The 72,089-nt window shown below is 41.5% G+C and overlaps 2 protein-coding genes and 1 pseudogene across 5 annotated transcripts; 2 read left to right on the forward strand and 1 right to left on the reverse strand.

The window, feature by feature from the left end:
• Positions 1–6,038: 6,038 nt before the first annotated feature.
• Positions 6,039–6,205, reverse strand: LOC132865123 (U2 spliceosomal RNA; annotated as a pseudogene).
• Positions 6,206–13,853: 7,648 nt separating this feature from the next.
• Positions 13,854–40,911, forward strand: rtn2a (reticulon 2a). Its single transcript, XM_060944202.1, has 8 exons — positions 13,854–14,523; positions 16,815–17,003; positions 33,168–33,375; positions 33,473–33,611; positions 34,420–34,489; positions 37,699–37,745; positions 40,107–40,165; positions 40,282–40,911. The coding sequence occupies exons 1-8, from the start codon at positions 13,977–13,979 to the stop codon at positions 40,355–40,357; spliced, it is 1,335 nt and encodes a 444-aa protein (XP_060800185.1). The 5' UTR covers positions 13,854–13,976; the 3' UTR covers positions 40,358–40,911.
• Positions 40,912–49,067: 8,156 nt separating this feature from the next.
• rhoub (ras homolog family member Ub) lies at positions 49,068–58,163 on the forward strand. Of its 4 annotated transcripts, none has more exons than XM_060944203.1 (4): positions 49,068–49,452; positions 51,977–52,035; positions 52,775–52,834; positions 55,086–58,163. In XM_060944203.1, the coding sequence occupies exons 1-4, from the start codon at positions 49,254–49,256 to the stop codon at positions 55,539–55,541; spliced, it is 774 nt and encodes a 257-aa protein (XP_060800186.1). In that variant the 5' UTR covers positions 49,068–49,253; the 3' UTR covers positions 55,542–58,163. The 4 variants fall into 4 exon arrangements, with proteins under 4 accessions (XP_060800186.1, XP_060800187.1, XP_060800188.1 ...); XM_060944204.1 differs by having other exon boundaries at positions 51,980–52,035; XM_060944205.1 differs by lacking the exon at positions 52,775–52,834.
• The last annotated feature ends 13,926 nt before the right edge of the window (positions 58,164–72,089 follow it).

Genomic DNA, 72,089 nt, shown 5'->3' on the forward strand with positions numbered 1-72,089 from the left:
TGTTTCACAAAAAAAAACTTTTTGGGGGGGTCTATCTGTCATCTACCCAAATATCAATTTTAATTGACAAAATCAACAAAATACAAGATGCAGACATGTTATTATTTGCCAAAAAGCAATTTTAAAAAATAGGCCATGACCACTTTTGGGGATTGCCTCATAGGGCCGGTTCAGGTGATGGGGGGGCAGAGGGGCTGGGGGTCCGGTCAAAGGGGGGTGGCAGGCCGGATCTGGCCCGCGGGCCGTAGTTTGGTGACCCCTGGTCTAAAGACTTGTAGGCACGAAGTTTTTCGTGGGTGTACACTGAAGTCTTGTCAATAAGGTACGAGTATATATCTGGCCATTGTATACCAGGGAACTTACTAACATCGTCCGTCCACTCTTTAATTAAATGCGGATCCGGTAGGCGATGTCCACTTGTTAGAGTTAACTTATTTATGTAGCATTCTCGATCTTGTAACGACAATTGTTTGGCATAATCTGACAGCTCATAATGCCGGTCTATGGGCAGCGCCATTGTTTCTGAGTCCAGGCTGCGCGCGCATCCTGGGCCCTGTACTACGAAGCGGGTTTTCTGGTTTACCAGGGTAACTTCGAGAGTAACTTGATCACGTGCAGCGTAACTTCCCGATTAACCCATACTACGAAAGTTGGCTATGTTCAAACCGAGGTATGCTGCCATGGCAACTTACGCTGCATCTCAAACCTGCTCGTCTCAGGTTATGTTCTTGGTTAACCCGAGGTTTCCGATTAACCACACCCTTTTTAAACACCACCTCTCCACCGACATTTCCTCTAGAGACAATGCCAGCGTACCTGGATGACCCGTGCGATATCGGAGCGCAGATTAGAGATGGCATTTATGGCTCTTTGATGGGAGCCGCATCTTTGTGATCCGTTCTTTGAAAAGAGCCGTTCAAAAGGCTGGCTCATTTGGCTCTTTTTAAATATTTATTCAGTTTTAAGAAGACAGCGTCTAAAGAAGCCAGATCCCTCTGCTTAGACAGTGACATCAATATTTCTGGACATACCTTTTATATAAAGCAACCTAGACTTACATTATTGTAACCCCTAAACGCTCATAAATAACCATTAAAAAACAATGAGGGCTTCAATGAATGTCCATGCAGAACGGCTTTTCTGTAAAAAAAAAAAAAAAAGAACCCACTCAAGAACATAGTTATCAAGAACGCAAGAATATTTTATAGAAAAACACTTGTTTTACAAAAATATTTAAGTCTGAGATACAAAATAGATAAAACTACAATAAATATAACACAAGAACTAGTTATCACACAAGAACATTTTAATAGAAAAAAACAAACTTTCTATATTAAAAATATTGAAATTGTAACAAAAATAGATACAACTATAAACAGTCAGATAAACAGATAAAGTTATAACAAGAACACAAGATTATTTTAATAGGAAAAAACAAACTATTAATGCAAAAAATATATTATTAGAAAAATAGATACAACTAGACAAACAGATAAATAAATAAAATACACAAAAATAGAACAAACAAAATGACGATAGAATAAATTAAATGAACGTCCGTGCAAAGTAGTTTTCCCACAATATTATCATTAATATCACACAACAACATTATAAACTATATACAAAACAATTTGAACTATTAGGCAAACAGATAAAACTTGAATAAATAAAAGGCAAATGAATGCTTGCCTGCACGCACACACACACACACACACACACCATTATGAATGATGTTTTTATATTTCATTTTCACCTGTTGCCAGGTGCGTTTGGCACTGCTGTTGCCTCTGAAATGTTCACAGGACATACACCAACTTAGTCAAAGGGACTGAATAGTCAGTCATCCTAATTCATGTGACTCTGTGCACATATCAGCTTAAGTAGGCGACTCCATGAATTTACCATACCAAATTTTATTCAGGATTTTTCGGACATTAAACAAGCTATATATGACTGGGGCCACGTCGAAGGACCATTTTCTGTGACTTGTGATTGATCATGAAGCTTTCTCTCATCCTATACTTCTGTTCTGGAACATGTAGAAGGGAGAATGTACTTGCGCATTTACCCGATCGGCAATTCGTTGCCAACATGCTTGCCGCTCCTTACTGGCAGCCGCTGTGTTAGATTTTGCTCTTAATGTTGTTTTGAACTCCTCGTAGCTTTGCATTATGACAGCGCATTCTTCCTCTGTGAAGTACGGCGACCGTGCCATTGTGAACAGTGGGGATTTGCGCTGATAACCTCCCCTTTAACGTGAACGCGCATTAACCCTGATTAGGTTAACACAGGTTCAACAAATCAACTTCATAACTGGCGTCGTAGTACCGTTTAACCCCAAACAAGATAACCAGGTTTTGTCAACCCCGGTTTAGCGGGGGAACCCTGGGTTACTTCTGGGTAGGTTGACCTCCGTTCGTAGTACAGGGCCCTGGCAACGGTCGGTTTGTTTACAAACTGAATGGGTCTGTTGAAAATACAACCCTCTGGAGAAATTAACTTATCTTTTCAATGGCTGGAATAGAAACGCCCCTGAACAGAACAAAACAGAACAGAACAAACCACACAAACAAAACGGGCGGTTCATACCAATCTGGCAACCCGTACAGACTGCTTGAGGGCGCGCGAGCCAGTGGTGCGGTGTGATGGGTGGAGAGGAGGAGGACCAGGAGGGAGGAGAGGAGAGGAGAGGAGAGGCAGGATGTCAGGGATCCGGCAAGAGGAGAGGAAATCCAGCGGATGAGTGAGCATCTGGAAGGCGCCGGAGGGGGGAGAGAGGAGAGGAAAGGCCCAGCAACGGCTTGATGGAGCATGGGTCAGATTTTAGGATTCTCCCACTGCAGTGAGTGTGCTTTTTTTTTTTCCCATCATCAGCAGCTGTTAGCATCATCCCCTCCCTGTACTGTACATGCATTATTCTGGTCTGGTTATGTCCAAACATGCATGCTAGCTTGCTAAATAATATGTTGAACAGCAGTGTATACTAGCTAGAGTACTAATTATTATGTCAAGGTAGTGCTGAAAACAGCCATGTTATTTAGCATTATATATATATATATATATATATATATATATATATATATATATATATATATATATAAAACTTTAGTTTCCAGCTGTCTGTGTAGAAATGATAAAGCATCATCCTCAGCCTCAGCCTCATCCTCATCCCCATGATCTCTTTCCTACCCTTGTAAAGATGCCTAGTTTGGCCAATTTGTTTGTGTTGATGTTTGCCTCTGTACAGAGTGTACATATATCAGGAGTACATCACTTGCCTATGAATAGTATCTGTGTGCTGTCCTACTGTACTATTTTAATGTTTGTTTTAATTTACACTGAACTGTACCGTACTTACGGGTGGGTCCTTGGGTGCTGTGTGTGTGTGTGTGTGTTTTGTCTCACTTACTTCACAGTAAGGCCTCTCTTATGCAGAACAATGTATCCTGCATATTAACTAGAGCCTTTCATATTTAAAGCAACAGGGTAGAATCAGATAGCAGCTTGTTGAAAATGTATTGTTATGGTACATAGCCATATAGTACAGCAAAGGCCTGCTGTATGTCATGCTGTGGATGTGAATGTAGTGTACGTAAAAAAGACATTAAATTGAATTACAAGTAAAAGTACTAAAGCTTTAAAAGTGCACTACATTCCCCTTTTTAGTTAAAAGGAATAAAACATGTGCCCTTGAATATTATCCCGACCCCGCTGCACTCCAGCCCGCCCCCCTAATCCCAGCAACTAGAAAATATACAGTTTAGTGTGCTATTTTTTTCTGAAAGTGTACTGTTTCTTTCTTTCTGAGACATAATTTTACCATTTTCCCACCCTGTGATGAAGTTCATAGTCTCTGTGATATATCGTTAAGGTTTTGAATGTCATTTGATTGTTATTACTGTACAACTTTGTCAAAACCCCTACAGTCATAGCAAAACATCTGGCTGTAGGTCAGTTTTTCTAGTTTAATGTGTCTCGTGACGTTGCATGAGTAATACAACTTGGCAAACAATACAGAAAAGTTAAGGTAACTTTCATGTATTGCTGACTAAGTCTGTTTAATCCGGAATTATGAACATGGCATTAATCTTCATTGTTCTCAATACGGACTATGTTAAATAGGCCTGTACATTAACATTGTGTCATGTTTGCATCCGAAAGTTGTTCGTTTTACAGAAAATTATTAAAGTACATCAATATTTTATATCATTCTACTCTTACCTCTCTGTTGGTGTTTCCAGGAAAGCATTAAATATTAACAGAAAAATTTCTGGCTGTTCAGAATAACAGCCCATATTATCTTTTATCGGCGGCATGGTGGTGTAGTGGTTAGCACTGTCGCCTCACAGCAAGAAGGTCCTGGGTTTGCAGCCGGCGAGGGCCTTTCTGTGTGGAGTTTGCATGTTCTCCCCGTGTCCACGTGGGTTTCCTCCGGGTGCTCTGGTTTCCCCCACAGTCCAAAGACATGCAGGTTAGGTTAACTGGTGACTCTAAATTGACCGTAGGTGTGAATGTGTGTGTGAATGGTTGTCTGTGTCTATGTGTCAGCCCTGTGATGACCTGGCGACTTGTCCAGGGTGTACCCCGCCTTTCTCCCGTAGTCAGCTGGGATAGGCTCCAGCTTGCCTGCGACCCTGTAAAAGGATAAAGAGGCTAGAGATAATGAGATGAGATGAGATTTTTCTGTTTTGAAACCAATTTTTAATGTTAGCCTCCTATTCAAAAATTAGCAAATATGTAATGCTGCTCAGGTGTTTTGCTTCAACATGGGAATAAAGCCAGCCTTTATTTTTGATCCTCTTACTTTACACACTACATCTGGATGCTCTTAAGCTAATATGTTGAATTTTAATTATTTGTTTTAATTAGCTTCAAACCAGTACAATTAAAGGAGATCATATTTTAAATGTAAACAGATAGGAGTTGTCTACATACAGTATGTCTGTTGGCTGCCAGAGGAATGTCAGTAGTGTGGCTGTGTTTGTATGCTGGTGGAGGGTCCTTGCACGTTTTGGTCATTCTATTTTCAGTTCATAAATAGAAATGAGAAAATGAAAAATGAATGGTATTTTGATTTTCATTTCATAATCCATAAATGAACAGCAACAACAGCAAAACAAGTCAAATTCCGTCCTCTTGTTCGGCCATTGCATGTACAAATTTTAAAAAGGACTTACTTTTCATTTTCTCCTTGGTAAAATAGAAAATAAAATAGTAAGAAAACAAAAACAAGAAATGCCATTCGTTTTTCATTTTCTAATTTCTGTTTCCGAAAGGAAAAGAGATTGTCCAAAATGTGCATGGACCGTGGAGGATAAGGGAATAACTTGTGCCTTTCTGTTTCAGAGGAGTTTGGCTCTGTCTCCTCAACCCCTGACTCCACTCCTCCCTGTACAGATGGTAAGGATTACTTTACCCTTTCCACAGTTAAATCTTGAGGTTATAGCGGAGCACAAAGCGTGGAGTGGAGCCCCATACTTAATAGAAGTACATCGACCTGATTTTTGATGACTTTGACCGAACGACATATTTGTACCACCACAGGGAACCCGATCATAAGTGCAAGGCAAGGTATCTCATAAACACTTGACCACCAGACAACAAACTTTGTATCTTTATTTACATAAGATGGATGGGTTTTTATCCTGCGCTTATTATTATTATTATTTTTTAAATAATGTGGGATTAACTCTAAATTGACCGTAGGTGTGAATGTGAATGGTTGTCTGTGTCTATGTGTCAGCCCTGTGATGACCTGGCGACTTGTCCAGGGTGTACCCCGCCTTTTGCCCGTAGTCAGCTGGGATAGGCTCCAGCTTGCCTGCGACCCTGTAGAACAGGATAAAGCGGCTAGAGAGATAATGAGATGAGATAATGTGGGATTATTTACGAAGAAATTTTACAGAAAATATACACGACAGTTTCATATAAAAGGGCAGTAGATTGATGTAAGTGCAGGAAGAGTTTTATTGAAAACACGCTAACAAACAGAACCAAAACAGAGACAAAGTGAGAGTCGAAAAACAGGCAGTGGTCCAGTGAGGCACAGACAGTATATCAGAGGCAATACAATACTCACAGTCCAAAAACACCAACACAGTCAAAACCAGAAAAGCAATACAAAATACAAGGCTTTCGCAAAGTCTGTGTTACTGAGAGTCCTTATATACTACACTTGATCTTAGCCAAAAGGCCAAGAAGCGATATATATGCGCTGTGATGGCGCTCTAATCAAGAACAGATGCATGGTAATTAGTCCTAATGGCATGTGCGCAGTTTGCAGTCTGCGGCTGTATGCTCCGAGCTCTAATGCACATGGATGTGAAAGATGTAACCAGACATCTATTTGACATATCAAGTTTGATATTTGATTATAGCTATATAGTAATGATGTAAAGTGAAGGTGCTGGTTCACTGCTGAACACCAGGCACCCAGCAGAGTCACACCATAATAAAGGTTGGTTCTGGCACATGGCATGCGCTGTCAAGGAAAGGAATAAATATGTATTTGTAACTGCAATTTGTATCTCATTATTGGTATCACTATCACAAGACAATGCAGCAATTTTTTTTTTTTTAAATTTAGTTTTTATTGAACAATGAAGAAAAACGAACAAAAACAAACAAAAGAATCATTACAGAGACCAGACATTTACAAATATACACAAATAGACATAGATAAAAACAAGTAGTGCTTATTCATTCTCTCTTTGGGATATCCATTCAGTCCATAATTTCACAAATTTCTTCATTAGTAATCGGTGTGAAAAAGTGATTTTCTCCATCAAGTATATATCGTTGATTATATCAGTCCATTCTGCTGTTGTGGGTGTGTCTGATTGCAACCAGTGTCTTGTAATAGATTTTCTGCCAGCAGATATCAGAATACCAAACAAATATCTGTTAAGATGTATTTCTTGGTCTGTGTGAAAAGCAGTATCTCCTAACACAAAGATGTTGAATTCAAAAGGTATGGTTAGATCAAATATGTTTTCCATCTGTTCGTGTATCTTTGACCAGAACTGTCTGATTACTGGGCAATCCCAAAATATATGCCAATGATTGGCCTCCTGATTTCCGCATAGTCTCCAGCAAGTAGCATTCCCTGATGAGATGTGTGTTTTCTGTTTTGGGGTGATAAAAAATCTAACCAAACATTTCCATCCAAACTCTCTCCAGGTATAAGAATTGGTACATTTCCATTGGAATTCACAACAATTAAACCATTCTTCCTCTGACATCACCCGGCCACTTTCTACTTCCCATTTATTCTTAATATATTCTGTAGAGTCAGTTTGTTTAGACATAAAAGCTTGGTATAGTTTTGATATGAGACCTTTGTTCAAGGGGAAGTAGGCTCCTACTAGAACAGCCTTGATTACTGGATCATCAGTATCTATATGTTTTTTAATGTCTTGATCAAAATAATGGCGTAACTGTAGGTATCTGTAGAAGTCTTGTCTTCCTAGGCCGTGTTTTTCTTGCAGTGTTTGAAAATCTTTCAGAGTCCCTTTTTCCATTATAGAGTAGAATGTTGTTATACCATAGGTTATCCACATCCTGAATCTATCATCTAGTTTGTTTGGTTTAAAATTTGGGTCAAAAGCACACCATCTGAGTATCCTAAGTTTTTCATGCAAGTGATAGTCCTCTTTTACACAGTTCCATATTTTAAGTTGAAATTTTATCCATGGGTTTTTGATCGTATTTATGAACTTTTTCAAGTCTGAATTACCTAGTACTGAATCTATGGGGGGGTTCTTTATCAATGAGGAGTCTATGTCCTTCCATCTAGCAAAATAGTGTTGGTTACACAGAGTCAGAAGAACTTTAATCTGAGAGGAGAGGAAGTATTGTTTCAAGTTCGGCACAGCCAAACCTCCTTTTTTCTTTGTCAGCTGTAAGGTTTTATACCTAACTCTTGGTTTTTTACCCTGCCAAATGAATCTAGAGATCATTTTATCCCATTCAGAAAATTGTTTGGCAGAAATCTCTACAGGCAGGGATTGAAACAGAAACAGAAGCCTTGGGAGAATGTTCATTTTCACAGATTCAACCCTTTGAATAAGACTCAGGAATGGATTAGTGTTCCATCTCTGTATGTCAGATTTTATCCTAGACACCAGAGGATCATAATTGATTTTAGCAAGTAATGACATATCTTTAGATATCAGCACTCCCAGATATTTCAATGTTGTCTGATCCCATCTCAGTGAGAATGTGTCTTTAATTTGTCTTGGAGGGATATAATTAAATGTAAGAATTTGTGTTTTAAGAATATTAAGCTTGTATCCTGAATATTTTCCAAAGGTATCTAGAAGTTTAAATAGTTCAGGAAGTGAGTTAGTGGGTTCTTCTAAACAAAGAAGTACATCGTCTGCATACAACACAACCTTATGTTGATCTCCATTTATTGATATTCCTTTAATGCATTCAGACTGTCTTAACCACTGGGCAAGGGGTTCTATGTAAATTGCAAAAAGTAGTGGGGACAGTCCACATCCTTGCCTTGTACCTCGTTCTAAATTGATCCTATCAGTCAAGTATCCATTTATTTTCACCCTTGCACATGGATTAGTGTATAAATTGCTAATTACCTCTATAAACTTTTTATGAAAACCAAATCTCTCAAGGACTTTATACAAAAAAATCCAGCCTACAGAGTCAAAGGCTTGTTGCGCGTCCAGGCTAACTAGTACAGCTTCTGATTTATTTTCTTGAATGTGGTTCAATATATGTAATGTTCGTCTGATATTATCATGAGTTTGTCTTTGTAGAATGAAACCCGTTTGATCTGTGTGTATAATTTGTGGAAGAATCTTTTCAAGTCTTTTTGCCAGAATTGAAGTGTATAATTTGTAGTCTGTGTTGAGAACTGAAATTGGCCTGAATGATCCACATTCTAACCTACTTTTTCCTTCTTTTGGGATAACTGAAATTGTGGCTTCTTTCCAGGATGGTGGGATGTTTCCCTCTTTAAGAGCAGCATTAAAGGTTCGAAGAAGACTTGGTACCAGTTCAGACCTAAATGCCTTGTACCACTCAGAGGGGAACCCATCTGGGCCCGCCGATTTGTTTACCTTCATTCTGGAAATCGCCTCATTCAGTTCTTCTTCAGTTATTTCTGCCATTAATCTGCTGTTGTCACTAGAGGACAGTGTAGGCAAGTTAAGCGACTGCAAAAAATGTTTGGTTTGGTTCTCGTTTGCTAAGTTCGGCTGTGTGTACAATTGCTTATAATAAGTTTGAAATGACTTTTGTATCTCGTTTTGTTTGTATACTATGGCTTTAGATTCAGGATCCCTGATTTTATAAATTGTTCTATCAGCCTGTTGCTTCTGTAGTTTTCTTGCCAGGAGCTTTGCAAATCTAGGACCATTTTCATAATATTTCTGCTTTGTATACACCAAGTTTTTTCGTATTTCTTCTGAATACACTTCATCTATTTTCCTCCTGATTTCCTTCAGTTTTAAGAGATAATCTGATTGTGGGTCTCTTTTGTGTTCTGTTTCAAGTTTTACCAACTCGCTATTCAGTCCTGTTAATATTGCCTGCCTCTCTTTCTTTTTAAATGAGCAAAATGAGATAATCCTCCCTCTCAAAACAGCTTTCAATGTATCCCATAGAATATCTAAACCAACATCTCCATTATCATTTTCTGCCAAAGTTCTTACTATTTCTTGTTTCATATTCAGTTTAAATTGTTCATTGTTTAATATACCAGTGTTTAATCTCCATAGTGTGTTCCTACAGTTGTTAGAGATTTGCAGTGATAAAATGAGATGGGCATGGTCAGACAGGTCAATATTTCCTATTTCACATTTTTGCATTCTGTGGCGGTCTCTTTTAAAAATAAAAAAATAGTCAATCCTGGCGTACAATCCGTGCGGGTGGGAATAATGGGTATAGTTGTGACTAGTTGGATTAAAATCCCTCCAAAGATCTATTACTCCCAGGTCAGACAAGAGAGCTTTCAGCTTTTTATGTATTGGAGTTGGACTAGATGGTTTAGAACGGTCAAGTTTGGGATTAAGGTGTATATTCCAGTCCCCTCCGCAAATAACAATACCAGACCCTGCTGTCATTAAGTCAAATATGCTTCTGTAAAAGGAAAAATCGCTACCTGGGGGAATATATACATTCAATAGTGTTATTTCCACTCCCTCTATCTTCCCTGAAACTAAGATATATCTGCCTTCCTTGTCTTTTAATTCTTTAACTTTTTCAAAATGAACCTTGTGAGAAATCAGGATAGCTACTCCTCGCCTGTGACCTGATTTGTAGGATGAATAGTAAACTTTAGAAAATCCCATTCTTTTCAGTTTTTCATGCTCTGCAGAATTAAGGTGTGTCTCTTGTAGGTACACTACTTGTGCATTTTCTTTTTTCATTTTACTTAAAATCTTACTCCTCTTAATTGGGTTAAGAACCCCATTGACATTAAAAGAAATTATTTTTAAATTTGAAGTGAAATTAGCCATGGTCTCATGTAGGAATTTAGATACAAAAATAACCTTCTGGTTGCTAAAGAACTTAAAGAAAAATAAAGAGAAAAAGAGGTGTATAGGGTACACTCCTCACAAAATACTCTCCTGAACGTGGAGAGATAAAAGTGGAACAAACCTATTGTGAAAGCATCTGAAAGTAATGATTTAGCTTCCAAATGTGAGGCTCCTTCAGAATGAGCCTTTAAGGGGGTTGTGGTGGTATCAACACACCCTGAAAGGGAAAAGCCTCTTTTGCTATCAGCAAGGAGGGCCCCTTGAGATGGCTGTGCAGCCCATATGGTCATTAACATAAACTACTGTGACCCGGTCTGATTAAACAATTCAATATCAATTAAAACAAGAAACTTAAAATCAGAGTAGGTATTATCTACAGAATTACAACCATAGCAAATACCATAGAAAATAAACTCACTTAGCCCTTGACTTATCTTAAAATATTGTCCATTTTGACGACTGTTTCTGGCGAATTAAATGTTGAAATCAATTGTCAGTCTTCCTCTTGAAGTCTTGAGAGTGAGGCTCCTTTTCGGCCATGAACACTTGTCCATGAGGATAGTAGCTGGAGCTCTCTGCTGTCTGGGTCGGGTTGAGCACGTATGATGGAGACCGGGAGACCTCTTCTAGACATATCCTGCGTTGCTTCTGCCGCCGTCTGGTACACACACGTATCGTTTGGGGCGTAGTACACACGTAGCTTTGCTGGATAAGGCGTACGGAATTTTATGTTTTTCGCTTTCAGCACCTTTTTTGCTTCCGCATATTCCTTGCGTCTCTTCAGAATTGCGGCTGGGTAATCGTGATCCACATAGTAGCGGGTTGTGTTGTGGAAGATTTGTTTTTTCTGCCATGCTCTATGGATCACCTCCTCCTTTACTGAGTAGCTGGCAAACTTGGCAACGATCGAGCGGGGCGGCTTTGGGTCAGGGTTGGTTGGTGTAGCAGCAAGGGCTCTGTGCGCTCTTTCAATTATAATGTTCATTTCAGGTGGTAGATCTAGTGAAACTTTAAGTAGATTCTGCACAAAGTCAATCACATTTTCGCCCTCATCTCCTTCGGGTATACCGTAGATTCTAATATTGTCCCGACGTGCTCTACCTTCCTGATCAGTCAGTTTGGTTTCCAAGCTAGCCTGGCGTTTCATTACCCTTTTCAGCAACGTTGATGCTGCCAGCAGTGTGGTTTCCACTTCGTCAATCCGCCCCTCTGCCTCTTCCAGTCTATTATTCGTTCGGCGTAATTCTTGTTTAATCTCCGTTAGGTGGTGTTTATTGTCTCGTCTAAAATCCCTTAGTTCGTTCATTATACCTTGCAAGCTAGCTCGCGCACCCTCTTCTTCCATGAGTGGGGAGCTACTTCGGCTAGCAGCCATGTCTTTGTTTTTTCCGTCGTCGTCTTCACCAGGTTGTTTCTTGCTTCGTGACGAACCCCTGGACTTACTCATGTCCAACAATCTCAACTTTTATATCTCTTTTGTTATGTTCAGGGGTATTAAGTTAAAACCGCCGGGGAGCACTGTGATTATGCAGCCATCCGAGATTTCGCTGAACCGGAAGCCGACAATGCAGCAATTTACTGGCGTGAGATACACTACACTACACAATTCGATGGTTCATATGCTATGATATTATTCTGTTCAAATTGATTTTGTGCCCTTGTAAATATTTTGCTCATACACTTATCAGGAGCTCCGCTTTTAGGCAGTGACTAAATATCTATATTATATAAATATATCAATATGTACGGGCGGCACGGTGGTGTAGTGGTTAGCGCTGTCGCCTCACAGCAAGAAGGTCCGGGTTCGAGCCCCGTGGCCGGCGAGGGCCTTTCTGTGCGGAGTTTGCATGTTCTCCCCGTGTCCGCGTGGGTTTCCTCCTAGTACTCCGGTTTCCCCCACAGTCCAAAGACATGCAGGTTAGGTTAACTGGTGACTCTAAATTGACCGTAGGTGTGAATGTGAGTGTGAATGGTTGTCTGTGTCTATGTGTCAGCCCTGTGATGACCTGGCGACTTGTCCAGGGTGTACCCCGCCTTTCGCCCGTAGTCAGCTGGGATAGGCTCCAGCTTGCCTGCGACCCTGTAGAACAGGATAAAGCGGCTAGAGAGATCAATATGTACACTACCGTTCAAAAGTTTGGGGTCACCCAGACAATTTTGTGTTTTCCATGAAAAGTCCCACTTTTATTTACCACCATAAGTTGTAAAATGAATAGAAAATTATAGTCAAGACATTTTTCTGGCCATTTTGAGCATTTAATCGACCCCACAAATGTGATGCTCCAGAAACTCAATCTGCTCAAAGGAAGGTCAGTTTTATAGCTTCTCTAAAGAGCTCAACTGTTTTCAGCTGTGCTAACATGATTGTACAAGGGTTTTCTAATCATCCATTAGCCTTCTGAGGCAATGAGCAAACACATTGTACCATTAGAACACTGGAGTGAGAGTTGCTGGAAATGGGCCTCTATACACCTATGGAGATATTGCACCAAAAACCAGACATTTGCAGCTAGAATAGTCATTTACCACATTAGCAATGTATAGAGTGGATTTCTGATTAGTTTAAAGTGATCTTCATTGAAAAGAACAGTGCTTTTCTTTCAAAAATAAGGACATTTCAAAGTGACCCCAAACTTTTGAACGGTAGTGGATATAAATATCTGTATACTGTTTCCTGGCATTTCATGAATAATACCTCCTGACAAGCACTTAGAAACATAAATACATTTGGACTATTTGACAGAATTCCCATCCTGTAGCTCCGTCTCCCTTTGTTGAACAATAAACACCAATCTGAGAGCGTAAAGGCTAACGTGCTAGCAAACTTAGCTGCTAGTTTACAAAATATAATAGTTAGCATACTGTTTCTGTAGTATGGTCTTCTGGGCGTTTCGTACCTGGGATTGATTGTGTGCCTGTGTGTTGCCTTGGAGACAGTTCAATAAAATGCCTGCTGGCTAAAGACATGTCGTTGTCTGATAGTTTCTCATTTATGCAAAATACTACAGTTTGAACTGCTTGGTTTTAATCAGTAGGCTAAAATTATCCGACGTAGTACTTGCTGGAGAGATAACATTAGCTAAGCTAACTAATTACCTGGCAGTATTTGTTAAATGCTGTGTTAAGGTAGCTGACTAGCTTAGCTAATGCTGCTAAATGAAAATACCCACACACTTATCAATCACGCTTTAAAGTAGCTGACTGTAGATGCATGAAATTATATTTATGGACCAGTGCTTGTTTTCTTCTTCAGGAACTGTAATATTTCAGTTTTAATTCTTTTACATTTTTTTTTATTTTTATTTCTGGTGCTATGACTGTAGTGCGTCTTTCCTGTTCTGTTTATTGAAAACACATTTTGAACATATCTGCTTTGAACTTTAGTCCTTGACATCATAACGATATTAAATCATTGCAGTGTTTAGGATTGTTTACAAAGCAGATTATTAATTTTCACAGTGACTTTTTCCCATTATGTCCGTGCCTTCTGTGCTGCTACTCCTACACCAGCACTGCTATTACTGCTCCCTTTTTGCCCTAGGTGGTAATGAAGAGTCAGATTTCCCAGAGCTCCTAACAGCACGAGAGTGGTCTGAGGATGAAGAAGGCCCTGAGGATGACCTCAGCAGTTCCTCCATGTGGGGGACTCCCCGTCAGAGCTCCTTCGAGCTCACATTCTCATACATTGCCTTCTCTGAGGGCGAGAGCTCTGGCCGTAGAGACTCAAGCCGACGGAGAACCGGAGGGAGAGGAAGACAAAGCTCGATACGCCGTATGGACACTGTGGAAACCTTTTTACCTCCAGACTCCCCCGCTGTCGAGTGGGACCCCCTTGTCTTTATGAGTGGAGAGGAAGAGCAGCAGGTTGTGGAAAATCAACTTCCTGAACCAGTAGAGAGCAACAATCGGACTCTAGAGTTATCCAGTCAGGGAAGAGAGTACATTCCTGATGAAGAGTTGCAGGGAGAAATGGAGGAGATCGCATTACAAGAGACGTGCTACATTACGGATAGTTATGAAGGTACAAGATCACACCTCACATCTCACGCAATAGACAAAGACCATGATGAGTTGGTAATAATTTAGTATGCCAGACTTTAGGTATATTTAATCTATCCATTCACTGGATATAAGCAATCGCGCACTCTGATTGGCTACTCTACTATTAGGATATGAGTTCATATACCATGAGTAGAGAAAAACAAAATGGTGGCGCATGTTGCTGAACCAACCAAGGACAAAATAAAAACTACCCAAAAACAAAACCTGAAAAATTGTGATCAAGTATTTTTAAAAAAACAAAACAGAAATAGCTAAAAGAATATAGTTTTTTGTCATTCCCCCCCCCAATATATTGCCTGTTCCACACTCCAACCCAGTGAGTGGCAGTAATGCACCTTTAAGTTGGTTTGCCAACCGCCAAAAATAATCTTCAAGAAGAAGAAGAAAACCCCCAAAATGCAAAAAAGCAACAAAATATGGAATAAAAGTATTTGATGGCAAGAACATATCTTTTTTATTTTCCAAGAATTATTATTATAGCATCTTTCACAAATTGCTACTGTCATTTTGCCAGTTTGTTTACATTCTAAGCGGAAATGACTTTGCCGGACGTTTTGTATAAAGTTTTTTTTTATCGAATTTGCAAAAAATAGAAATAAAACTGCTCGGTTTCTCAAAATCCAGTGAATGTGGATAGAATAAAACAGTTATTCCACTCAACCTCGTCGTACATGGCTTATAGGCGTCCCGGTGCTATGTGCTGCATCGGCTATCAGCTCATGTATGACTCAATTTTGTGGAATAACTGATAGATAGATAGATAGATAGATAGATAGATAGATAGATAGATAGATATTAATTCAACTGTTAAAAATGTGGTATATGTTTTATTTCTTAATGTTTATATTATACAAGTGTGTGTGTGTGTGTGTGTGTGTGCTTAAGCTGCCTGATACTTTCTGACTGGTGGTCCGATATGATTCACAAACCCTACAGCATAAAACTATGACCTCATCTGACTCACTGACTTACACACTTACTCAACAAACCTGATGACAGCCAAAAATTGATGATTGTATTGAAGCAATGATACTATTAATGTACTATTTAAAACAGTGGGTATCAATATTTTATCAAATTGTATATTACTTATGTTGCTTGCTATGACTTAGTCAGACATTGTTAAGCTCAGTAACACTATATGGTCAAAAGTATGTGTACACCTGACCAATGACACCCCCATATGTGTTTGTTGAACATCCACTTCCAGATTTGGTTCCCCCTTTTGCTGTCATAATAAACTCCACTTTTCTGGGCTTGTTGGAAGGGATTAGTGGAACATGGCTGTAGGAATTAGTGCCCATTCAGCCAGAAGCGCTTTAGTGAGGTTGTCTGCTGATGTTGGGCTAGAATACCTGGGGCACAGTCAGTGTTCAGGTTCATCCAAGTTCCCAGTTGCAATGAAGGGAAACTGTAAGGCTACAGCATACAAAGACATTCTGTGTAATTTTGTGATTCCACCTTTGTGGCAACAGTTTGGGTATGTATGAGTGTGAAGTGTCCACGTATTTTTGGCCATATACTGTAGTATATGATATACAGTAAATTATGGATTAAAGCCTCTGTCAACATGGTTTTAAATGCTGAAATCTTTGTGCTACTAAACACCTGTCAGTTAATAAGTATTTACCAAGTGGAGATTCAAGAAATACCGTGTGTATATAATGAGCTACAACTTAATTCTACCCATAATGAAGTAGAAAGGAGCAGAAATTAAAATGGAAGACATTTCCGCAACACTTTTGGTTTTAGCCAAGTTGGTGAGTCAAAAGGTATTTTCTACCTTTTAAGGAGCATTGTGCTAACAGCAAATGGTATAAAATTATTAGATTGTATTTCATCTGCTCTTGATTGCTGCATTCAGCTACTTAAAAAGTGACACTTATTGCACTAACCTATATTCCTTATTGCATAATTTCTGGGTTAAAATGAGCTTTACTATCTTTAAGTGCTGACAGCGCCACAACAGGTCCAAGCCCTAAGTGCACTGATCAGGATCTAGTGTTGAGGATCATCTTATCTCACTGTAGTCAAGCCACTCTGCTAATTCAGTTATTTTTGCTACTGAAAATAACTTGATGTAAAATAATTTCCTGTGACCATCAGTTCTATATGTTCTATATTACTGTGTGTGTGAGAAATAAACTCAGTTTCATGTTGTTGCTTATTTAGATACGATAATACTTGTTGTAGCTGCATTAAAATATTTCCATCCAAGTAGTGATAGCTTATCTTTTGTTAACTCCACAGTTCAACAGCTTCATGCATCAGAGCCATATGTTGACACAGAATCCACAGCCACATCGCAGACTGGGGAAGAAGCATCACAAACATCACAAAATCCCATCATTCAAAACACTCAGGAAGAGCCAACCAGGGAACAGTTTTTCTCCTCGCTTAACCTATCAGAGGGGCTGACGATACACATCCAGATTGCAGGTAAGACTAAACATATAGATGAAACGTTAGTGGTCGATCAGTGTGGTCCATTCTGAAGTGATGGAGCATACACAGGGCACTTTGAGGTTTAGGGTTAGGCAGCCATTTATAGGGTCAGAAACGTTTACTTTAAAGCGCCTTTCTGAAATTGAAGGACTCTTCCCAATGGAGACTTTTCTCCCAATATTCTTTACTACATTACATTCGCTTCAATTGATAACAGAAACTTGTATGGCAAAAATACAAAGGAAAACTGATTTCTATCACTTTTAATGAAGGCTACAGTAGAAGTATTAGGAATCCCTGACATATCCTACAGCAAGATCGTGTAGATGTACGCAACAAAACATTTACCGAACGTATGATCACATATGATTGTGTTAATACAGTAGAGTAGCCTGTGTGTGACACTTAAACACACAGCGTACTAAATTTGACTGCTACATCGACGCATGACAGTTATCGCCAGATGGCTTAGTGTCAGAGGAAATAGCTCAGAGCACTGATCACCACAGAATGGACTGCAGACTTTGTCTATTGTTGGGGTCGATTATATGACAAAAAATATAACACAAAGATATTTCTATGATACATGATACGTATCATAATATGTACGTTTGTTAACAAACTGCTAGCAAAAAGGAGTGTTGCACTGAATAACCTGAAAAACAACAGAGTACAAATCTATCTAGAAAATATATGTACAGTGGTGCTTGAAAGTTTGTGAACCCTTTAGAATTTTCTATATTTCTGCATAAATATGACCTAAAACATCATCAGATTTTCACACAAGTCCTAAAAGTAGATAAAGAGAATCGAGTTAAACAAATGAGACAAAAATATTATACTTGGTCATTTATTTATTGAGGAAAATAATCCAATATTACATATCTGTGAGTGGCAAAAGTATATGAACCTTTGCTTTCAGTATCTGGTGTGACCCACTTGTGCAGCAATAACTGCAACTAAACGTTTCCGGTAACTGTTGATCAGTCCTGCACACCGGCTTGAAGGAATCTTAGCCCATTCCTCCGTACAGAACAGCTTCAACTCTGGGATGTTGGTGGGTTTCCTCACATGAACTGCTCGCTTCAGGTCCTTCCACAACATTTCGATTGGATTAAGGTCAGGACTTTGACTTGGCCATTCCAAAACATTAACTTTATTCTTCTTTAACCATTCTTTGGTAGAACGACTTGTGTGCTTAGGGTCGTTGTCTTGCTGCATGACCCACCTTCTGTTGAGATTCAGTTCATGGACAGATGTCCTGACATTTTCCTTTAGAATTCGCTGGTATAATTCAGAATTCATTGTTCCATCAATAATGGCAAGCCGTCCTGGCCCAGATGCAGCAAAACAGGCCCAAACCATGATACTACCACCACCATGTTTCACAGATGGGATAAGGTTCTTATGCTGGAATGCAGTGTTTTCCTTTCTTCAAGCATAATGCTTCTCATTCAAACCAAAACGTTCTATTTCGGTCTCATCCATCCACAAACCATTTTTCCAATAGCCTTCTGGCTTGTCCATGCGATCTTAAGCAAACTGCAAACAAGCAGCAATGTTCTTTTTGGAGAGCAGTGGCTTTCTCCTTGCAACCCTGCCATGCACACCATTGTTGTTCAGTGTTCTCCTGATGGTGGACTCATGAACATTAACATTAGCCAATGTGAGAGAGGCCTTCAGTTGCTTAGAAGTTACCCTGGGGTCCTTTGTGACCTCCCCGACTACTATACACCTTGCTCTTGGAGTGATCTTTGTTGGTCGACCACTCCTGGGGAGGGTAACAATGGTCTTGAATTTCCTCCATTTGTACACAATCTGTCTGACTGTGGATTGGTGGAGTCCAAACTCTTTCGAGATGGTTTTGTAACCTTTTCCAGCCTGATGAGCATCAACAACGCTTTTTCTGAGGTCCTCAGAAATCTCCTTTGTTCGTGCCATGATACACTTCCACAAACATATGTTGTGAAGATCAGACTTTGATAGATCCCTGTTCTTTAAATAAAACAGGGTGCCCACTCACACATGATTGTCATCCCATTGATTGAAAACACCTGACTCTAATTTCACCTTCAAATTAACTGCTAATCCTAGAGGTTCACATACTTTTGCCACTCACAGATATGTAATATTGGATCATTTTCCTCAGTAAATAAATGACCAAGTATAATATTTTTGTCTCATTTTTTTAACTGGGTTCTCTTTATCTACTTTTAGGGCTTGTGTGAAAATCTGATGATGTTTTAGGTCATATTTATGCAGAAATATAGAAAATTCTAAAGGGTTCACAAACTTTCAAGCACCACTGTAACATGAAAAATAGGAAAAATAAAAACTTTACATTTTAGTTTTAAAGTTTCAGTATGTAATTGTAGCAACAAATTTGTTGCTTCCAGAGTGTTATGGTTATAAAAATATTGACGATACCTGTGATTGTGACAGAGAAGCATAGTGCAAGATCTCCGTGCGAGTTTCTAGTTCCTGCTAATCATTCACACTCTAATACAGTGTACTAGTTGTTTGTTGTTTTTTTACTTTTACCGTTGCTCAGATTTAGTAATTATTGTACTGTCTAGCGAGGTTTGAACATGTGCACTTGTCTTGTATAGGTCTGTTTACTCTTATTTAGCTCTGTGCAGTCTCAGGCAGTTCTTTTATGTTGCACCATGGTCATGGAGAAATGTTGTTTCATTTCACTGTGTACTGTACCAGGTCTATATGGTTAAAATGACAATAAAGCCCCTTGACTTGATCTCATCTCATTATCTCTAGCCGCTTTATCCTGTTCTACAGGGTCGCAGGCAAGCTGGAGCCTATCCCAGCTGACTACGGGTGAAAGGCGGGGTACACCCTGGACAAGTCGCCAGGTCATCACAGGGCTGACACATAGCCCATGTTTACATTAGACCGTATCAGCGGATCATCAGATTAACGTTTTTAAAACGATTAGTGTGCACACAGCAACACCAATACACGATTCGCGTGCACACAACAACACCAATACACGGATACGCTCGGCTCCGCAGGCATCCTGCACTCCAAATCACTCCGCCCTGAACAGCGAGTGCCCTCTGGAGGGTGCGCACTCCGGCCCTGCGCAGCTCACAGAGCGCGCGAGTGAAGCACACTAGCAGTGTTTTTGGGACTGAGCCGCTGTGTGTGTGATCCCAGCGCATATCACTTACCACTTGCAAGTGGAAGGATGGCAAGCCTAAAGACAATCATAACTACACAATGGGCAGTATTTGCATCAGTATTTGCAGTATTTTCATACTTTTATACTCTTTAATGAAAGGTGATACAAGGCGGAAGTCCGGGCCGTTTTTCAGCAGTTGCGTCACATGACCAACGCCAGCGAATCAGGAAGGTGGATGTCACAGTGACGTTGTCCAATGAGGACGCCAGCTAGAGCTCAGCACAGCGTATTCACGTATCTCAATGTTTACACAGCACCGGACCAGATACGATCTGGATTGAATACGTGGACGCTGGCGGATTCCCGTTTCCCGGCGTTTCCAGGTGGTTTAATGTAAACGGACAGTGCATCCGCGAAGAAAACGAGACAGATACGGTCTAATGTAAACGTAGCCATAGACACATAACCATTCACACCTACAGTCAATTTAGAGTCACCAGTTAACCTAACCTGCATGTCTTTGGACTGTGGGGGAAACCGGAGCACCCGGAGGAAACCCACGCGGACACGGGGAGAACATGCAAACTCCACACAGAAAGGCCCTTGCCGGCCACGGGGCTCGAACCCGGACCTTCTTGCTGTGAGGCGACAGTGCTAACCACTACACCACCGTGCCGCCCGCCCCTTGACTTGATCATGGTATTTATTTGTACAACATTTCTGAAGGGTTTTACAGCCACACAGACCTAAAAACACAAGTTTGCTCACACAGTGTGATTTATGTGGATTGATGCATGATTCAAAATGCTGTGTTAGATAACATTACTTTCCTTGTTAGCTTAGCTACAAATCTATGGTCCTTTCTTAAATCAGTGCAATTGTTTACATTAGTAAACAATTAATTTTCGCTAGTTTTCACTTCCTTGTGGTTTGGATGATGTGTTTGTGTGCTTGCATGCCGTTCATTTGATTCATTTGCTTGGTGGTGTAGTGGTTAGCACTGTTGCTTCAAAGCAAGAAGGTTCCAGGTTTGAATCTCATGGCCGATGGGGTCCTTTCTGTCTGGAGTTTGCATGTTCTGCCCATGTCTGTGTTGGTTTCCTCTGGGTGCTTTGATTTCCTCCCACAGTTCAAAGACATGTAGCTTAGGTAAAAATACCCAGCGACTGGGGTTGCACGAACCAGTACATACTTTGTGCCAGTCCCAAGCCTGGATAGATTGGGGAGGGTTGTGTCAGGAAGGGCATCTGGTGTAAAAAATCTATGCCAAATCAATTGTACTCCTCCCCTGTCACGAACTATGTGATGAATCAACTAAATTAATGACAGTTATAATGTTTGTTTTGCTTCAGCTATGAGAAAGAAGCATTCACTGTTTTCCAGTGTTGTAGTCGAGTCACTAAACCTCAAGTCTGAGTCCAGTTTCAAGTCCCCAGTGTTCAAGTCTGAGTCAAGTCCAAGTCATTAAAGAAAATTTCGAGTCGAGTCCACTATTGATCCGAGTCGAGTCTGAGGCCAAGTTTACATTAGACCGTATCTGTCTCGTTTTCTTCGCGGATGCACTGTCCGTTTACATTAAAACGCCTGGAAACGGGAATCCGCCAGCGTCCACGTATTCAATCCAGATCGTGTCTGGTCCGGTGCTGTGTAAACATTGAGAATACGCGGATACGCTGTGCTGAGCTCTAGCTGGCGTCGTCATTGGACAACGTCACTGTGACATCCACCTTCCTGATTCGCTGGCGTTGGTCATGTGACGCGACTGCTGAAAAACGGCGCGGACTTCCGCCTTGTATCACCTTTCATTAAAGAGTATAAAAGTATGAAAATACTGCAAATACTGATGCAAATACTGCCCATTGTGTAGTTATGATTGTCTTTAGGCTTGCCATCCTTCCACTTGCAAGTGGTAAGTGATATGCGCTGGGATCACACACACAGCGGCTCAGTCCCGAATCACTGCTCGTGCGCTTCACTCGTGCGCTCTGTGAGCTGCGCAGGGCCGGAGTGCGCACCCTCCAGAGGGCACTCGCTGTTCAGGGCGGAGTGATTTGGAGCGCAGGATGCCTGCGGAGCCGAGCGTATCCGTGTATTGGTGTTGCTGTGTGCACGCGAATCGTGTATTGGTGTTGCTGTGTGCACGCTAATCGTTTTAAAAACGTTAATCTGATGATCCACTGATACGGTCTAATGTAAACCCCACCTCCATCCGCACCATTTGATGGTGGCTGTTGCTGCCTTTATGTGAAACCATCTCTGCTACTGTGCTGGACTAACGTTACTGCTTGAGTGCCCCATTTTAGTTAATAGGCTACAGATTAAAAGCTTATTCATTACTCAGCAAGCCCCACCCACTATCAACAGGGCAAATAACATGAGAGAGGGTTAACACTAGCTAGTTCATCAGTCCGCAAGCAAGCCCCGCTATCAACAGGGCAATGAACATAGCGTGTCACTTCCTCCTCTGGGTGGAGTCTTACCAAATGACGATTGAAGTTCGAGGTTGTCCCCATCGTCTCCTCAATAGTTCTTCTACATATGGAACACATAGCAGTGCATTTTTTCCCACTGCACGAGAAGTCTGTATAAGCAAAGTAGACAATCCTAGGGACTTCTCTCCAGGCATTTTAGCGCCATTAACGTTAGTTTGTTCCTGAATGACGTATGAACAGGTGAATGTGCATTCTCTTGCATAAAATTAGTATAAAAATGAATGTCGATATAAATATCTTATGCCAAATTTTTGGCATGTACCAAAAGTAAAGAAAAAAATCCAAGTCCTCATCTCCAGTTTACGAGTCCGAATGCAGTTAATGCACAAGTCCGAGTCCAAGTCCGAGTCATCAGTGCTCAAGTCTAAGTCAAGTCACGAATCCTTCAAATTAGGGCACAAGTCGGACTCGAGTACTACAAGCCTGCTGTATTCTGAAATATTTCACTTTTGGTCAGCTAGGCCAGTTGTTAGTGTTGTTGCCTTGGCAATGCGTATCCATGAATTTGGTAGGCGGAGCTTCTGAAGGAGCAATGAAGGGAGGTGTGTATTTTTTTTTTTTGCCTTTTGAGTTTGAACAGCAACAGTCAGAAATCTTTCTCTAAAAAAGATGACTCCCCCTATAAGGCTTTATTTTGAATATGAAATGTTTTAGTTACTCTGTTGATACAGTTCATTCAAGTCTATGTCTCTTAATGAAGAAATGTATTGCTGTTTAACAAAATATCTCATTATTGTTTTATTATTGGCGGCATGGTGGTGTAGTGGTTCGCACTGTCGCCTCACAGCAAGAAGGTCCAGGGTTCGAGCCCAGTGGCTGATGGGGGCCTTTCTGTGTGGAGTTTGCATGTTCTCCCCGTGTCCGCGTGGGTTTCCTCCGGGTGCTCCGGTTTCCCCCACAGTCCAGAGACATGCAGGTTAGGTTAACTGGTGACTCTAAATTGACCGTAGGTGTGAATGTGAGTGTGAATGGTTGTCTGTGTCTATGTGTCAGCCCTGTGATGATTTGGCGACTTGTCCAGGGTGTACCCCGCCTTTCGCCCATAGTCAGCTGGGATAGGCTCCAGCTTGCCTGCGACCCTGCACAGGATAAGCGGTTACGGATGATGGATGGATGGATGTTTTATTATCACCATTTGACTAATTTTACTGTATCTTTATAGTACATCACTGTTACTCAGTTGGACCTGATTTCTTATAAGCAAGTTTAACATTATTTCATCAGATATATTCTATAGCATAGGTTATCAAATGTTATAAACATACTGCAAAACACTGGCGTGGCTGCAGGTTTTCCTTGTAGCCAAGCAGAGTCTACAGTTGATTGCACTTGTTTAATCAAATAATCATTGTTGGCTGTTGGCTCTAGCTCTTATACGGCTGAATTGAAATCTCAGCATAGCTGCAAGTCTTTGCACTTTGTTAACAAGCCTGCACCAAACCCATAAAATCAGCATGCTGAACAGAAGAGAGAGGGCGGTTTCCCATCAGGATCCCTAACACTAGTGAGAAGTGAATATGCTTGAGCCGGCAAAGCTTCATTTGGTCTCCATGGCAACAGTCCCTAGAGATTGCTGGGATGGTGGTCTAATGGTAGGGTCCTGCTGCTTGCTTGAGTGTTTACACTTACGCACAACGTAATGAGAGATGGAGTGTGTACATACAGTATGTACCGTACACGCCAGATCCAACATGGAGGCTGTATAGAGGCAGAGGTGAGGTAGTAGTAAGTAGTGAAATGTTCTTGCCTGTATCTGGCATGTCTCACTGTCAGTTGTGCGTGCTGTGTATCGGTATCTGTGAGTGTGCTTCTATGTCCCCCTCTTGTGTACACTTACAACCGTCTCTGTCTTCTTGGTTAGGGATGGCCATGATGCAGCTATGCTATTTTTAGCCAGTGGGTTGGGGGGCTGTCTTTAGCAGAGTGCAAGCCAAAAAAGCTCTATTGGTGTGAGCAGAGCAGGGAAACAGAGACAGGCAAGAGAGGCCTCACCCTCCGGCAACCCACGAAATGGCCAGCAAAGGTGAGGAATCCTGAATGTACACAAAAAAGTAGAGTTGAGTGCCTATTGTATTTTACTGCTGAGAAAAAAAGCCAAGAAGGACCTGTAAGTCTCGATCTGGACTGTACACTGATCTAGTTTCAGTTCTCTACTGACTGCATTTGCTTTGGGAACTTTGGGAATTTGGTCTCTTGTGGGAACGCAGGATTTGCAGATGGGTTTGTCTTGTGGTTTTTTTTTTTTTTCCTTACTTCTGACTCAGTGTTGTTGGTTGGAGAAGATGAGAGAAGTGTGAGAAGATGAGAGAAGTGTGAGAAGATGAGAGAAGTGTGAGAGCTGTAATACTGTTATGAAGTAATCCAAATATCAAAGCATTCAAGAGAGTGAAGGATCTCTCATTAGTGTATGTGTGCATGTGGACTTGATGGGCGTGTTTAAAAGGATTAAGGGTTGACATTTCATTAATCCATGAATATAGAAATACACAATGGGATATAAATAAAAGCATGAGCCTGTTACATGGTCCTACTGTGACTAACATCTTCAGCACAGCGCTGATTTTCTCTGCTGCTTTATCTCCTTTACGCATGCTTTAACTGGTCTATGTTTTGATTTAACCTAAATTTATACAGGTGAACCTACTGAGACCAAACATACAAAATGCTTTTTCGAAGCACTGCTGGAACACTGCCTGCACATGTTTGAGAATGAACATCAAAATTCAGACCTTTGGGATTAAAGGAGAACTGAAGTCATTTTTAAACTTGCTTTATTTCGTAATTAACGTATTACTCAATTACGTTTTCGGTTTTAGTAACCTTATATCGTGACTCATATTGGCTACTAATTGCAATTAAATATTATACTTATCGGCCTATTCGGTTTTAGCCATGTTGAATTTAGTTCGTTCGGTCCACGGCAGGCGTCGCTTATCCGCGCAATCTTCACGAGACTTGTGCGAGACTTCGAAACGTCAAGTGTCAGCTAGGTGTCAGTGCCACCATTTTGAAAAGTGTTTTCCCAATGAAATATTGCACAAAAACGAGTTTAAATGACGATTACTGCCTACTTTTTACAAACTTTCCTGATTGCTATCAAAACAAGCAAAACAAGCCTTGATTACATCAGCATTCGGAAGAGGGCGCGCGTCTTTTGACAACGTTGGTAGATGTTGGTCACTTTGATTTCCGCTGTACGTTTTACTTCCGTTCTACAACGTCTCGCACAGGTTTCAGCGAATCTCGTTTACGGCCGTTGCTTTGACATATGGACTGATATATCACATAGCATATTTCAAACACTCATGACTTGCTATAGCAGTGACAAAATAGCTATCAAAAATGCATTCCTATATTTAATAAAATGAGATAAATAGAATTTTGATAAAAAATTTGTCTTCAGTTCTCCTTTAAATCCTTGGCAATGTGAATGGAGCATGAACACTAAAGTGTATTTTACCGAAGCACGGCCCAGTTTCTGTAAGGCAGTTGCCTGATCAGCCAGTTAATTCCCCAAATGCTTTGGGGAAACTAAGGGAAAAAAATCTGTAGCAGTTATCCAGAGCTATTTCCGATCAGGTGCAAAAACGTGTAGTTTTGATATTGTTGGACACAGACAACCATTCACACCTACAGTCAATTTAGAGTCACCAGTTAACCTAACCTGTATGTCTTTGGACTGTGGGGGAAACCGGAGCACCCGGAGGAAACCCACGCGGACAACATGCAAACTCCGCATAGAAAGGCCCTCGCCAGCCATGGGGCTCGAACCCAGGACCTTCTTGCTGTGAGGCGACAGCGCTAACCACTACACCGCCCTATTATGTAACATCTATAAAAATAATTATTAGACATACAGGACACGTTTTCGATGGAATATAAACATGTATTCTATTCCCTTCTAGCGGGTTTCATTCATTTGGTTTGATAGCATGCAATATTGTTAGCATATCACTTATCCTGCATGTATTACGTCACTCTACCCAGTGGAGAATGAGCGTTGAATATGGTTTACGATATTGCATGGCTGTCAAGACAACATGATGTCACACGTCAGAGACGTAATACTTCCGCACTAGCATGTGACTGTGATAATTTGTAAACAAACATGGCCACCAGGTTTGTTTCATTTAATATGGAAGATTTTGAGAGAATTTTGAAAGAGAAAAGATGCGCCGAACACCCGAAAGGAACGTGTATGTATTATTATAATAATAATAGGGCGGTGTAGTGGTTAGCGCTGTCGCCTCACAGCAAGAAGGTCCGGGTTCGAGCCCCGTGGCCGGCGAGGGCCTTTCTGTGCGGAGTTTGCATGTTCTCCCCGTGTCCGCGTGGGTTTCCTCCGGGTGCTCCGGTTTCCCCCACAGTCCAAAGACATGCAGGTTAGGTTAACTGGTGACTCTAAATTGATCGTAGGTGTGAATGTGAGTGTGAATGGTTGTCTGTGTCTATGTGTCAGCCCTGCGATGACCTGGCGACTTGTCCAGGGTGTACCCCGCCTTTCGCCCGTAGTCAGCTGGGATAGGCTCCAGCTTGCTTGCGACCCTGTAGAACAGGATAAAGCGGCTAGAGATAATGAGATGAGATGAAAAACTGATTTTAAATAGCGATAGTAAGTATCAAATCCAAAATGGAAAAATCCTCAAACATAACTGCTCAAAGAAATAGCAATTAATACATTAAAGAAGTAAATAATTTTACTGTAGTCCAGATATGTGTTGCAATGGCAAAGCTTCTTGACATTTTAATATTTAACATATGTTAACGAGTAAACCCCAATCGTCTTTTTAGTGATCACTGCCTCGGCTTTAATGTGCAGACGCAGAAACTGAAGTGAGTGTGTGCTGACTAAAGTTAGCCGTGTGAAGTTAGTCTGCATGGACACCTGTTTAGACACCGGGTAGGTGTATGCCAACTCAGTGTCTTACAGTAGCCAATTATAAATGTTCAATCTGCTGTTGCATGCCGTCACTCCCTCTGAAGGCCAGGCACGAATGGCATTACCACTGAGGTAATTCGCAACAGATTAGTCAGGTGTCATCTACATGTCATCTATTCGCTGTGCCTCAGTAATTCATCCAGACAAGGAAAAGTGGTTCGACAACCATTAATAACATTCACGTGTTGTGCATGCCTCCTTCAGAATTCGAATGCCAAATATCACCAAAATAATCCATCTGAAAGATAAATTAATCATAACCACTGCAATATAATATCTTACCAACCAAGAGTCAGTTAAACTGAGGAGTTTGATTACAGTGCAGGGAAAATGTCACTGTATGAATGCAAGTCCTGTATATTTAGCCCCGGTGAACCCTAAAGACGGTCTTCAGTGTCCCTGCTCACTCAGTCATGTTCAGCTGAGCTATTGTTGGTGGAAATAAGCAGAATGGGTTTTTAGTTTTTTTTTTATTACTCATGCCTTTTGGGTACTAATGATGCATTCCAGACAATTTGGACATCGAGACTTTCTTTACCTCTTACTAGAAAATTCTCAATAGAATGCCACTCAAAGTTGGAGTTCCTACTTGTAAACTCGGGGCATTATTCCATTATTATTAAAATAATTCATACTTCCGGGCAGCACGGTGGTGTAGTGGTTAGCAGTGTCGCCTCACAGCAAGAAGGTCCTGGGTTCGAGCTCAGTGGCCAGCGAGGGCCTTTCTGTGTGGAGTTTGCATGTTCTCCTCGTGTCTGCGTGAGTTTCCTCTGGGTGCTCCGGTTTCCCCCACAGTCCAAAGACATGCAGGTTAGGTTAACTGGTGGCTCTAAATTGACCGTAGGTGTGAATGTGAGTGTGAATGGTTGTTTGTCTCTGTGTTAGCTTTGCGATGACCTGGCGACTTGTCCAGGGTGTACCCCGCCTCTCACCCATAGTCAGCTGGGATAGGTTCCAGCTTGCCTGTGACCCTGTAGGACAGGATACGTGGCTACAGATGATGGATGGATGGATGGATGGATGGATGGATAATTCATACTGCCATAGAGTAGTTGCATCCATCCATCATCCATATTACTTATAGTGGAGTGAACCTCCATACTTAAGAGAATATGGTAATGCATTGACCGGATTTTTGATGGCTTTTGTGACCATATGACATCCGTACATACGAGCAACATATGTGTACCACCACAGGGAACCCAATCGTAAGTTCAAGGTGTCAGAGATGGATGGTGGAGACGGATGTAAGTGCAGAAGAGTTTTAAGAAAATAGGAATCTGGCACAAAGTCCAAAACGACAGGCAGGAATCATAAACGGTGAAGCAGGCAATAGGTCAAACGAGGCACAAACAGACTATCAAAGGCACAGACTAAAGTGGAATACAAAAGACCAGGAACAGGAATCAGGAAACCAGGAGATCAATCAGAAAACAAGGATCGGTAATGTGTCACACATAACTCGATACTTCACAAAGTGAGTCAATCTTAGACATCCTTATATATGTGCGCTGACTGCACCTTAATCCGCTGCCGGTGTGAGTCATTAGTGGAGTGCACACGTGAGTCAGTTCGTAGCGCACGCGCACACGTGAGAGTCAGCCAAGGCTAACTCTCAGCCTTGTGTGACACAAGGCTACGTATCTCATAAACACTTGACCACCAGACAACGAAATTTGTATCTTTATTTACGTAAGATAGATGGGTTTTTATCCAGGGTTTTATTTTTAATTTGCTTTATTAAAAAATAATGCGGGATTATTGAATAACACATTTTACACTCATTGGGAGCTCCGCTTTTAGGCAGTGCCTAAATATATACATTTCATCATGGATGTGGGGAAGCTGGAGCCAATCCCAGCAGACTTCGGGTGAGAGACAGGGTACACCCTTGGCAGGTTGTCAGACTATCACAGAGACAATCAATCATTCACACTCACATTCACACCTAATAGGCAGTTAATAATAGCCAGTTGACCTAATCCACCTATCTTTAGACTGTGGGAGGAAACTAGGGCACCTGGAAGAAACTCACGCAGGCACAGGAAGAACATGCAAACTCCACACAGAAAGTTCCCAGTCAGCTGCAAGGTTTGAACCCAGAACCTTCTTGTAGTGAGGTGACAGTGCTAACCACCTTTTCTGTATGGAAAGCGTATTGGTATTAGGCTAGTGAATAGAATTTTTACATACGTTTCCAAGTATAAAAGTGCCATAAAATAAAATGTACACTACCGTTCAAAAGTTTGGGGTCACCCAGACAATTTTGTGTTTTCCATGAAAAGTCACACTTTTATTTACCACCATAAGTTGTAAAATGAATAGAAAATCTAGTCAAGACATTTTTCTGGCCATTTTGAGCATTTAATCGACCCCACAAATGTAATGCTCCAGAAACTCAATCTGCTCAAAGGAAGGTCAGTTTTATAGCTTCTCTAAAGAGCTCAACTGTTTTCAGCTGTGCTAACATGATTGTACAAGGGTTTTCTAATCATCCATTAGCCTTCTGAGGCAATGAGCAAACACATTGTACCATTAGAACACTGGAGTGAGAGTTGCTGGAAATGGGCCTCGATACACCTATGGAGATATTGCACCAAAAACCAGACATTTGCAGCTAGAAGAGTCATTTACCACATTAGCAATGTATAGAGTGGATTTCTGATTAGTTTAAAGTGATCTTCATTGAAAAGAACAGTGCTTTTCTTTCAAAAATAAGGACATTTCAAAGTGACCCCAAACTTTTGAACGGTAGTGTATATCTTATACGTATATCCAGGGTGCGATTTGTCAAAAAACCAGAAGGGGGGATGTTTTTTTTTTTTTTTAATCATGAAACGTCACAAAACTAAGGTAACAATAGGCTAACAGCTCAATAACATCCGATGATATCAAATGAATAACACTGTGGCAGCGGGGGCGTGGTCAAGCATTGGTCTGTGACAGGAGGGCGGAGTCAGGGAAGGTAAGTGGCAGAATCACTACACCTGTCGTTAATTATTGTGTTTGTGTGTCTTCCCAGTGACTGCGCCCTATTTAAGGAGCGAGAGCAGAGGGAGCTCTCGCCACAACTAGACGACTGATGTGTGTGCGTGTGTGAGAGTGCAGATAGAAGCTGAAAAGCTGAATAAAAGCGAGTTGTGTGAAATCAGTTCTGTCCTGCCGTCCGTCTGTCACAGACCGATGCTTGACCACGCCCCCGCTGCCACAAACACTAAATGAAAACGAACACTAAACCAGAGATAGTAAATTCATCTTCCTATCTCTCTGACTAAATACACTAACACACAACAAAGTTCGCATTGCTTGTCGCGTTGCTGTGATGTTTCTCTCCTTCCGGATTAAATGGACAGTGACTCGAAAATCACTAAAATACATGAATACTAAATGAACAGTTTGCTCTGATGGCGCAGTTCATGTGGCCTTTTCTGCTTTCCCGTCGGTGCGCTATCCGCCGCGTTTCGCCCTTCTTTAATCCACATTTCTGCGAATTTCTCAGCAGGGAAGGAACGCACGTCTGGCCCATTGACAGCGAGGAAAAGAAGGCTGTCAGTGTGGATACATTCATTCTGTTGCGCTCATCAGTAAGGATGTGATTCATGGCGCTAAATCCACGTTCACACTCTGGATATTGTTATTATCTACAATGTATCTATTTGCTGGGGACGTTCGTGAACATCAAAGCTGCCACTTCGGGTCATTTTGAAAGTGAGTGCAATATAGACCATAGAAAACTGTGTCACAACATGCCTGTCATGTCAACTTTTTTTTTGGTTTGTTTGTTTTATTGACGAGGTTGTCCCCGAGGATTTTTTTTCAGCAGAGATAAAAACCAGAGGGGGGGATGATCCCCACCATCCCCCCCAGCAAATCGCACTCAGCGTATATCATTTTGTTCGTATGCAGTTGTTGACTGCTTCATAATTTGTCAGCACTCATCTACCCTATCCATTGAGGGACGACCATCTTGGATGGAGGGACATTCTGGTTTTCATGTAATTCTGTGACGCTAACCTAATAATGGCATATTAGTGCCCTGGTGCGAGCAGTGGACCAGTGTTGCTGGGACTTTTAAACACTATAGTGTCACTACTGAGATGCAGAATAGTCTACCTGCCAAAAATGTACAGTTCACAGTTCTGTTAGAGTCAGAAACCCTGATAACACTGATGTAAAGCCAGAGGAAGATTTCCCTGAGTTGTGTCCTGATAAAGTGGCCGTCTAAAAGGTGGACCATAAAGGTTGGTTTCTAATAAAGGTCACGAGGTAAAACAAGGTTAAACATGTCTTTAAAAACCCCGGCAATGTTGTGCTGCTGGATCTCATATACCAGTGTAACATTTAAATAATATTGGCTGGCTTTTTCGTGGTATATCAGATATATTCCATTCAGCTAGCATGATATTGAATGAGTTGAAGCCGAGTTCACTGTAATGCTAGCTGAATGGACTATATCTAATATACCACAAAAAGAAGCCAGCCAATATTATTATTATTATTATTATTATTATCATTTTACATTCCTTTCGTGTGTTAAACACGTCTTTCTCTTTCAAAATTCTCTCAAAATCTTCCATATTTAACAAACCAAACCTGGTGGCCATGTTTGTTTACAAATTGTCACAGTCGCTCACTAGCGCGGGAGTTTTACATCTCCGACGTGTGACGTCATGTTGTCTTGACAACCATGTAATATCGTAAACCATATTCAACGCTCATCCTCCATTGGGTAGAGTGGTGTAATACATGTAGGATAAGCGATACGCTAACAATATTGCATGCTATCAAACCAGATGAATGAAACTTGCTAGAAGGGAATAGAATGCATGTTTTTATTGCATAGAAAAAGTGTCCTGTATGTATAATAATTACTATAATGACACTAATGAACGGTGGCACGGTGGTGTAGTGGTTAGCGCTGTCGCCTCACAGCAAGAAGGTCCTGGGTTCGAGCCCCGGGGCCGGCGAGGGCCTTTCTGTGTGGAGTTTGCATGTTCTCCCCGTGTCCGCGTGGGTTTCCTCCAGGTGCTCCGGTTTCCCCCACAATCCAAAGACATGCAGGTTAGGTTAACTGGTGACTCTAAATTGACCGTAGGTGTGAATGTGAGTGTGAATGGTTGTCTGTGTCTATGTGTCAGCCCTGTGATGACCTGGCGACTTGTCCAGGGTGTACCCCGCCTTTCGCCCGTAGTCAGCTGGGATAGGCTCCAGCTTGCCTGCGACTCTGTAGAAGGATAAAGCGGCTTGAGATAATGAGATGAGATGAGATGAGACACTAATGAAGTGAATGTCAGCGTCACTGCTGTGGTCCACCACCCAAGTGATGTCTGGCCAGTAATTGGTCGGTATACTTTAATACAAAGGTCCAATGAATAACCAAAAATAACATCATGCATGTCAAAGATTAAATGTCAGTTACCGTAAAGTCACTGAAGTTGCATAGTGGTCAGCATTTTTGAATTTATCAGCAGGATTATTATTTTCTGCTGGAAATATTCCTATTGTCCATAGTTGAGGGCCTTACCACGGCCTCCTACATTAATCTACTATACGTTCCTTTTCTCTGTCTCCATGTCCCTGTCTCTCCTCAGTAATGGATCTGATCTACTGGAAGGACACTGAGCGGACGGGCGTGGTGTTCACCGGCCTAGTGGTGGGCCTGCTGTCTCTCTTCCAGCTCAGTATCATCACTGTGCTCTCCACTCTTTCGCTGGCCATCGTGTGCTTCACCATTTCTGTACGCATCTACTGCAAACTGCTGCATGCTCTGCAGCTCAGAGATGGAGTACACCCCTTCCAGTGAGTCTCGCCACTTATCATTTTTGGGGGACTATAACGATGTACGTTGTAACTGTGGATGCGTTACATGAGTCTGTTTTGGATTTATATTCAACAGGACTTATCTGGATGTGGACATTGGTCTGTCTGGAGACCAAGCTGAACACTACATGCAGAAAGCTATCTTCCTGTGCTTTGCTGCTCTAGACACACTGAAGCACCTGGTCTTCGTAGCGAACCTGTTTGACTCTCTCAAGGTGAGATCCGTGAATGGAAAACATTTGCGAAAGAAGGTAGCATAACCTTCTTTAATTTGGGACCTGTGGGATTTTGTGCAAAAAAAGCATAATTTGTTAGTTAACCCTGGAGTATCACTAGTTTGGCTGAATGTAGAGCAGTTATTTTTTTTCTTTTGTACTCAGATTTATTTCCATAGCATTCAAACTGCCTGTTTAGTTGTATTTTTGTACCCACTGTTGTACCACATTCCATGTACGTATCACCCAATGCTACTTCTCTGACGTAAAACGAAGCCATAAAAATCCCACCCCTAAAGTCTCATTTCATTAAAAATACTTTTTTCACAATCCTGTTTTGCAGGATGTATACTTTTATTTTTTTTTTTTACCATCAATAGGTAAACCAAGCATACTAATATAACTCATGAGAACTGTTCTCATGCATTATTTTTCATCGTGCTCATGAAAAATAGGGCTCTAAAAGTCCAGTACTCAGTGGTGCATTCAGTGAGGCATGGGAACACTTTTAGCACCGAAACCCAGGACCCCCTGTTCTGACCTGTGTGGTATGTGACATGGGACACTCTGAAAGTAGATGGTTAGGAGGGGTCTCTAGTTTCAGTTGGTTGCACTGTTATAAACACACTGATATTAAGGGAGACTCCTCTTGTTGATTGACAGGCTCATCAGTGTTTGATATCGCTTTCCATCACAAATCCCTCCAAAGACCAAGGTTTGGTCAGAGCAGGAGAGTAACGTGAGCCAGTCGAGTTTAACTTTGAACTTTTGTGTGTGTTCGTTGCATGAATTCCTTCTCCATTTGCAGTTCCTGTTGCTGATGTATCTGGTGACGTATCTGGGAGCTCTTTGCAATGGCCTTACTCTGCTCATTATCGGTATGGCCAAATCTCTTTCTTTCTCTCTCTCTCTTTATTGATATCAAAAAATATTTTAAGACTGCAAGAATTATTTGACTATTTGCATCAATATTTTCTTTTTAAAAAAGTAATTACTACTTATTCTGTAGAGTTGATATGATATCACCTCTATGCTTCCCAATGGATTCTTTCATTATACTAATGAAAGATTCCTCACATATATACTTTCACCACAAGGAATACCACTTTTCATTACATTCTATTATCCCGTGCTTTTTTTTTCCTTCTCAGTGTACTTTTTTTATTTTTATTTTTTGTGGAGTGTACTTTAAGTTTTTTAGGTTAGTCTCTTGCATAACTTACCTTATTTCTATTGTTCGAATGCTAACCTTCTAGGCACTGGTTTTTACAGTATTTCTATCGGGCACTATTTTTTATGCTTTATTTTTGTACAGTTCTTATTTCATGTACAGTGGTGCTTGAAAGTTTGTGAACCCTTTAGAATTTTCTATATTTCTGCATAAATATGACCTAAAACATCAGCAGATTTTCACACAACTCCTAAAAGTAGATAAAGAGAACCCAGTTAAACAAATGAGACAAATATTATACTTGGTCATTTATTTATTGAGGAAAATGATCCAATATTACATATCTGTGAGTGGCAAAAGTATGTGAACCTTTGCTTTCAGTATCTGGTGTGACCCCCTTGTGCAGCAATAACTGCAACTAAACGTTTCCGATAACTGTTGATCAGTCCTGCACACCGGCTTGGAGGAATTTTAGCCCATTCCTCCGTACAGAACAGCTTCAACTCTGGGATGTGGGTGAGTTTCTTCACATGAACTGCTCGCTTCAGGTCCTTCCACAACAGTTTGATTGGATTAAGGTCAAGACTTTGACTTGGCCATTCCAAAACATTCACTTTATTCTTCTTTAACCATTCTTTGGCAGAACAACTTGTGTGCTTAGGGTCGCTGTCTTGCTGCATGACCCACCTTCTCTTGAGATTCAGTTCATGGACAGATGTCCTGACATTTTCCTTTAGAATTCGCTGGTATAATTCAGAATTCATTGTTCCATCAATGATGGCAAGCCGTCCTGGCCCAGATGCAGCAAAACAGGCCCAAACCATGATACTACCACCACCATGTTTCACAGATGGGATAAGGTTCTTATGCTGGAATGCAGTGTTTTCCTTTCTTCAAGCATAATGCTTCTCATTTAAACCAAAAAGTTTTATTTCTGTCTCATCCGTCCACAACACATTTTTCCAATAGCCTTCTGGCTTGTCCACGTGATCTTTAGCAAACTGCAGATGAGCAGCAATGTTCTTTTTGGAGAGCAGTGGCTTTCTCCTTGCAACCCTGCCATGCACACCGTTGTTGTTCAGTGTTCTCCTGATGGTGGACCCATGAACATTAACATTAGCCAATGTGAGAGAGGCCTTCAGTTGCTTCGAAGTTACCCTGGGGGGCCTTTGTGAGTTTGTAAAGAGTTTGTGTCCAAACTTTTTAGAGATGGTTCTGTAACCTTTTCCAGCCTGATGAGCATCAACAACGCTTTTTCTGAGGTCCTCAGAAATCTCCTTTGTTGGTGCCAAGATACACTTCCACAAACATGTGTTGTGAAGATCAGACTTTGTGAGATCCCTGTTCTTGAAATAAAACAGGGTGCCCACTCACACATGATTGTTATCCCACTGATTGAAAACACCTGACTCTAATTTCACCTTCAAATTAACTGCTAATCTTTGAGGTTCACATACTTTTGCCACTCACAGATATGTAATATTGGATCATTTTCCTCAATAAATAAATGACCAAGTATAATATTTTTGTCTCATTTGTTTAACTGGGTTCTCTTTATCTACTTTTAGGACTTGTGTGAAAATCTGATGCTGTTTTAGGTCATATTTATGCAGAAATACAGAAAATTCTAAAGGGTTCACAAACTTTCAAGCACCACTGTACAGTTTATTTTGAACTTGTATTGTTATATTCTCAGGTATACTATACTGTTATGGAGCAATTTCTGGCACAAGAATTTCCTTCGGGATTAATAAAATGTTATCTCAGCTTATCTTATAACTCTAGAGCAACTCAAGAACAAAATCAAATCAAGGCAGCATGTAAAAGTGTAAAGTTTTTTAAATTATTTTTAAAAATGTGTATTCTAATATTCAGCTCTAGTAATATATTTATTTTTACATTTATACTTTAAAGTAACAACATCAGGGTTAAATTGATAGTTCGACAAAAAATATTAAAAAGGTAATTTTCCCTTACCTTACATACACTCAGTAAATCAGGACATGTTTAATATGGGCTTCTTTTCTTATGCATTGGAGCTTTGGCATGCCTAAATCATTACGTTTTGGAGTTTAACACGTTCTGTGCTCTCATAAACAAAAAACGTTTTCACCTACACTACCGTTCAAAAGTTTGGGGTCACCCAGACAATTTTGTGTTTTCCATGAAAAGTCACACTTTTATTTACCACCATAAGTTGTAAAATGAATAGAAAATATAGTCAAGACATTTTTCTGGCCATTTTGAGCATTTAATCGACCCCACAAATGTGATGCTCCAGAAACTCAATCTGCTCAAAGGAAGGTCAGTTTTATAGCTTCTCTAAAGAGCTCAACTGTTTTCAGCTGTGCTAACATGATTGTACAAGGGTTTTCTAATCATCCATTAGCCTTCTGAGGCAATGAGCAAACACATTGTACCATTAGAACACTGGAGTGAGAGTTGCTGGAAATGGGCCTCTATACACCTATGGAGATATTGCACCAAAAACCACACATTTGCAGCTAGAATAGTCATTTACCACATTAGCAATGTGTAGAGTGGATTTCTGATTAGTTTAAAGTGATCTTCATTGAAAAGAACAGTGCTTTTCTTTCAAAAATAAGGACATTTCAAAGTGACCCCAAACTTTTGAACGGTAGTGTACTTTAACACCTAATTTACTCTTTCTGAAATGGTTTAATCTGAAAATTTGAAGAACAGTTCAATCAAATTAAACACTGATTCTTTTATTAAACTGTGAATTAAATGCTTGAGTTATACCATCCAACAGAATATTCTGTTCTTAGAGATATTCAAACATTCAAGATGGTGTTTGAGAGATTATTTCCTTATAGAAACAAATGATATGTAAAAACAAAAAGGCTATGACACCAGTGATGAAGTGAAATTTCTGTTTTGTTTTTTTCTCCGCAGGGGTGATTGCTGTCTTCTCTGTCCCCCTTTTCTACAGCCGGCACCAGGTATTGTTTCTCATTTAATAACCTGCCTTGTTCTAAAAATGCTATGTTAGGTGTTTGGTATATGATCACAAAGTTTGTTAATCCAGTGAGATTTTCTGTTATACAGTCTCTTGTAAAAGTATTCATCCCCCTTGGTGTTTGTCCTGTTTTGTCGCGTTACAAGCTGGAATTAAAATGGATTTTTGGAGGGTTAGCACCATTTGATTTACACAACATGCTTACAACTTTAAAGGTGAAAATTGTTGTTTTATTATGACAATAACAATAATTAAGATGAAAAAACAGAAATCTGGAGTGTGCATAGGGATTCACCTCCCCGAAGTCAATACTTTGTAGAGCCACCTTTTGCTACAATTACAGCTGCAAGTCTCTTGGGGTATGTCTCTATTAGCTTAGCACATCTAGCCACTGGGATTTTTGCCCATTCTTCAAGGCAAAACTGCTCCAACTCCTTCAAGTTAGATGGGCTGCGTTGGTGTACAGCAATCTTCAAGTTATGCCACAGATTCTCAATTGGATTGAGGTCTGGGCTTTGATTAGACCATTCCAAGACATTTAAATGTTTCCCTTTAAACCACTCCAGTGTAGCTTTAGCAGTATGTTTAGGGTCATTGTCCTGCTGGAACGTGAACCATCATCCCAGTCTCAAGCCTCTGGCCGAATCAAACAGGTTTTCTTCCAGAATTGCCCTGTATTTAGTGCCATCCATCTTTCCTTCAGTCCTGGCCAGCTTTCCTGTTCCTGCAGATGAAAAACATCCCTACAGTGTGATGCTGCCACCACCATGCTTCACTGTAGGGATGGTGTTCTCAGGATGTTGGGTTTGCGCCACACATGGCATTTCCCATGATGGCCAAAAAGATCAGTTTTAGTCTCATTTGACCAGAGAATCTTCTTCCATGTGTTTGGGGAGTCTGCCACATGCCATTGGGCAAACTCCAAATGTGTTTTCTTAAACAGTGACTTTTTTCTGGCCACTCTTCCATAAAGCCCCACTCTGTGGAGTGTATGGCTTAAAGTGGTCCTATAAACAGATACTCCCATCTTCACTGTGGATCTTTGCAGCTCCTTCAGTGATATCTTTGGTGTCTTTGTTGCATCTCTGATTAATGCCCTCCTTGCCCGGTCTGTGAGTTTTGGTGGGTGGCCGTCTCTTGTCAGGTTTGCAGTGCTGCCATATTCTTTCCATTTTGCTATAATGGATTTAATGGTGCTCCCTGGGATATTCAAAGTTTGGGATATTTTTTATAACCCAACCCTGATCCATACTTCACAACTTTGTCTCTGACCTGTTTGGAGGCTCCTTGGTTCTCATGTTGCTTACTTAGTCATGTTGCAGAGTCAGGGTCCTTCCAGAACAGGTTGATTTATACAGACATCACGTGACAGACCATGTGACACTTTGATTGCACACAGGTGGATCTTAGTCAACTAATTATGTGACTTATGAAGTGAATTGGGGCGGCACGGTGGTGTAGTGGTTAGCGCTGTCGCCTCACAGCAAGAAGGTCCTGGGTTCGAGCGAGGGCCTTTCTGTGTGGAGTTTGCATGTTCTCCCCGTGTCCGCGTGGGTTTCCTCCGGGTGCTCCGGTTTCCCCCACAGTCCAAAGACATGCAGGTTAGGTTAACTGGTGACTCTAAATTGACCGTAGGTGTGAATGTGAGTGTGAATGGTTGTCTGTGTCTACTATATGTGTCAGCCCTGCGATGACCTGGCGGCTTGTCCAGGGTGTACCCCGCCTTTCGCCCGTAGTCAGCTGGGATAGGCTCCAGCTTGCCTGCGACCCTGTAGAAGGATAAAGCGGCTAGAGATAATGAGATGAGATGAAGTGAATTGGTTGGACCAGCTCTTATTTAGGGGTTTCATACGAAAGGGGGTGAATACCTATGCACACTCCAGATTTCTGTTTTTTCATTTTAATTATTGTTAGTGTCACAATAAAACAACAATTTGCACCTTTAAAGTGGTAGGCATGTTGTGTAAATCAAATGGTGCTAATCCTCCAAAAATCCATTTTAATTCCAGCTTGTAATGCGACAAAACAGGACAAACACCAAGGGGGATGAATACTTTTGCAAGACACTGTATACTCTGTACCAGATGCCAGAGTGTGTGCTGTTAAAGTAGGCTGTAGACTGAAATATTGTCCATGTGCTGTTTAGATTCTGGGCATACACTGCAACATGTAGCATGAATATTGTATCTTGCAGTGTTTCTAGCTAGAAACCGTGACAATGCTGTGCAAAAATACTGTTCTTTTTATTTTAAATAACAACTCTATGGGCTGCCAGAGGGGTCACAACCTCACAGCTGAGAACGTATGATGTAGATGCTTACAGCTCTTTTAACTTTCCACTAAGGAAAAAATGGACAACTGGGTTGGAAAAGTCCAAGCTCACGTTGACAACATTAAGGACATGTGAGTTTACGTATACATTTTGCCTCTTTAGCGACAAATAAATTATTCATAAAAATGTTAAAGATAATTGAATGAATTTGCGCAATGCTACTGCCACTTTCTCTTTTCCTCTGCAGCCTGACTCGATTGGCCCAAGGTGGTGGCCCCGCCCCTGACCCCACCCCAGGTGGTGCAAAACCCAAATCCCAGTGAGGTGTCTCAGAGTTGGAGTGAAAGAAAATTAGGACGGAGCAATAGGCTGTCACTCTGATGTCTTAATGAAGTCTGTTTTTCGGAGCACCACTTTCAGATTTAATAAAGCAGGGATTAATGAGATACGGTTTCAGAAAGAGTGCACAGAAGGAGTGGAGGTAGGATTTGTTCTTGGAGAGTTTAAGAGGACTCTTTTGATGCATGTTGAGATTCTGCTCTATGACAAACAAAAGCAGCAGGGCCTCTAGAGCAGTCAGTGGATTTCTGAAAGTTGTCTGGAAAAGAGGAAATTGACATCAATGAACCAACGCACTTGAACAAATGAGGTGGTGCACAAGAACATTTTAACCACAGAGACTGGAGTTTGCACTATGATGAGCCAAATTCAAGAAAACCCAAGACCAGTTTACTGAATCATCCTTCACTTTTGACCGTTTTAATGAGAATGGCATGTGTATATGTGTGCACACGTACATACGTGCAATTATGATCTTACAGATTTATCCTGTTACACCCTGAGAATATGAGATCTATTAAAACTCCAGTATCATTTTCTTTTTCCAACATTTTCCTTTGTGCTATTTGAATTCCTCTTTGAAATAAGAAAAGATTTTGCGTTTAACTACCTATATATTGTTAGTCAAACGAGGGTACATCTGAATGCACGCTTAGAAAAACTGGTTCATTAAGGGTTATTTGGATAAATAAAGGACAAGCAAAGGGTTCGAAATTCTCTAAGAGTGTCCTAGTATTAGACACGCATTATGTCTGCATCACCACCTTTCCGAATCCCTCAAGTAAAACTTCCCTTATTGAGATACACACTATGGCCAAAAGTATGTGGACACCGACCATCACACCCATACGTGCTTGCTGGACATCCCATTCCGGGTTTATATCCCCCCTTTGCTGTTATAATAACTTCCTCTATTCTAGAAAGGATTTTCACTAGATTTTGGAGTGTGGCTGTGGGGATTTATGATCATTCAGCCATAAGAGCGCTACTGAGGCCTGATGTCAATTGAGGAGGCCTGGTGCACTGTCGGCGTTCCAGTTCATCCCAAACGTGTTCTGTAGGGCTGAGGTCAAGGCTCTGTGCAGGACACCCAAGTTCTTCCACTCCAGCCTTGACAAAACATGTGTTCATGGAGCTTGCTTTGTGCACAGGAGCATTGTCGTGCTGGAACAGGTTTGGGCCTCTTAGTTCCAGTGAAGAGAAATCTGAATACTACAATAAAACATTGTGTGCTTTTACTTTGTGGCAACAGTTTAGGGAAGGTTTACATAGGGTGTGATGGTCAGGTGTCCTCAAACTTTTGGCCATGTAGTGAACAATTACATCTTGCTCAATTTCACTCCCTGCTCTAACACACCTACTTTGACTCAGGAAGGGCTGTTAATTAATTAGCTGATTAGTTGAATCAGATGTGTTAGCTGCAGGGAAAACGCTAAAATGTGCAGGACAGGAGGAGGAACTTCAGGAGCAGGGAAGCAGAACAGGACACTTAAGTAAACGGCTCTGTTCATCTATTGCTTATCAGACGTGTGTAATAATAAGGTACATAAAAGTTACATGTATAAAAGTAGCAATGAGAATGCTGTAACTAAATAGTGTAAACACAGTGCTCAAAACTGAAATGGAAAAGCAAGATAATCTATGTAATGCACATGATGACACACCCCCTATATATAGATATAATTAAATACAAACTGTAATTACAACCCCGATTCCAAAAAAGGTGAGACAGAGTACAAATTGTAAATAAAAACGAAATGCAGTAATTTACAAATCTCAAAAACTGATATTGTATTCACAAAAGAACATAGACAACATATCAAATGTCGAAAGTGAGACATTTTGAAATTTCATGCCAAATATTGGCTCATTTGAAATTTCATGACAGCAACACATCTCAAAAAAGTTGGGACGGGGCAATAAGAGGCTGGAAAAGTTAAAGGTACAAAAAAGGAACAGCTGGAGGACCAAACTGCAACTCATTAGGTCAATTAGCAATAGGTCATTAACATGACGGGGTATAAAAAGAGCATCTTAGAGTGGCAGTGGCTCTCAGAAGTAAAGATGGGAAGAGGATCACCAATCCCCCTAATTCTGCGCCGACAAATAGTGGAGCAATATCAGAAAGGAGTTCGACAGTGTAAAATTGCAAAGAGTTTGAACATATCATCATCTACAGTGCATAATATCATCAAAAGATTCAGAGAATCTGGAAGAATCTCTGTGTGTAAGGGTCAAGGCCAGAAAACCATACTGGGTGCCCGTGATCTTCGGGCCCTTAGACGGCACTGCATCACATACAGCCATGCTTCTGTATTGGAAATCACAAAATGGGCTCAGGAATATTTCCAGAGAACATTATCTGTGAACACAATTCACCGTGCCATCCGCCGTTGCCAGCTAAAACTCTATAGTTCAAAGAAGAAGCCGTATCTAAACATGATCCAGAAGCGCAGACGTCTTCTCTGGGCCAAGGCTCATTTAAAATGGACTGTGGCAAAATGGAAAACCGTTCTGTGGTCAGACGAATCAAAATTTGAAGTTCTTTATGGAAATCAGGGACGCCGTGTCATTCGGACTAAAGAGGAGAAGGACGACCCAAGTTGTTATCAGCGCTCAGTTCAGAAGCCTGCATCTCTGATGGTATGGGGTTGCATTAGTGTGTGTGGCATGGGCAGCTGACACTTCTGGAAAGACACCATCAATGCTGAAAGGTATATCCAGGTTCTAGAGCAACATATGCTCCCATCCAGACGACGTCTCTTTCAGGGAAGACCTTGCATTTTCCAACATGACAATGCCAAACCACATACTGCATCAATTACGGCATCATGGCTGCATAGAAGAAGGGTCCGGGTACTGAACTGGCCAGCCTGCAGTCCAGATCTTTCACCCATAGAAAACATTTGGCGCATCATAAAACGGAAGATACGACAAAAAAGACCTAAGACAGTTGAGCAACTAGAATCCTACATTAGACAAGAATGGGTTAACATTCCTATCCCTAAACTTGAGCAACTTGTCTCCTCAGTCCCCAGACGTTTACAGACTGTTGTAAAGAGAAAAGGGGATGTCTCACAGTGGTAAACATGGCCTTGTCCCAACTTTTTTGAGATGTGTTGTTGTCATGAAATTTAAAATCACCTAATTTTTCTCTTTAAATGATATATTTTCTCAGTTTAAACATTTGATATGTCATCTATGTTCTATTCTGAATAAAATATGGAATTTTGAAACTTCCACATCATTGCATTCCATTTTTATTTACAATTTGTACTTTGTCCCAACTTTTTTGGAATCGGGGTTGTAGAAAGCTGAATGAGTGTTGTTAGTTACTGCTGTTGTTTTGACCGTAGGCATGATTTGTGATTCCTTACTAATAGTAGAATATTGGTATGATTTTGATTACAGGAAATCATCTAATCATAAATAATAACTTTTATCTGGAATAGACATCCAGTGCTACTGCAATCCCAATAAAGCTCACTGGGTGCCAGATGTGATATATAACAGCGATAGCGACTAGTCTGAGTAACTTTTCCTAATGGAGTTATCTGTGAACTTAAAAAATGCCATAACACATTTCTTGTCATTGCATATTGATTAAGCTTCTCTCTCAAATCTTACATTGGGCCCTTATCTTTGTTGCTTGCCTTAAATTTTTTAAACATGATCCTAACTGCGTGGTGAAAGATCTGGGCCTGGTGATGGCACGCAATTTTTTTAATTGTCCAAATAAACTCGCAACGGAGCTGTGAACAGCCGTAAAGCAGACCTGATCATCACTGTTGTCCCTGTTTTTGGACAGCTTCCTACACACACTGCTGTCTGTCACTGGTAGCTCATTAGAGGAATACTGTATTATTAATTTATATCCTGTAAGAATGCTTTCAATGTAATTAGAGAGATATTGTGGTTGCTTGCTGTGCCCAAAGAAGTTCCACCATTCTGTGCTGCTCTTTCCATCAATCCTCATATTCTCCTACATTATTAAATGAAATACTGTACCAGTATTAGAAAGATGAGCTCAGTCAAATAATAAATTCATCTGTATCTCACAAGACCCTGCTCAGCAAAACCACCAGAGTTTTATTTCCAGTTAGACCACAGTGTAATTAGTTCTGGACGACTGGGTCCAGCATGGCTGGGTGATTTTCCTATTCACAGATAATGGATATGATGCACCAGTAGATGCGTTAAAACAGGAAAATTACCGTACTTTGCTGGCCTGCAGCTCTCTAGGACTGGAGATAGATACTGTGCTGTACATGTTGGGAATTTTGCTGTATTGACACCTCTTTATCTCTAATCTTATCCTAAAATCTGATCTTTTTTTTTTTGTATCTTCAGAAAGCAAAGACAAATCTTGAATCTTGCAATAATATGTTGGAAATAAAAATTGAAAAAAAAAACCTGGTCTTTTTTATCTACATGCAGCACTATAAATTATATTTCTGTCAAAGAGACTAGAGTAGGCCAGGATTATAATAATTTAATATCCTGTTAATGGTTTTGCATGTATAAATTATTAATCTCTAGATTGCAATCTTATTAATAAATTAACCAAATGTAATTCCATGACTTCATTTGGAAGAACACACACAGAGTCTCCACCAGATGGAGACATACACAGAGAGAGAGAGAGAATATTAAACTGCCAAATTCATCCATCCATCCATTATCTGTAGCCGCTTTATCCTGTTCTACAGGGTCGCAGGCAAGCTGGAGCCTATCCCAGCTGACTATGGGCGAAAGGCGGGGTACACCCTGGACAAGTCGCCAGGTCATCACAGGGCTGACACATAGAGACAAACAACCATTCGCACTCACATTCACACCTACGGTCAATTTAGAGTCACCAGTTAACCTAACCTGCATGTCTTTGGACTGTGGCGGAAACCAGAGCACCCGGAGGAAACCCACACGGACACGGGGAGAACATGCAAACTCTGCACAGAAAGGCCCTCGCCGGCTGTTGGGCTCGAACCCAGGACCTTCTTGCTGTGAGGCGACAGTGCTAACCACTACACCACCATGCCACCAACTGTATTATTATTATTATTATTATTATAAATGTGCTTTGTGAATGGTTGTCTGTGTCTATGTGTCAGCCCTGTGATGACCTGGCGACTTGTCCAGGGTGTACCCCGCCTTTCGCCCGTAGTCAGCTGGGATAGGCTCCAGCTTGCCTGCGACCCTGTAGAACAGGATAAAGTAGCTAAAGATAATGAGATGAGATGAGATCAGAAAGAAAGCGTACAACCTACACATGTGCTCAGTGCAGTATTTTGCATGCACAATTTTTGTAGCCTAATTAGAAAAAGATGTTTTTTTTTTAACCCTGAATAGGAAATTAAGGTGTGATAGCAGCCAAGCAGCACAGTGTACAAATGAAGTGAGGAGCAAATGAGCACCAATCAAATAGTAATAAACTACCCAACACATTTCATTTCATTAAATTCCATTACATTTTATTTGTATAGTGGTTTTCACAAGAGTCTTTGTCTCCATGGATAATAAAGGACTTTGGGACATACTCTTATAGGAAAATAATAAACTACGGAGTGGTAATTTTTCTTTAACAGTGTACCCACATTGTGTTTTATTCCTTAGCTAACATAAATGTCATTTAAATTGATCAACTTTTAGACAGATGTTCACTAGGTGCTTTTAAATCTGTGCATATTAAATCATATAATTTTGGAAAACCTCTTTTTGTCCTAACACAGTGCTATGTTGTCCATTTAAAGGTTAGATGATATGGTTCCTGCAGAAAAATTGTACTGTTGTAGTCTTTTGGTGCAAATGATCTGTTACTCCATGTGCCATTCTTCTTATCTTTAAGGCATAGCCCCGAATTAAAATTTTCCACTCTGGAGTTGATTATTTTCCTATAATAGCATGTTGCAATTGCTTTAAAATTTCATACAGTTGAGTAGTGTTTTTTTTTTTTTATTACATGACATTAAATATGCACGTTTCTTTAAAATGACTGCAAAGCAACAAAATATATATAATTTGCAATAAATCTGACCACTGGTTCTTGATCACAGCCAAAAAAAAAAAAAAGTTTCATTTGTACAGTATAATTTGAATATAAAATATCAATCTTCATGACTGCGAATTAGCCCATGTTATACAATTTGCACATCTTAATAATTCTTTGGAAGAAAATTGCAGCTTGTGTTTCCCCTAGGCACTACAGACAGAAAGGCAGGCAGACAGACAGGCAGACTGTGGTCCACAACAGCCAAGCTGCCATACAGTGGTGCTTGAAAGTTTGTGAACCCTTTAGAATTTTCTATATTTCTACAGAAATATGACCTAAAACATCATCAGATTTTCACACAAGTCCTAAAAGTAGATAAAGAGAACCCAGTTAAACAAATGAGACAAAAATATTATACTTGGTCATTTATTTTTTGAGGAAAATGATCCAATATTACATATCTGTGAGTGGCAAAAGTATGTGAACCTTTGCTTTCAGTATCTGGTGTGACCCCCTTGTGCAGCAATAACAGCAACTAAACGTTTCCGGTAACTGTTGATCAGTCCTGCACACCGGCTTGGAGGAATCTTAGCCCATTCCTCCGTACAGAACAGCTTCAACTCTGGGATGTTGGTGGGTTTCCTCACATGAACTGCTCGCTTCAGGTCCTTCCACAACATTTCGATTGGATAAAGGTCAGGACTTTGACTTGGCCATTCCAAAACATTTACTTCATTCTTCTTTAACCATTCTTTGGTAGAACAACTTGTGTGCCTACGGTCGTTGTCTTGCTGCATGACCCACCTTCTCTTGAGATTCAATTCATGGATAGATGTCCTGACATTTTCCTTTAGAATTCACTGGTATAATTCAGAATTAATTGTTCCATCAATGATGGCAAGCCGTCCTGGCCCAGATGCAGCAAAACAGGCCCAAACCATGAGACTACCACCACCATGTTTCACAGATGGGATAAGGTTCTTATGCTGGAATGCAGTGTTTTCCTTTCTCCAAACATAACGTTTCTCATTTAAACCAAAAAGTTCTATTTTGGTCTCATCCATCCACAAAACGTTTTTCCAATAGCCTTCTGGCTTGTCCACGTGATCTTTAGCAAACTGCAGATGATCAGCAATGTTCTTTTTGGTGAGTAGTGGCTTTCTCCTTGCAACCCTGCTATGCACACCATTGTTGTTCAGTGTTCTCCTGATGGTGGACTCATGAACATTAACATTAGCCAATGTGAGAGAGGCCTTCAGTTGCTTAGAAGTTACCCTGGGGTCCTTTGTGACCTTGCTGACTATTACACGCCTTGCTCTTGGAGTGATCTTTGTTGGTCGACCACTCCTGGGGAGGGTAACAATGGTCTTGAATTTCCTCCATTTGTACACAATCTGTCTGACTGTGGATTGGTGGAGTCCAAACTCTTTAGAGATGGTTTTGTAACCTTTTCCAGCCTGATGAGCATCAACAACGCTTTTTCTGAGGTCCTCAGAAATCTCCTTTGTTCGTGCCATGATACACTTCCACAAACATGTGTTGTGAAGATCAGTTTTTGATAGATCCCTGTTCTTTAAATAAAACAGGGTGCCCACTCACACCTGATTGTCATCCCATTGATTGAAAACACCTGACTCTAATTTCACCTTCAAATTAACTGCTAATCCTAGAGGTTCACATACGTTTGCCACCCACAGATATGTACTATTGGATCATTTTCCTCGATAAATAAATGACCAAGTATAATATTTTTGTCTCATTTGTTTAACTGGGTTCTCTTTATTTCCTTTTAGGACTTGTGTGAAAATCTGATGATGTTTTAGGTCATATTTATGCAGAAGTATAGAAAATTCTAAAGGGTTCACAAACTTTCAAGCACCACTGTATGTTGTGGAATTGCCAGCACCATAGAAAGATGGTTTTGATGAAAATGGATGACCAAGCTTTTTCCTGTAAAAGTACATCTCCGACCAGTCTATTGAAGAAGATGGGCGTGTGGGGTCTCTCCCTCCATCAAGCAATCAAGTCCCTGTCAAACACAGCAGGAAAAATCAGCAACTGGATTGAGATTAAAATGAAAGACAACAACTGGGAATCAAGATGAACACAGGATGGTATGTAACTGAGGGGGGTGTACCTGGGGGCCAGGTATCACCTTTGAGCCTTCTGGAGACGTCTTGGGCTTATCAATGAAACATCAAAGAAGGAGGGAGCCCACCTGATGACCATGATAACATACCTACCTTCCATCTCATCACTCCAACCCCACTGCCAACATCCAGAGTGCTGATTTCCCACAGGGACTGAAACATCAAGTCCTATTAGCTCTGCTACTCTACTGATTGGAAGAAAACTGCAAGTCAGTCCTGTACTGATGTGCACTTACAACAAGTGAAACTTCTGATCTTTTTGATATGAGTGAAAAACAGTTTATCATGTGCCTTAAAGAAAACCAAGCAGCTCTGCAGTTCACTGGAAGTCTGTGTTCTTCTGTGTAACTCCAGTTCATTAGTAATGGCATCACCAACCATCACAAGCGCTTCTTTTCAAACCTCGTGTTGTAAAACAATGGGAGGAGATAGTCTAATTAGAATTGATTTAAAGCTTGTGATAGGAGGAAATAGTGGGGGGTGGAGTTATTCAAATTAGGCAATAGCTTAAAACCCCTCTGTATTGCGCGTGCTGCTGTTTGCCTGTTCGCTGTGTAGAGCGCGGGAGGTTCTGAAGCGGAGAGAGAGAGAGAGAGAGAGATAGATAGATAGATAGATAGATATGAGGCAGCCTCGCTGTGCCGGAGTGATGATTATCCGGTGACACTGCGACCCTTTTTGAAGCTTCATTCGTCTGTGTATCTCCGTTAGACGCTCGTGCGTAAAGCCTTTGGAGCCGCGATGGATTATAATCCTCTCATGGCGCCTCCGGTTCCGCCGCATAACCCGAAGTGCAGCCGGCCGTCGGGCTCGCAGGAGCGGCTGCTGAAGTGCGTCCTGCTCGGGGACGGAGCTGTGGGGAAGACCAGCCTGGTGGTCAGCTACACGACTAACGGCTACCCCACCAAATACGTCCCGACAGCCTTCGACAATTTCTCCGGTAAGGAAGTGTAGCACTCTGCGCTGGGGGGGTGGAGGAGCACTGGGGGGAAGCACTGGGGTGAGCACTTGGAGGAGCACTGGGGGGTGGAGGAGCACTGGGGTGAGCACTGGGGTGAGCACTTGGAGGAGCACTGGGGGGTGGAGGAGCACTGGGGTGAGCACTTGGAGGAGCACTGGGGGGAAGCACTGGGGTGAGCACTTGGAGGAGCACTGGGGGGTGGAGGAGCACTGGGGTGAGCACTTGGAGGAGCACTGGGGGGAAGCACTGGGGTGAGCACTTGGAGGAGCACTGGGGGGTGGAGGAGCACTGGGGTGAGCACTTGGAGGAGCACTGGGGTGAGCACTTGGAGGAGCACTGGGGGGTGGAGGAGCACTGGGGTGAGCACTTGGAGGAGCACTGGGGGGTGGAGGAGCACTGGGGTGAGCACTGGGGGGGTGGAGGAGCACGGGGGGGTGGAGGAGCACTGGGGTGAGCACTGGGGGGGTGGAGGAGCACTGGGGGTGGGGGAAGCACTGGGGGTGGAGGAGCACTGGGGGGGGGGAAGCACTGGGGGTGGAGGAGCACTGGGGGGGAAGCACTGGGGGTGGAGGAGCACTGGGGGTGGAGGAGCACTGGGGGTGGAGGAGCACTGGGGGTGGAAGCACTGGGGGTGGAGGAGCACTGGGGGGGAAGCACTGGGGGTGGAGGAGCACTGGGGGGGAAGCACTGGGGGTGGAGGAGCACTGGGGGGGAAGCACTGGGGGTGGAGGAGCACTGGGGGTGGAGGAGCACTGGGGGGGAAGCACTGGGGGTGGAGGAGCACTGGGGGGGAAGCACTGGGGTGGAGGAGCACTGGGGGGGAAGCACTGGGGTGAAGGAGCACTGGGGGGGAAGCACTGGGGTGGAGGAGCACTGGGGGGGAAGCACTGGGGTGGAGGAGCACTTGGAGGAGCACTGGGGTGAGCACTTGGAGGAGCACTGGGGTGAGCACTTGGAGGAGCACTGGGGTGAGCACTTGGAGGAGCACTGGGGTGAGCACTGGGGGGTGGAGGAGCACTGGGGGTGAAACAGGTGTTATTGGGATGTTGGGGAATTGACCACAAAACCCATGCCCTTCCCTTGTGTAAAGAGCACTGGGCACTTTCCACCTTTCCTTATTGCCCTCAGGTTCTGGGTCAGTAAAGTCCCTATAAACCTTCGCTCGCGTTTCTGAGACTCAGTTTGGTTTGGTTTCATTCATCAGCAGTTTTCCATAATGAAGTGCCCACTACAGTTAGTGAATGTCTGTCTGTCTGTCTCGTTTTCTTATCTGTCTAACTATCTGTCTTTCTTTGTCTCTTTCTGTCTGTCTGTCGATGTCTGTCTATCTCTATTTGTCTGTCTAGCTATATGTCTGTCTATCTCTGTCTCTTTCTGTCTGTCTAGCTATCTGTCTGTCTCTTTCTAGCTGTCTGTCTGTCCAGCTATCTGTCTCTAGCTATCTGTGTATGTCTGTCTCTTTCTGTCTGTCTCTTTCTGTCTGTGTGTTTGACTAACTTTCTATCTGTCTGTGTGTCTGTCTGTCTCTGACTTACTTTCTGTGTCTGTCTGTCTCTGTCTGATGGACTTTGTGTCTGTCTGTCTGTCTGACGGACTTTCTCTGTCTGTCTGTCTCTATCTGACTGACTATCTATTGTGGAGTATTTCTGATGGAGCTATTGTTCCACTGTTATCTGTTATAACATTAATACCACTAACAGTACCTGATACTACTAATATCAAAACCAGCTCATTTTCTAATTTTAAAGTTGACAAGTTAAAATCAGTCCCAGTCTCAGTTTGAGTTCACTTAGTTCTGCACTTCAGAATGTTCCAAATGCTTTGAAACATTTAACGTGAAATTGGTTTGGCTTCTCTAACTGAAATGTATAAGAAGTTCATTGATTTAATATGATCCACCAGACCAGATCCAAAAGGTCGGTCTGTCTGTCTAAACTCTGAAAGGGGCTGCATAAAGTTTGTGTGATGTAACAGTCCAGCGCTTTAAACTGGATCTGACGTCCCCGAACTGCGTCATTTATGCAATAGCACAGGTGGCACTTCAGAGGGGAAAAAGGTACAATCAAAGGCAGATCAGATGACAGGGATTTGAACGCAATTACACAATACAGCCAGCCAACTGAGAAAGCCGGTGGGTTTTACTTTGTATCTGTAGGAAAAGTCATTGTGTATGTGCGGGCAGAGTTCACTCGGTTGAATATTTCTTTGCCTGTGCTATTGCAGACTGCTGACAGTTTGTATGGTGTTTAGTCCGGACCTTGAGTTACAGATTCAGTTATTTGAATTTTACAGATGAATCAGAATGTTATATTTATAGTTTACATTTACATTGATTCATTTGGCAGATGTATTTTTATTATAGCACAGAATGTTCGAGCACATTGGTTTACTGGGGCAGGTGAATCCGTGCATGTAAATCAGTGTGTGAGTGACCATGGGATGCAAATTTGCCTCACCTCTTTCTCTCTCTCTCTCTCTCTCTCTCTCTCTCTGTCTACTGCAGCAGTAGTACAGGTTGATGGACAACCGTTGCGACTGCAGCTTTGCGACACTGCTGGACAGGTAAAGACAACCCCACTGCCTTTTTGCATTCAAACACTGCAGCGTTTGCCATATCAAACAATTCAGACTGTTCAGCCTTTTCAGACAGGAGCGTTGTTCTCAATGACTCCCTCAGACAGCACCTGAATGTATGTGCACCCTCCCTGTCTGGGGCAGAGGTGTTCGTGAAGGGAGTGCAGCGTTTCAAGTTTAGATACTTCAGGGCTGTCAAGGCCACAAAAAAGATGTTTCACATGCACACTGACTGCAGCATACTTTCCCACTGATCCTGAACCGACCCTGTAATACGACTCAGTCTCAGAAAAAAAAGGTACATAACAGGAATTTTAAGGTACAGACCTTAAATGTATTTATTATTTTTTACGGTGGGTTCCTGCTAATTGTATGCCCTTGAAATTCTATCGTGTACATATTAGGATTTAAAATATTCCTCTGAGCTTCCTGTTAGACATTTTCGAGGACAGGTTTGTATTGGTTTTGCCTTAGAATCTTTTTCAGTACCTGATGCTGCAAACTCCTAACTCTGTCATATAGACGAAGCTTTTTTTTTTTGTAGCTCAGGAGCGCAGAATGTGAAGGGGATTTGAAATGATTGAGAAGTCATGGAGGGCAAGACCCGGGTAATTAAAATAGATTAGAGAGGATTGTGTATTATGTAGCAACCACAGAGGTGGAAGAGAAAAGGTATTTCATCTCTCTCTCCTCCTTCTCTCTGCCTTTCTATGTGTGAGCCATGCAGGCTTGGAAGAAGAAATGCTCAACCACCAGTTTTGCCTCCAGGCGTAGTTCCTCATGCCAGGTTTATGCCTTTACCACTTTCTGAGCTGCGGCAATTATTAAAAAATGTTTATCAAAAGCTATTGGTCCAAGTTCATTACGGTATGTGCCCATTATGGATATTTTTGAAGAGCTCTGTGCATTCACTCCTTTTTTTTTTTTCCCCCCACTGTGTTGAATCCATTCGTTTGCACAGGCTTTGAAGCTATTGCATTCTGCAAACAGTTCAATCTTTTACATTGTATTGTGTACTGTATGGGTTAACCAATAAACGGCTCTGCCCTTTCAACACACAGCGAGTAAATCTTCTCATACAGTAAAGGAAGGCAAGCTTTAGCAAACACAGTTGGTAGATAAGATATCTTTCTTACTCAGGTATTGCGCTCAAAGTGAAAGGAAAGTGTTGATGCCGACACAGTTAATGGTATACTAAAAGACCATGTCCTCCTTGATTATATCACTTCATATGGTTAGTTCAGGTAAGGCTTTACGTCCACCAAGATCAGTCTGTGATAGATGATTTATATTCGGTCAGTGTTTTCAGAGTGGAAAGGGGAGGGTTAAGCACTTCTGTCAGAGCCAGGGCAAGTCTGTGTTCTTAAGGATTTACCGTAAGAGGCCCTGTTCTTTAAAGCTTTGTGGACCTCTAGTGTTACTTGATTGGCAGAGTCTAAAGGAAGGGCGTAGGGTGTGCCAGAGCTGCACGCCTTGGCAGAGTTCAGAATGATCGCTGCTGAACAGTGTGTTCCGCAGGACGTGTGGGTGGTTCCAGCTTTGGGCAACTTGAGAGGTTGGAGTTAATTGATTCGGTGAAGTATAAAACGTGCCAGTGATGGGATTTTATTAGATGTACAATTCCTACACGGATTTTCAGACTGTATCAGGTTGCTACAGCTTTTCTGAAATTTTGTCAAGAAGACGTATTAGAATTTGAACACTATTTGTATAGGAAGCTGCTAGAAAATTGCTAAAATGAAGAATTGAAATGAACAACTTTATTTATCGCACACAGACTTGAGCACAGTGAAATGTCTCCTGCATTTAACCCATCTGAAGCAGTGAACACACAAGTGAGCAACGAGCACACATACCCAGAGCAGTGGGCAGCTGTGCTACAGCACCCGGGGAGCACTTTAGGGTTAGGTGTCTCGCTCAAGGGCGCTTCAGCCCAAGGCCGCCCCATGTTAGCCTAACCGCATGTCTTTGGACTGTGGGGGAAACCAGAGCACCCGGAGGAAACCCACGCAGACACGGGGAGAACATGCAAACTCCGCACAGAAAGGCCCTCGCCGGCCACGGGGCTCGAACCTTCTTGCTATGAGGCGACAGTGCTAACCACTACACCACCAAAGTACAAGTTTCTAGAATATTTTATGTTTTAAAGATGGTGCAGCCTACATCAAAGGATTTTTTTTTTTAATGTCAAGAAAAGCAGAATATAAACCACACCTAGATGTGTTTCTATACTGAATGACAAATTCCCTGTGGCAGTTAAACAAGAGAATTTAGAAAACATTTTGCACTTGCGTTCTTCAAGAAACTCAGATTATATAAATATGCAAATAGGAAATGCCCCAACTTTGCATGCCCCACCCCCTTTTCTTGGCACCCTGACTTTGCATGACTTGATTATTCTTTGCCGAAAGGATTTCCCCATTGAAGTATCTTTAAGTTATTCCACGAAATCAAGTCGGACATGAGCTGATGGTCAACGAGGCACGTAGCGCCGAGTCAGTCGGCTATAAGCCACGTACGATGTGATTGAGTAGAATAACTTTTATTCTATCCACATTCACGACGAGATTGAGTGGAATAACCGGTTTATTCTATCCATGTTCACTGGATTTTGAGAAACAGAACATTTATTTTTTGCAAATTCGATAAATAACTTTATACAAAACGTCCGACAAAATCATTTCCGCTTCGAATGTAAACAAACCGGCGAAATGAGTCGCAATTTGCGGAAAATGCGATGAATTATAATTCTTGAAAAATAAGATACGTTCTTACCATCAAATACTTTTATTCCATATTTTGTTGCTTTTTTGTATTTTAAGTCGTTTTTATTTTGTCCTTGGTTAGTTCAGCAACATGCGCCGCCATTTTGTTTTTCTCTACTCGCGGTATATGAGCGGATATCCTAGTAGTAGAGTAGCCAATCAGAGAGCACGATTGCTCATATCCAGTGAATGTGGATAGAATGTCATACTAGCTATTGTCACACCTATTACTATCGTGTTGTATTAATTTCAAATCTTCTGTCTTTCTCTCAGGATGAGTTTGATAAGCTGAGGCACTTCTGCTACTCGCGCACAGATGTCCTGCTCCTCTGCTTCAGTGTGGTTAGTCCTGCTTCCTTCCAGAACGTGGGTGAGAAATGGGTGCCTGAGATCCGGCGGCGGTGTCCACTCACCCCCGTGCTGCTGGTGGGCACACAGTGTGACCTGCGCCAGGATGTCAAGGTGCTGATCGAGCTCGCAAGGCGGCGTGAACGACCCGTACCTGAGCAGGATGCCCGCGCCCTTGCTGACAAGATCGGCGCCGTTACATACGTAGAGTGCTCAGCTCTCACACAGAAAAATCTGAAAGAAGTGTTCGACGCTGCCATCTCCGCCGGCCTGCGCCAGTCTGACAGACGCGCCAGGCGGGAGCGCAAGGTTCTCAGCACAGCTGATAAGATGAAAATGCTTTCCAAGGCCTGGTGGAAGAAATATGTGTGTATCCAATAGCACGAGCGCAGTCTCTTCGACACACAAGGACAAAGTGACAAAGACTCTTGACTCATTCAGTGCCTCAAACAGATGGACCGATCAGGAGCTCTGACAGGGGTGTGTGTGTGAGAGAGAGACAAGCAGTGTGTAATCAGCAAGATAGTTTCACTGAAGTGAGAGCTGAAGCATTACATCAGTCTTAGCTATTAAGTCTTTGCTATAAACTGTTTTATTAGTTAGCTATCTCAGCTACTCTGAACTCAAGCCTTTTTTTTTTTTTCCAAGAATCAGTTCACTGGGAGCTTCAGAGTGCTAATCTCTTAAAATAGAAACATGCATATGCTTCACTTTTTGTCAGACATTACTGTTGAAAAGTTTGGAATCACTTGGAATCAACTAAATTTTATTCAACGTTCATTACTTTGTGCTAAAATGTTAACTTTAGATCTAAATAGTGTAGACCAGACAGTACTGCAGTATTTTGATTGAAAATAATTAATAAATGATGCATAATTACAGTAGCTAAGGATGTCGTTGCAAAATGATTTGCAAAAAGATATCATATCACGATATTTTAATACGTTACAAATTATTCTATCTACATTCACTGGATATGAGCAATCGCGTGCACTGATTGGCTACTCTACTAGGATATCAGCTCCTATACCGTGAGTAGAGAAAAACAAAATGGCGGCGTGTGTTGCTGAACCAACCGAGGACGACATAAAAACTACTTGAAAACAAAACCCCAAAAAATACAAAAAAAACCCCAACAAAATATGGAATGAAAGTATTTGATGGTAAGAACGTATCTTTTTATTTTTTGAGAATTATAATTATCGTATTTTTCACAACTTGCTACTGATTTGTTTACATTCTAAGCAGAAATTATTTTGTCGGACGTTTTGTATAAAGTTTTTATTTATCGAATTTGCGAAAAATAAAAATGCTCTGTTTCTCAAAATCCAGTGAATGTGGATAGAATATTCCACTCAATCTCGTCGTACATGGCTTATAACCGACTCGGCGCTACGTGCCTCGTCGGCTGTCATCTCACGTACGACTCGATTTCGTGGAATAACTGTTAAATGTATCACAATGTTTCGAGTTGCTAACAAAGTGGCAGCCAAATCAGTAAGAGGGTTCCAATGGTGGTTTTATTAAACGAGTTATTTAACAAAGACAAGGAAACCTGTGATACAGAAATAGGTTTTCACATCCAGGTTGTTACAATGAACAATAACAGAGCATGACGATGATATAAAATCACCATGGTGTATGTAAAGTTCTCAGGAAAGTGTATTATGATGCTTTTTCTTACAATATCGATATCCTATTATATCACCGTCCACTAATGTTTAGCAAAGTGTCCAGATTAGATCATTGCCTTCCAAATCTGAGGATTTTGACACATTCATGTTTCTGGATACGAATTTTATTATAACACGAGTCTAAATGATTTACAATTCTAGACATATTTTTTTCTATAACCGATTTATTACCTACGAAGTTCCATAGTGCTAACATCATACAGTCTAATCATTTTATACTTGTAGCTGTGGTGATTTCAAACTTTTGAATGGTCGTGTTTAGTTTGTCATGTGCACAAGATTATATTTGTCTGTTTAATGAGTGTATGAATTTTCTTTTAATTGTCTTGTTTTGAAATGGCAGTCACTTGCTCTTCAACACTGGATCTCAGAGCCGTTCACGTTCTGGTTATTATTTTTTCCTCTATCACACTATGGAATGCTCCTAAACTTCTTTAATGCCCATCTTTGAGCTCGTCTTTGGCACGATGATGTCATCTTTACTGACTCGACAGCGGTTACTGTTGATGGCCACCCATTCAGGACTTCTGGGAGTGTTGCGTGTCTATCATATGGCAAAACATTGTAGTGTAAAGGATGTCAACTCATCAGCGTATTTGATGGCAGCATAAGTTAAAGCATGATGTGAATTTTTTGAGAACTAAAGCTTTCGGTTCCTTTCTGATGTCAAAGAAAGCCTATCAGGTGTTTTATTGCCTTTCATAATAATCATTGCAAGTATGTTCATTAAATCTTTGATCGTTGTAGCAGATTTATTTGAGCGACACAGGACTGTATGTGTGTGTGCGCGAATGTGGTGGTTCTGTCACCTCAGTTTTATGGTCGTGGTGTGTATGTAGTGCTGTTGGGTGTTTTATTGGTTAACACACTGGCTTTAACATTTGTCATTGTGGTACAATAGGCTTTAATTCACACTGTGGTCGTGTGACATGTGACGAGCCTGAATATGCAGTTCCCTGGTTGCATTTTCTCACTTTGGACGAAATGTAATTGTGTTGGTTAGCCGATGAATGGGACATATTTGCTTCTCATTATTCAGAAGCCATTTTCTCTCTTTCAAAAGTTTGAAGACCTTTGGAGTTTAGCTGTAAACTGTACAGGAAAGATTGATCATTATCGAACAGATAAAATCACACTGTGCTTAATGTGTACAAAGCATGTTTCAGTGCCATAACGTTATCAGGTACATCCATATAGATTTATGCATTTTTATAACTATGTAATTATCTTTCTGTTCCTGTACGATCATGCCCGGTGGTAAACATCTCAGTTATGGATTGTCAAATAAACTTGCTTCTTTGAACTAAAATTGAAAAATGGCATCTTTTTATTTGGCGTGCACACCTGAAATGTTTTCATTTGTGTAATGACCATATAATAAACCCAGCTCAAGCGGCTCCAAAAGCCTTTGTAAATGTAAAAATTACTAATGTGGTCTTTTACATTCCTTTACAAGCTTGTTATTTTGCAAATGAATGGCCCAACCCAGCCCCTGCATTGTCTGTCTGTCTGTGATGCTGAGCATTAATTTGGAAAGACTCCGTGGCTAGCACTTCCATTGTGATTATGTCTACACCAGCAATTTCAGGGCTTTGTTTTGTCTGAGTGAAAAGCCAATTGCGGAGGAGGACAGCTTAAAACAATATGGCGTGTATTTCTTCAAGGCCAAACAAAGATGCAGGAAAATCTCAATGAATGCTTTCATAGGCAAGGTAGCCATTTTTATACGAACTGTTTCTGCTTAGCAGTCCAGTCGCAAAAAAAAATCTAATAAGGTTTCAGCAGTCTGAAATGGACATGATTGTGAAGCATTCAGGGAAACCCGCAGTAACCGTTGTCAAAAATATTTGAGTATACCAACTTTTTTCAAACTAACCTCTATTTACCACATTTGTAGTGTGTGTGTAATTACAGTCCTACAGACCATAATTTGGATGCACCCCTTTCCTGAAAAAAAGAATAAAAAAACCTTTGATGTATGCGCAACCATGTCTGCCACCAAGTTGTTGAGAGTAAAGGGCTCTTTACATGGGCTGTATCACTTGTCCCCCATTTATTTTCGCAGATGGGCAGGAGAAATAACTCGGGCAGAGGGACAGATGGGCTCGAACCCAAGAAACCATCACACACGTTCCAGAGAGGAGGACATCGCTGTCTGTCTCCAAGTTCTCAAATTTTCTGGTTGCTAAGTGAGAATCATGTCAGAGTAGGCCAATATTTTCAGCTTAGCTAGCAAATTTGGTTAACACACTAATAAAATGAGCATATTACTGGATATCTCGTATCATCTCTAGCCGCTTTATCCTTCTACAGGGTCGCAGGCAAGCTGGAGCCTATCCCAGCTGACTACGGGCGAAAGGCAGGGTACACCCTGAACAAGTCGCCAGGTCATCGCAGGGCTGACACATGGACACAGACAACCATTCACACTCGCATTCACACCTACGGTCAATTTAGAGTCACCAGTTAACCTAACCTGCATGTCTTTGGACTGTGGGGGAAACCGGAGCACCCGGAGGAAACCCACGGGGACACGGGGAGAACATGCAAACTCCGCACAGAAAGGCCCTCGCCGGCCACGGGGCTCGAACCCAGACCTTCTTGCTGTGAGGCGACAGCGCTAACCACTACACCACCGTGCCGCCATTACTGGATATGGTTAATAAAATTAAATCACCATCAAAGATGGCTCAGATATTTGGTTGGCCCATTTTTATTTCTACACACACCTATCTATGTTGAAGACCTTTAATAATGTCCTTGACTCAGGTTTATAAATCAGTTGGTCAAGGTTGTAACTGGAGTGACTCCGTTAATATACAGTCACTGTTCAATTTATTAGGAACACCCGTACAGTCTTGCATCTATTATCCATAACTGCTTATCCTGTACAGGGTCGCAGGCAAGTTGGAGTCTATCCCAGCTGACTGTGGGCAAGAGGCGGGGTACACCAGGTTATCGCAGGGCTGACGCATAGAGACAAACAACCATTCACACTCATATTCACACCTACGGTCAATTTAGAGCCACCAGTTAGCCTAATCTGCATGTCTTTGGACGAAACCGGAGGAAACCCACACAGACACGAGGAGAACATGCAAACGCCACACAGAAAGGCCCCTGTCGGCTACTGGGCTCAAACCCAGAACCTTCTTGCTGTGAGGCAATGGTGCTAACCACTACACTACCGTGCCGCCCCACAGTCATGCAGTTTATCCCAACAACTAATCATTTAGCAGAAGCTCAATGCATACAATCATGCAGACTTGGGTCAAGCGCTCTGGTTATTGTTCACGCCATCAGAAAGTGGAAAAAGTGTGTTTTCACTGACCATGGTTGTCGGTGCCAGATGGGTTGGTTCAAGTATGTCAACAATTGATGATCTCCTGGGATTTTCATGCACAACAGTCTCGAGAGTTTATACAAAATGGTGTGAAAATCAAAAAATATCCCATGAATGACAGTTCTGCAGGCAGAAATGCACCATTGATGAGAGAGGTCAGAGGCATACATGTCAACCTTTGGTCAATCAAACCTGTATAACCAACCTCCAAAATCCGTATTTCCCTTATAAAATCCGTATAAGATGCAAATTAAAATAATTTACCTAAAATTTGAATGATAATTAACAATGGTATATCCCAGTTACTTTTTATTCAATATTAATAACAATAAACCTTCAGAATGAATATAAAGCTCCAATGTTTGACAAAAACACAAAGTGTTATCAGCGTAGTTACGAAGGAAATACTTCGTTGTTTGGAGACAGGTTTCACCGAGCGGCTATTATGCACGAGACTTCATATTAGCCACAAAGTCAGAAAAATCTGTTAGTAAAATTACATTATAATGACCAAATACAATGAAAAGTATTTTTCCAGTCTCACCTGTGAAAGGTAATCCCATGTGATCTCGTTTGGACTGTAAAACAGTTGGTACAGTTAAACGCAGCACATGAATGAGGCATCTTTATTCTCGGCTACTGTCTAGACGCTATACCAGAGACGGTTGAAGAATCTCCACTTTGCCACATCCAATATGGTGGCGAGGATGACGTATGATTCTACGCAGAAGGAGGCGTCTATGTTTATATGTCTATGGCTTCCCGGTTGGCGGGATTCTCGCAATGCGGTGTGCGCATGATCAAAAGTGGAACGAAGTCTCGCTACCACAAGATAACGCACGATTTCATAAGACTCTTTACTGGCTGTCTGTGGTGTACAGTACGTTTGTAAATGTTATGCACTCTTTTATCATCGTGGGAATTGATTATAGCTCTAAATAAATATTGAAGTTTTTTTAAAGAGTCCGTATAACTTTATTTATACGCCCGTATACTATGTTTATTGAATCAAATCCGTATAAAATACGGACATTCCGTATAGGTTGACATGTATGCAGAGGGGAATAGTCAGACTAGATAGGAAGGCTACAGTCATTCAAATAATCACTTTTTACAACCGTGGTGAGCAGAAAAACATATCAGAACTCGCAAGATGTCAAACCTTGAGGCGAATGAGCTGCAACAGCAGAAGACCACATCAGTGTCCACTCCTCTCAGCCGAGAACAGAATCTGAGGCTGCAATGTGCACAGGCTCACAGAAACTGTACAACTGAAGATTGTAAAAACGTTGGCTGATCTTTGTTTATACTGTATATAGCTGATGCAATGAAAAGGGTGATGAAATGTTCTTTGCTCAATTCGGTTTGGTAATTTATTCATAGCAAATTATTTTCGATTTTCAACATGTAGCCTATAGACAAAGCTCCAGAGTGTCTTCGCTTGGTGTTGCTGTTACTATAGATACCATACCAAAAAGTCTCTTGCCAAATTAAAAAACAAGCAAAAGTGAACTTTATTGAAAGCAGACAAAGAAATATAGATTGGAAAGCAATCTGAAAAGTCAGACTGTTTTCTGGACGTCTGGTTACACTATCAGTCATCACCAGGCCTGGCTATTTGTGACTAGCAAGCTGTTTATACTGATGAGCTTGGACTAGATTCGACTGCAGCAAGATTAAAATCTCCCAGCAAAGCCTGCCACGTCAACATTAACATCACCACGTAATCAGTGCAGATGATGTCCAAGTCAGACACACCTTCCTTGAAATGGTCAATAATAAGCAGTGAGAACATAGCTAGTGTCATTCTTCACCTTTCAAAAGACTCTGAGACTGCCTGCATCAGCACATGTCCTGTAGCATGATTATTAGTGATTATCCACTTGGTTTAGCTTGAACTATAGGGCCAGTGCAACAGAAGTATGGAGAAAACGGATGCCGTATAGAGAGAATACCCACTCTAAAACAAAGAGATGTGAATTAGTTCAAATCCAGCTAAAGTAGGAGGATTAGCAATGAACAAAGCATGGTATGTTTTGGTTGGGCCACGATACAATGCTAGCAATGCGTTAGCCACAGCCACTATTTAGACAAAGAATGTGAAATATGGAAAGAAAATGCTGAGGGGTGGGACATTTATTCATCTTCAGTAACCGCATTATCCTGGTCAGGGCTGTGATGGGACTGGAGCCTATCTGGGAAACATTGGGTATGAAATGGGAATACACCATACTTAGGACACCAACCAATCTACTTACTGGCATGTGTTTGTGAGGCATAGACATATAAACATAGACGCCGCATTGAGCTGGTGGCCCGTTGCTGGGATACGTCAGAGTGTCCGCCATATTTGATGTGGCAAATCTTCCCCGTAAACCAATGCAAGTAAATGGACTGAACTTCATAAAGCCCCTTTCTACAGTAATATTTAACTCAATGCCTTTTATTCACCCATTAAGACACACACGTATATATTTGGGAAACAAACAGGCATCAAAACAACACATATAACTTTTAATGTGATGGTTATAAATAGTGTGCGAAATACCCTGTACACTGCAAACTAGCGACAGATACGCGATAGATAGTTCAGGTAAGCTAATCAGTCAGCATACCATAGCAAGCTACCAAAGCCTGAGGCCACAATAACCAACCTACAAGACTGAATATGATAAATGATGGAAATAGTGGAAAAACTGGAAATAGTGAATGAAAATAAAAATTTACTGTTTTATTTATTGAGTCACCACACAGACCTACTCTCGTTGAATAAAGTGAGCTGAATGACCGCCAAACTGAGTTCGGCCAGGTTCTAACGTCATACCAAAACAAAATACATCACTGATTCCTTCACATTCAGAAAGGTTAAAAACATTCATCATACTTTCAAAAACGTTCATCATAGTGTGGCACTGTATTATCTAATTCTCACTGCTTATAACTATACACCTACCCGGTGGAGATGAGTTGGGAAACTGAAGACTGAAGGAACAGCTCCCTCTCTGATCCTGACTGTCTGACCTGTTCTGTCAAAATCCTCCATTCTGAAGTGTTCACTGCAGAGCACGGATGACGGAGTAGCAGAAAACCCTTCCCGTCACACAGCTGTCTCCCACTGCTTTTTCATCTCTTTATTTTTGGGAAACCTACATAGTATGTGAAAAGTTAGCTAAGCAACTAACAACAATCAGCGTAGTTACGAAGGAAATACTTCGTTGTTTGGAGACAGGTTTCACCAAGCGGCTATTATGCACGAGACTTCATATTAGCCACAAAGTCAGAAAAATCCGTTCGTAAAATTACATTATAATGACCAAATACAATGAAAAGTATTTTTCCAGTCTCACCTGTGAAAGGTAATCCCATGTGATCTCGTTTGGACAGTAAACCTGTTGGTACAGTTAAACGCAGCACATGAATGAGGCATCTTTATTCTCGGCTACTGTCTAGACGCTATACCAGAGACGGTTGAAGAATCTCCACTTTGCCACATCCAATATGGCGGCGAGGATGACGTATGATTCTATGCAGAAGGCGGCGTCTATGTTTATATGTCTATGTTTGTGAGGTGGAAGGAAATCAGATGAAACCCATGTGGACACAAGGAAACAGACACAGAAACTCTGCACAAAGTTCATCATGGAGCACCATGGAACTGTGAGATGGAACAAAGATAATTGGTCCATGTAATTGGGGTGGGGGAGACTGACCTGATTTTCACACGAAATTATTTTCAAGTTAAATTTAGGACAGTAATGCCTACAAGGGCATTGTGTGATCACTTGCTGCTAATTGGATAGCTCCATAGCATGTTCCTGTCGTATGTTGACTACATGAGAAGGAGAAAAGGATTGTAACGGCAGTATTTATACATTACGTGACACTGGAAAACCTCATCATTTGTGCTCGGGCATTACACATTGCACCTGCTGGTTAAAATGCTTTCATAACCAGCAAATAAAGTATAACAAGATACAACAACAACAACACCTTGACCCGAAGCGGGTAGGACACATTTAAAACTACAATACACAATACCATACACAAAAAGGCATATGATAGAGTAACAGCAACAAAAAAACAGTAATGATTACAGCGGGAAAACTACTCTAGTGGTGCTTCAGTTTTCTTTCTTCTCTTTTCCTTCTTTCTCTTGTAAGTACTGACTCTTCTCTCATTGACTTTGTCACATATATGACGAATGAGCTTTCTCCACTGTAGTCGGTCTACAACCTTGGACTTCCATTGGTCAAGAACTTCTCCACATTTCAGAGAACTCTTGCAGGTGTCTTTGAACCTAAGCTTAGGACGTCCAGTGGGACGTGTTCCTTCCACAAGTTCACCGTATAATAAGGCTTTTACTGGCCTCTCATCCCCCATTCTGGAAACATGACCCAGCCATCTTAGGCGACTTCGGACTAATTTTATTTCTATGTCTTCTACACCAGCCACAGAGAGGACCTGTTCGTTGCTGACATAGTCATTCCATTTTATTTTCAATATTCTTCTAAGATGGCGTTGCTGAACAGTACGAAGTTGTCTGATTTGATGCTGGTACAAAGTCCAGGTTTCACAGCCATAAAGTAGTAAAGGCATCAGGCACTGGTCGTAGACTTTAACTTTGGTGGAGGGAGTTAAGTCATGTGAGTCAAAAACACGGCTACGTAATCGTCCATACGCACAGGACACTGCCTGGATGCGAGCTGTTAATTCCTTGTGCAACGAGCCATCTTCAGTCACATAGCTACCCAGATATTTAAAGCGTGTAACGTTCTTCAATTTCTCACCATCAATGAGGAATTAAACTTCCGGTCCAATGCACATAGTTTCAGTCTTTGATATGTTGATGGACAGGCCCATCCTTTTGGCCATTTCGTTGTAAGCTGTTAAGAGGATTTGCAACCCATAGGAACTGTCACTGAAGATTGCAATATCATCAGCGTATAGACCCTTTTCAGTCACGTGACCTTCGTAAACGCGACCGCCATTTTGGACATGTAGTGGACTTCGGCTCGAATCAGTTTGAATGCAAGGAAGGCGACAAACGAAAAACATAAAAGAAAAAGGAGCGAGATGCAGAAAACACCTTCACTATCCAGCGACGTAGGGCATTTACAGGGCGAGCAGAGGGAGAGGTATTTGCAAAAATTGAGGTTAGCAGGCTTAGAGAACGACATTTACCTGCTTCCACCAGGATTGTTCACTGACGTATGGAAGTACACGAAGCCCTCGTCTTTACCTGACTTCGGCCCACATGATCTGTATACCTATGTCGTTAAAAACCCATCGCCATACACATACACGCCAACGTCCGAGGTTCCGGAGCGTGCTCCGGCTTGCTCCAGGAGTGCTCCGGCCGAGGTTCCGGAGCGCGCTCCGGCTTTACTGTATTTACTAGTTTACTGTAATTATGATCCGGCAGCTATTTACACCGGATCCAGTGTAAATAGCTGCTGGAGCCAACGTCCGAGAATTAAGCAGCGTGCTCTGGCTTGCTCGCCCTCAAATTAAGCAGCGCGCTCCGGCTTGCTCCGGAGCAAGCCGCTTAATTTGAGGGCGAGCAAGCCGGAGCGAGCTCCGGAACCTCGGCCGGAGCACTCCGGGAGCAAGCCGGAGTGCGCTGCTTAATTCTCGGACGTTGGCTCCGGCAGCTATTTACACTGGATCCGGTGTAAATAGCTGCCGGATCATAATTACAGTAAACTAGTAAATCCAGTAAAGGAAAAACTTAAGACTGAAAGGTTTTAACAGTCATCCAAATGACTGAACGTAAACATTGCTACAGTAACATACCAGCTATGATGTTGTTGACATTAGCTAGTCAACAATAGCTACTACAGAAGAACAAAGAGGTTACAATGGGTTATTTTAGCCTATTTGGTTACACACTCGCCGCCACAGAATGTTAACAGCAATGTAATGCCTTTTCTGGCTAATTTTATTCGTCTTACCTCCAACAAAGTGGTCACTACACAAGCGTTGGTATGCCGAGGGCTGCCAATCTGTTAATGGCCGCTATCCATCTTCTCCATCGGGATCCGATAAAATGATAAACCTTGCCTTGTTTGTTGATGGTTACTACATCCAGGTGCACAACAATATAGTGGCATGATGGAAGTCTTGCTGAAAATAAACACTTTCTTTGCTGCCGTTCCTCAATGCTGGCTGTGGTAAACTACTGGTAGTACACGTCCAAAATGGCGGCTGCGTTTGTCGTGACGTCACGTGAAAAGGGTCCATTGAGCCTCTCTGATGTATTCTGTGAAGAGTTTAGATTTACTCTTTAATCTTCTAAGGTCAAACAGGTCACCATCGTAGTGGAAACTGATTTTCATACTATACTGGTGGTCTATGTTTTTGTAGGCAAGCCATAGAAGAACTGCCGCATAGATACCATAAAGAGTCGGTGCTAGTTTGCGACCTTGTTTCACTCCGCTGTTGTATTCGAAGGGATCTGTTAGTTCTCCATCTATAACAAGATACGACCTTTTTATATGTAACAGCATGTAATCCATACTTATTGCTGACTTTCTAGACGTTTTAGACATTTTCTTCTCCTTAGGAAACTTTGGGAATAGTAGAAAATACAGTAATATGAGCCCTGTCTAGAAATATTGTTTGGCCCTCCAGTAATTATTGCTACAGCAACCTGGATTGGATTGAAACAGAACTGGGTTTAATCAAGTTGTTCAGAGTCACGCTGCTCTTACAGAGTGCACTATGGGTGAGTTTAGGATTAATCTGCATTTTCGTAGGCATGACGTGAATGTGATGTGTCTAGAATTGTTAGTAGGATTAGAACTAACAGTAAGTGGGTCACATGTGTGAAGCACTGCTCCTGAAGCAAATCAGGTTTCAAAGGAAACAGTGCTCAGTGTGGTTTGCCTCGTAGACACACAGCATGTCTGGATTTGGTTTCGCAACACACAGTCTTGAGGGTACAGTGGTTTCCCGCCGTTATTTTTCAGAAACACTTACGGCTGTACAAGGGACAGCTGGCGTCTCCTACTCCCCCCATCCTCAAGGGACAATAACATAGCCTTTGACCTACAGTCTGTCTTATTGTACTGTAATCTAACCTTTCACTCGTCTGTATTCAGTCTGATAGTTAAATCACTGTTGAATATGCTTTGATGTGTCATTAAATTGACTGAAAGAAGCTGCCAAACTGTTCCAGTCTTCATGTTCATAAAGTTCGCATGACATAAAGGTTTCTCTGTAAATGCTCAAAAGCTACTGGGCTGTCCTCATCCGAGACACACTGATTCTTCATGTTTTGCGACCAAACAAGGGTTGGTGTGTATGTGCATGCAGAGTGTGTCTTCATGTACATATGTATGTCTGTGTTTAGCTTTTATGTGTACTTTAGCCTTACAGGCATGTGTTTGCTCTCATGTACAGTTGATCTTTACTCTCTCCTCTCACTCTTTTTTCTCCTGAAAGGGCCACCTCACTCGTCCCAGAATCCTCTGCAGCAAGTAGTTGCAGAGTTGCCATTTTTGATGCTTGCAATAATCCAAAAATAATCCGCAATTATTCGGCAACATCCTAGTCCAGAGATCTCAAATTGTCACATGAAATTGAAGATATTTTGTCCAATTATCCATCCATCCATCCATTATCTGTAGCCGCTTGTCTTGTCCTACAGGGTCGCAGGCAAGCTGGAGCCTATCCCAGCTGACTATGGGTGAGAGGCGGGGTACACCCTGGACAAGTCGCCAGGTCATCACAGGGCTGACACACAGAGACAAACAACTATTCACACTCACATTCACACCTACGGTCAATTTAGAGTCACCAATTAACCTAACCTGCATGTCTTTGGATTGTGGGGGAAACCGGAGCACCCGGAGGAAACCCAAGCGGACACGGGGAGAACATGCAAACTCCACACAGAAAGGCCCTCGCCGGCCGCTGGGCTCGAACCCAGAACCTTCTTGCTGTGAGGCGACAGTGCTAACCACTACACCACCGTGCCACCCATATTTTGTCCAATTATCTATATTTTAAATTCTTTCAACAGATTCGTTCTGTATTTGTATGGTTATTCCATTGTAATGGATCTGAAATGGCTTCGGCCATCTTGCAGGCAACCATGAAGGAAAGAAAAGATAAGGCATTTTGTTCGAAGCTTACACGTATGACATATAGATGAAGAAAAAGTTAAAGAAGGGTTTCAAAGGGATCACTAACAGTGAATTTGTGGAAGTTTTGCTGCACAGAGTAGCAGTCATATTCTTTCAAAGTGCACTGGTCCGTATGTAAAATAAAAATAATGATTTGGATTCTGGGAACCGTGAGCCGGCCCCTTTAACGTCACTATTTCTTGTCTGTATATCAGAGTCAGATTTAAGTTTCAGTATACAGTATATTGGTTGGACCCAGGCTCCGAAATATCAATCCTCATTCTTTTTTTTTTTGATTGAGTTGACCATGATGAGCTTAAGAGTTACAGTTAGGTCCATATATATTTGGACACTGACACAAATTTAGTTTTTTTACCTGTTTACTGAAACATATTCAAGTTATAGTTATATAATGGACATGGACATAAAGTCCAGACTTTCAGCTTTCATTTGAGGGTATCCACATTAAAATTGGATGAAGGGTTTAGGAGTTTCAGCTCCTTAACATGTGCCACCCTGTTTTTAAAGGGACCAAAAGTAATGGGACAATTGACTCAAAGGCTATTTCATGGGCAGTTGTGGGCAATTCCTTCGTTACGTCATTCTCAATTAAGCAGATAAAAGGCCTGGAGTTGATTTGAGGTGTGGTGCTTGCATTTGGAAGATTTTGCTATGAAGAAAACATGCGGTCAAAGGAGCTCTCCATGCAGGTGAAACAAGCCATCCTTAAGCTGCGAAAACAGAAAAAACCCATCAGAGAAATTGCTACAATATTAGGAGTGGCAAAATCTACAGTTTGGTACATCCTGAGAAAGAAAGAAAGCACTGGTGAACTCATCAGTGCAAAAAGACCTGGACGCCCACAGAAGACAACAGTGGTGGATGATCGCAGAATAATTTCCATGGTGAAGAGAAACCCCTTCACAACAGCCAACCAAGTGAACAACACTCTCCAGGAGGTAGGCGTATCAATATCCAAATCTACCATAAAGAGAAGACTGTATGAAAGTAAATACAGAGGGTTCACTGCATGGTGCAAGTCACTCATAAGCCTCAAGAATAAAAAGGCTAGATTGGACTTTGCTAAAAAAACATCTAAAAAAGCCAGCACAGTTCTGGAAGAACATTCTTTGGACAGATGAAACCAAGATCAACCTCTAACAGAATGATGGCAAGAAAAAAGTATGGCAAAGGCGTGGTACAGCTCATGATCCAAAGCATACCACATCATCTGTAAAACACGGCGGAGGCAGTGTGATGGCTTGGGCATGCATGGCTGCCAGTGGCACTGGGTCACTAGCGTTTATTGATGATGTGACACAGGACAGAAGCAGCCGGATGAATTCTGAGGTATTCAGAGACGTACTGTGTGCTCAAATCCAGCCAAATGCAGCCAAACTGATTGGTCGGCGTTTCATAATACAGATGGACAATGACCCAAAACATAAAGCCAAAGCAACCCAGGAGTTTATTAAAGCAAAGAAGTGGAATATTCTTGAATGGCCAAGTCAGTCACCTGATCTCAACCCAATTGAGCATGCATTTCACTTGTTAAAGACTAAACTTCAGACAGAAAGGCCCACAAACAAACAGCAACTGAAAACCGCTGCAGTAAAGGCCTGGCAGAGCATTAAAAAGGAGGAAACACAGCGTCTGGTGATGTCCATGAGTTCAAGACTTCAGGCAGTCATTGCCAACAAAGGGTTTTCAACCAAGTATTAGAAATGAACATTTTATTTACAATTATTTCATTTGTCCAATTACTTTCGAGCCCCTGAAATGAAGGGATTGTGTTTTAAAAAATGCTTTAGTTCCTCACATTTTTATGCAATCATTTTGTTCAACGCACTGAATTAAAGCTGAAAGTCTGAACTTCAACTGCATCTGAATTGTTTTGTTCAAAATTCATTGTGGTAATGAAAAATGCTGTCTCTGTCCAAATATTTATGGACCTAACTGTAATCATTAACAGTCTTAAAATAATCATGTCATGGCATGTTGCATGCTTTTATCCCAATGTTGCTTGACCTATTATACACCTTTTCTTTTCCTCACACTTTCTGTCTTTTTAAACCTCCAGTGCAACTTGCCTTCATTGTTTGACAGCCAAAACTGAGCACTCTTTTATCTCCCACATGATGGAAGATAGAGCCTCAACTCCTGCCAAGTCCCGATGCCATCAAAGCATTCTCCTCTGTTGGTAAATCAGATAGACAGTCAACAGAGAAAGTTTCAAGAGATGATGTACAACTACACATGTACGACTCTACACAGGAGAAACAGAAACAGTTTTGATATCCCAGCTCAGGGTATTGATCGTTTTGATGTATTTTGAGACAAAGAAGCCAATCAACCAGCAAATCTTTGCCAAAAACTGAGGACTACAAAGGAAACTAAGAACCCATGAATTTGTTTTACTATTTTTTGTATGATCTGACCATATTTTCATTCCATTCAGCTTGATTTTATTTGTACAGAGCTTTTAACAATAGACACTGTCACAAAGCAGCTTTACTGAAATCCGGATGTAGGTTCATATCACTAAATAGCTGAGGATAATGGTATTATAAATCATTATTCATTCACAATTAATATGCTGATGTATTGAATTGTAGTCTTTATAAAGACAGCAGGAATTTTTACGTCTACAGCATCCTGGTGAGATTATCTACATCAGTATGTTCAAGTGGGCAAAAGTTCAAATGTCAGTCTCAATTTAAAAAAAAAAAAAGTAGAAAACTATTACTTACAGACACAATATTGTTCATTAAAAAGCGGCCTTACATTGAAAATGTTCTTATAATATCTTACTAAGGACTATTTAAATCATTATATCTTGAACTGTAAATGTAAACCAAGCTTCACTATGGTCAAGAGCATGGAGTAATCCCAGCCTGATCCACATCACCCTCATGTATGGACCTCACACCCTGTGGCTACTCTGAGAATAGATCATTGTTCTTGATCCTGACGCAGACATTAAACCCAGTGACCCTGATGCTACCTAGACAATCTCCCTCAGCCAGCTATTAACTGACACATAAATACTGTATGTATGAACATATATAGGAAACCTGGGCCCAAACTGTGACTGTATATTTCTTTTTATATCTACAGTGTGCTGAATTACCTTTTTATATGTATCTATTTCTAAGACAAGAGTTTCTCAACCTGATCTTTGATGACAAATTGAGAATACAAAATATCTGCAGGTTCTTTAGGACATAAAAGAGTTCAAAACTACAGATTATCTGGTCTGGAAAAAAAATAACTTTTTTTTCCAGACCTGGTAATTTTGACAAAGTGGTGTAGTGGTTAGCGCTGTCGCCTCACAGCAAGAAGGTTCTGGGTTCAAGCCCAGTGGCTGATGGGGGGCCTTTCTGTGTGGAGTTTGCATGTTCTCCCCGTGTCCGCATGGGTTTCCTCCGGGTGCTCCAGTTTCCCCCACAGTCCAAAGACATGCAGGTTAATTGGTGGCTCTAAATTGACCGTAGGTGTGAATGTGAGTGTGAATGGTTGTTTGTCTCTCTGTGTCAGCCCTGTGATGACCTGACGACTTGTCCAGGGTGTACCCCGCCTCTCACCCATAGTCAGCTGGGATAGGCTCCAGCTTGCCTGCGACCCTGCACAGGATAAGCGGCTACAGATAATGGATGGATGGATGGATGGATGGATGGATGGGCTTCTTATTGGCACTGCATAGGGTGTTGAATGCATTTTAATATTCCCTAAGCAATCCATGTACACTCACCAGCCACTTTAATAG

This window comes from Neoarius graeffei, chromosome 17 (genome assembly GCF_027579695.1).
Source record: "Neoarius graeffei isolate fNeoGra1 chromosome 17, fNeoGra1.pri, whole genome shotgun sequence".
Taxonomy (NCBI): Eukaryota; Metazoa; Chordata; class Actinopteri; order Siluriformes; family Ariidae; genus Neoarius; species Neoarius graeffei.

What these genes read in the sequence shown, in the direction of transcription:
- rtn2a (XM_060944202.1), top strand. Translation starts at nt 13,977, where the DNA reads ATGTCCGTGCCTTCTGTGCTGCTACTCCTACACCAGCACTGCTATTAC. An exon ending in CATTACGGATAGTTATGAAG is followed by an intron (nt 14,524 to 16,814) that starts GTACAAGATCAC and finishes TTAACTCCACAG; the next exon opens with TTCAACAGCTTCATGCATCA. An exon ending in CCTTACTCTGCTCATTATCG is followed by an intron (nt 34,490 to 37,698) that starts GTATGGCCAAAT and finishes TTTTCTCCGCAG; the next exon opens with GGGTGATTGCTGTCTTCTCT.
- rhoub (XM_060944203.1), top strand. Translation starts at nt 49,254, where the DNA reads ATGGATTATAATCCTCTCATGGCGCCTCCGGTTCCGCCGCATAACCCG. An exon ending in TTTGCGACACTGCTGGACAG is followed by an intron (nt 52,036 to 52,774) that starts GTAAAGACAACC and finishes TGAGCCATGCAG; the next exon opens with GCTTGGAAGAAGAAATGCTC. An exon ending in GGCGTAGTTCCTCATGCCAG is followed by an intron (nt 52,835 to 55,085) that starts GTTTATGCCTTT and finishes TCTTTCTCTCAG; the next exon opens with GATGAGTTTGATAAGCTGAG.